The sequence below is a fragment of the Heloderma suspectum genome, chromosome 2, assembly GCF_057233095.1.
Source record: "Heloderma suspectum isolate Gila_16-S chromosome 2, 16-S_ref, whole genome shotgun sequence".
In the NCBI taxonomy this organism is placed as follows: domain Eukaryota; kingdom Metazoa; phylum Chordata; class Lepidosauria; order Squamata; family Helodermatidae; genus Heloderma; species Heloderma suspectum.
This window is the reverse complement of record NC_139459.1, coordinates 381,572,815-381,644,903: the sequence shown is the minus strand read 5'-3', so window position 1 is coordinate 381,644,903 and position 72,089 is coordinate 381,572,815. Positions and strand designations below refer to the sequence as shown.

The window sequence follows — 72,089 nt, the reverse complement described above, 5'->3', positions numbered from 1 at the left end:
TTACATCAATCTAATTTAACATTCCATTCATCCTTCTTCTGTATTTGGTCCTTAGTATTTATGAGTTGTTGGCTGTTCAAGTTGTACTATTCATAATGTTGAAGACTGATTTCGAGGCAAGCATGGACTGGGATGTGAGTTTAGCTGACTGGATATAGTCATGAAGGCTAACGAGTGTCCAGAGGCTAGAATAATAATTTCAAATCAGGGTGGCTTTGGGGAGTTAAGCATTCCCCAGACTGCACTCCTATGAGAAGGTTCCTTTTACAATACCTCTCTTCCCATTTTTCTTCAACACATCCATATCATCTAGTCTATGACAATCTGATTCAGTCTCCCATTATTCCTCCTTCTCCAGCTAAATATTTGATCCTATGACTGTATGAACTGTGTGCATAGAATTGCACTAGAAGTCTCATATCTATGATTCCACAGATTATTAGAGCTCAGAAGTAAATTATGTGATACAAATGATTTCCCCTACCCCATTAAAATGACTGGGCCACACAATGGCTTCCGGGTTAATAGTGAGTTTTATGTGTGAGTTTCTCTGTCTCTTCACACTCCCAATATTCACCCTACCATGAGAACAGTTGGGAAACAGCACCCAATTCACGATATCAAAGTCAGGTTCCAGCTCTCCATTCTCATCCAAATACAGTCCATCAATGGAAATATTAGAAAGATGGAGTTCTCTTAAGAAAGTGTGAATCTAGAATGACAGAAACATTACGACCAGCATTTAGAAAACATAAAACCATGTTTGATATCTTATCCCCCATTGATAGATTAGAGCTTTAATCCCCTCTGAGCTGTGGGCAATAGACATCCCATCAGGGGTCAAAGTGGCTGACAGTCTTTGGGTTTTCAGACATACCTGAAATACCTTTTTTAGTCTCCTCTTCCTGCTTCAGGATTTATATGTATAAGCTGAATTTGCACCCTAAGGCAGCCTTCCTCAACTGGTAACCTCCAGATGTCTTGGACTACAGCTCCAGGATACCTTCTGGATCAGTATATATTGAAATGCATGGATGGGGGGTTTTTTTGGAGGGGGGACTAGTGGAGACCACTGCCACCCTCTTTGACTCAATATATTTGCAACACACTCAATTTTGATATCTTGAAAGAAGTGCCATTAAGCAAGGGAGACATAACTGCTTGATCCTGTGCATTAACTCTGAGTAAGTCGAAAGAACATAAACATCCCAAGACACATGCATACCTTTAGAGGAAGAGGAAATACTTTGTTGAAGTTTGGGATATTGTTCCACTTGGACTATGCCACCATTTGTTGCTTCTGCTGTTGCTGTTTATTAATATCAATAGATACTGTGGTTTGGTACCTCAGATATTTGTGTGTGTGTGGGGGTGCAGCTCTGTTGGTGTTCCAGTTTCACTGGGTGGGTGCATGAGCAAGAACTGCATGTCAGGGAAGGAACATAACCCAGCCTGGTCTTCTGACTCAAGAGCCAGGAGTAAGGAGGGACAGACATCCTGAGAGAGAGAGCTCTGAAGGAACCCCTGTGTAGCTGACCCTTACTTAAAAGGGGGAGCCTATGGAACAGGACCCAGAAGAGGCAGAGGGGAGATAAGAAGAGTCCACCTCAAGCTAAGAAGGCTGAATCTGTCTTAGAGAACCAATCTATGGCCTCTAGATAGTGTCTGGGGAGCCATGGGATAGTTCAGAAACCTGGATCCGAGGTCAAACACAATGCTCCAGTCTTGGTGCCTGGAGTCTGGAGTCCCCAGTCAGCATAGATAGAACAGCATTTGCTGCCATTCCAATGTCTCAAAGGCGACCTTGGAGGGAAGGATGGGGGGTGCACACTGGTGGGCAGGGAGGGGAGGGGATGGTTTAAGTTGTATCCCCAGGCCTCCCCAGCCTCCTTCCCTCCACCTCCCTGATGCCTCAGCGAGACTGGTGGAAATGCCAGTCTAGCTGAAATACAGACTTAACTCACTTCTCCCTCTTCACATAGAATAGGATTTCACCCTTATTCTGGTCTGAGTGAAAGCCCATTGGTCAATAAATGCTTGACTGAAAAGGAAAATCTTCAGCAACTGCTGAAAACTAAGTAGTGTAAGTGCATTCCTGATTGTTTATGTTTATGTTTATTTTTTTTTCATTTTTTCATTTTTTCATTTTTTCATTTTTTCATTTTTTCATTTTTTCATTTTTTCATTTTATTTCATTTTATTTTATTTTATTTTATTTTATTTTTTAACTAACTTTTTTTCATTTATTTGTCTTGTAACATGCACTTCCACACTAGTGGGACTCTGCTTTTAACCTCTACTGAGTAGAGGAGCAGGCACAGGCTAGTCTAGAACAATCACAAAGCTAGACACAAAAACGGAAAAGAGGCAATGGAAGGACAGGACTCTCCAGTGGTGGTGACCTGCAGGGTGTGTGCAATGTTTGCTTTCTTGCCTGAGAACAACATGGCCTACACCTGCAACAAGTGCAAGTTGATCATGCTGCTGGAAGAAAAAGTAAGTGGACTGGAGTGGCGACTGTTGCCCCACCAGGGAATAAGAGAACACGAAGAGTTCTTGGACAGAATGGTGGAACTACAACAGCAAAGGGAAGACCAGAAGCTCGAAGAGCAACAGCAAGATGAGGCAGTGGGAAATGCTGAGGTGAAGAAAAATGAAGTAGAGGATACTCTGTGGAAAAGGGTGACAGTTAGGAGAAGAAGAACTAGACGCCACTCTGCACCAGTGGAAGCAGTGCAGCTGTGGAACAGATGCCAGGTACTTGCGGATGAGACTGGAGGACAGCCTGCAGAGAAAGAATAACAGAGGAACCTACATGAGAGTGAGCAAGAGGCTGAAGGTCAGTCAAACAGAGGCGATGAAACCCAGGCCTACAACAACAAGAAGAGAAGAGTGGTGGTAGTGGGAGAGTCCTTGCTGCATGGGATCGAGACCCAAGTATGTCACGAAGACTCATGGACTCGCCAGGTATGTTGTCTCCCGGGAGGATGGATTAGAGATGTGACTGAAAGGTTGCCTGCACTCATAAAGCCCACTGACAGGTATCCCTTTCTTCTCATCCATGTGGGAACAAATGATACCGCCAAGCGGAGCTACAAAGAGATCACATCAGACTTTGAAGCTTTGGGAAGGAAACTCAAGAACTTTGGGGCCCAGATCGTTTTCTCATCCATCCTTCCAGTAGTTAGAAGAGGGATAGAAAGGGAATGAAAAACACTCCGGGTGAATGACTGGCTACAAAGGTGGTGCCGACGAGAGAGATTTGTATCCTGGGACCACGGGCTATACTTCCTGGAAGATGGGCTGTTGGCAAGGGACGGGTTGCACCTCACAAAGGATGGGAAGAATGTGTTTGGCCACAGCATGAAGAACTTCATCAGGAGGGCTTTAACCTGAATCCTACGGGGAAGGGAGATGTAAAGTTGTGGGTAACAATGGACATAGGGTCATCCACCGCAACGGAGAGAACAGCTCTAATAGCGCCCAATAATAGTCTTCAGACACATGTAGGAAGAAAGCCAGACTATGAAGCACATGGTCTTCGATGTCTATATGCTAATGCCCAGAGTATGGGAAACAAACAGAATGAACTTGAACTCTTAATACAAGAGGGAAATTATGACTGGATAGGTATAACTGAGACTTGGTGGGATGACTCTCATGACTGCAATACAGCAATTGAAGGATATAACTTGTTCAAAAAGAACAGGAGGAACAGAAAGGGAGGTGGGGTTGCACTGTATGTGAAAAATACATATCTCTGCACAGAAATACAGGAGGATGAGATTGCTAGCCCCATAGAGAGCATCTAGATCAAAATAAATGGAGCAAAGAATAAAAGGTACCTGGTGGTCAGAGTCTACTACCAGTCACCCAACCAAGGAGAAGACGAGGATGAAACTTTTGAAAAGCAAAATGTTTTATGTTTTAAGGAAGCATGATGTAGTAGTAATGGGGGACTTCAATTTCCCTAATATTTATTGGGAGACAAATTCTGCAAAACATGGCCCCTCCAGGAAATTCCTGACTTGTGTGGCAGATAACTTCCTCCTACAGAAAGTAGAGGAAGGAACTAGAGGATCGGCTGTCCTTGACTTGATCCTAACCAACAGAGATGACTTAGTGGATAAAGTAGAAGTGACAGGAACTCTGGGGGAAAGCAACCATGTTGTACTTGAGTTCTTGGTTCTAAGGGAAGCAAAAGCCGAGTGTAGCCAAACACCTACCCTGGATTTTAGGAAAGTTGATTTTAATAAATGCAGAACAATGATCAGTAAGGTCCCATGGCAAATGATTCTAATGAGAAAAGGAGTTGAAGATGGGTGGGAGCTTTTCAAAAAGTAAATTCTCAAGGCACAATCACAAACCATTCCAACAAGAAGAAAAGGTGGAAGACAACAGAAGAAGCCAATGTGGCTTCACAAAAACCATAGGGAAGACCTGAAAACAAAAAAAGGACACATATAGGAAGTGGAAAGAAGGCCAAGTAACAAAGGAAGAGTACAGGCAGGTAGCACAGAATTGCAGGGATGGTGTCAGGAAGGCTAAAGCTGAGAACGAGCTGAGGTTAGCGAGGGATGTGAAAAACAGCAAAAAGTCTTTCTTCAGCTACGTGCATAGTAAAGGCAGAGGAAAGAAATGGTGGTTTAGCTATTAAATAAAGATGGCTAAATGATAACAGATGACAAAGAAAAGGCAGAGGTGCTCAATTCCTACTTTGGCTCAGTCTTCCCCCAAAAGAGGGTCTATGACCCCCCTGGCAAAGGCAAAGCACAGGCTGAAGGGGCAGGATTGCAGCTTGAGATCGATAGCCATATGGTCAAGGAACACCTCATTACTTTGAATGAGTTCAAATCTCCTGCGCCAGATGAACTGCATCCTAGAGTAATAAAGAAACTGGCAGAAGAGCTCTCAGAACCACTGTCTATTATCTCTGAGAAATCATGGAGGACGGGGGAAGTGCCAGATGACTGGAGGAGGACTAATGTTGCCCCTATCTTCAAAAGGGGTACAGAGGAGGAACCTGGGAACTATAGACCAGTCAGCCTGACATCAATCCCTGGGAAAATTCTGGAACAGATGATCAAGCAATTCATCTGGAAGCACCTTGAAAACAATGCAGTGATTACTCGAAGCCAACATGGATTTGTCAAGAACAAGTCCTGCCAGACAAATCTGATCTCATTTTTTGATCAAGTAACCTCCCTTGTAGACCATGGAAATGCTGTAGGCATCATATACCTCGCCTTCAGCAAAGCTTTCAACAAAGTGCCCCATGATCTCCTGATGAGCAAACTAGCTCAAAGTGGGCTAGATGAAACAATGATGCGGTGGATCCACAGTTGGCTACAGAATAGGACTCCAAGAGTGCTTATCAATGGGACCTTCTCAAACTGGGGAGAGGGAATCAGTGGGGCACCACAGGGCCCAGTCCTGGGCCCAGTGCTCTTCAACATTTGTATAAACGACTTTGAGGAGGAGGTGCAGGGAATGCTGATCAAATGTGCAGATGACACAAAATTGGGCGGGATAGCTAATACTTTGGAAGACAGAAACAAAATTCAAAGTGATCTGGATAGACTGGAGCGCTGGGCAGAAAACAACAGAATGACATTTAATAGGGATCAATGCCAAGTTCTGCACCTAGGGAAAAGAAACCAAATGCACAGTTACAAGATGGGGGATACGTGGCTCAACAACACTACAAGCAAGAAAGATCTTGGAACTGTTGCCGATCACAAGCTGAATATGAGGCAACCATGTGATGTGGCTGCAAAAAAGGCAAATGCTCTTTGGGGCTGCATAGCTTCCAAATCCCAGGAAGTACTAGTTCCCCTCTACTCAGCACTGGTTAGGCGTCATCTGGAGTACTGTGTCCAGTTCTGGGCACCACACTTGAAGAAGGATGCAGACAAACTGGAGAGGGTTCAGAGGAGGGCAAGGAAGATGTTCAGGGGACTGGAAACAAAGCCCTATGAGGAGAGACTGAAATAACTGGGCATGTTTAGCCTTGAGAAGGGAAGACTGAGGGGAGATAGGATAGCTCTCTTCAAGTACTTGAAAGGTTGTCACAGAGAGGAGGGCCAGGATCTCTTCTTGATCATCCCAGAGTGCAGGACACAGAATAATGGGCTCAAGTGACAGGAAGCCAGATTCCAGCTGAACATCAGGAAAAACTTCCTGAGTGTTAGAAAAATATGATAGTGCAACCAATGACCTAGGGAGGTGGTGGGCTCTCCCACACTGGAGGCATTCAAGATGAGGCTGGACTAGGGATGGGGGAGAATTTCTCCCCGAAACTTCGGGGAGCCGAGTGCCAACGCATTCGGTCCTCCGAAGGTTGTTCGGGGAGAAATTCTCCGCCCCCCTGCCCCCCCCGGGATGGGACTTACCTTTCACGAATGTCCCTCCTGGCGGTGGGTCCCGGCGGCGGTTCGGCAGGTCTTCGTCAGGGGCGGGGGCGGCAGCCGGTCTTTTGACCGGCTGCCACTGCCGCCATTACAAGAAAAGTAAAAAAAACAAAACGCCCCTGTGATAGGCTACGTAACGATTAACGTAGCCTATCACGGCTAGATTTGCAAAGTCAGCCGTGATAGGCTACATTAATCGTCACGTAGCCTATCATGGGTGACTAAAAAAAAAAAAAAAAGCGCGTACTGGTAATGGCGGCCCCCATAGGGAGCCGCCATTCGCGTTCCTTATTTGGTCGCTGTAGTCTACGTAAAGATTACGTAGACTACGGCAAAAATAAGGCCAACGCTATTTGCGTTGCCCTTATTTTCGCCGTAGTCTATGTAAATCTTTACTTAGACTACAGGGACCAAATAAGGAACGCGAATGGCGGCTCCCTATTGGGGCCGCCATTTGCGTACGTGCTTTTTTTTTTAACGTACTTAACGTAGCCTATCATGGCTGACTTTGCAGATCTAGCCGTGATAGGCTACATAAATCGTTACGTAGCCTATCACAGGGGCGTTTTGTTTTTTTTTTGAAGTTCACGGCCAGGGAGACGGGGCGCTTCTCCCCGGCCTGAATTTCAGCTGGGTGAGGCGGGAAGCCTCCCCCCGGCCTGAATTTTGGCCGGGCGAGGCGGGAAGCCTCCCCCCCCGGCCTGAACTTCGGGGGGAGCAGTGAAGCGCCTCCCCCCCACCGCGAAGCAAGCTGCGAGACCAGGTAAGTGACTTTTGTGCATCCCTAGGCTGGACAGCCATCTGTCAGGGATACTCTGACTTGGATTCCTCCATTGAGCAGGGGGTTGGACTCGATAGACTTGTAGGCCCCTTCCAACCCTACTATTCTATGATTATGATTCTATTGTGGTTTGGAGAGCATTCCTCAGGTCAGGAGCCACCACACTAAAGACCCTACTTTTCAGGTTTTCAAGCAGATCTCCAACCCATGTGGGACCACTAGGAATGCTTCTTCAGAAGATCTCAGTGATCAAGCAGGAGAAGTAGGGAGAAGGTATGTCCTCCATGATCCTAGTCCCAAGCTGTTCCTGGCTTTATAGACTTTACAGAACCCTGTGTCCTGGTAACAAATGGGAAGCCCGTGCAAAGCCTTCAGCAAAAATGTTAGATGCTGGTACAGAGCGGCTAGGGATGTACAGATCATGTAAAATCTGTCCCATCTGTGTTTTGCAGTTTGCCAGGCACTTCTCATTCCATTGTCCGCTAGGGATGGCAGAGAATTCTGCCACAGATTTCAGGGAGGCCGAATGCCAGTGCATTCGGCCCCTTGAAATCTGTGGTGGAATGGCCTGCCACCCCCCCGCCACCCCCCCGCCACCCCGCGGATCCCCCTGGGATGAGACTTACTTGGGGCAGATCTTCCGGGTGGCGGCGGCTGCGATGGCAGCTGCAGAGGTGGCGGATGCGGCAGCGGTGGCTGGTCTTCTGACCAGCTGCCGCTGCCGCCATTTGCAGGTTTGTTTGTTTGTTTTTTTACACACACGTGATAGGCTACGTAAGTTTTTACGTAGCCTAAAACATCTGGGTAAAAAAAAAAATGCTATTTGCGTTCCCCTTATTTTCGCCGTCTTAGTCTACCTAAATATTTACGTAGATTAAGACATCAAAAATAAGGACGCAAATGGCAGCGGCCGTAGCCGCCACCATTTGCGTATGCAGTTGTTTGTTTGTTTTTTTCCCAGAGCCCTCCGCAGCCAGAAATCCGGCTGCAGACAGCTCTGGCCTGGCTGGGCCTGGCCGGCTGCTGAGCCGGCCAAGGAGGATTCCGGGGGGCAGGAACGGAGGGCCTCCCCCCCCGTCCAGGATTCTGGGGGGAGGGATGGAGCGCCTCCCCCCATCCAGGATTCCAGGGGGAGGGACGGAGCGCCTCCCCCCCACACAATAAGCATAATCCACGAACAGGTAAGTGATTTTCGTACATCCCTATTGTCCGCCCATCCACAGAATCAGGTTTTTTCATTTCCAAATTTGTGTAGATTTGCACATGTGAAAATGTGTGAATTTCCCCCCAAATGAACATTTTCACGCTTCAGCCTATGTGGGTAATGCACATTTTAGCTGGTTTTTTTTAAAAAAAAAATCCATATTTTTCTATGACAACATCTGTGCAAAATTTGGGAAAGTTAACCTGCCCACCAGTCCATGGAATCTGCCCAACAGGGCAAAGCCAGTCCATTGAGGATTCCACAGGCTGGATTCATGAAAACTTGAGTTCACTTGATTCTGTTGTGGATTTCCCTGTCGTGGCACCTGACAACATGGGGGCAGCCATTGTCTGCACTACTGGAAGCTTCTGGACCAGCCTCGAGTGCAGCCTATACAGAGGTCATTACAGTAAGCCAGTTTGGAAGTAACCAGCCCATGCACCACTGTGGTCAAGTGAAACCTTTCCAGGAGCTGTCATACCTGGCATTCCAGACACAGCTGTATAAAGGCCCCCTCTGCCACTGAGGGTACTTAGGCCTCCATCGAGAATAATGGATCTAAGAGTATCCCAGAACTATGAACCTGGTGTTACGTAGGGAATGCAACCCTGTCTAGAATAAGTAAATAGGCCATATTAGAGACATGGAAACCATGCACCCACAGGATCTCCATCCTACCAGGATTCAAGCTCAGTTTATTTGCTGTCACCTAGTACATTACTGAGTCCAAGCACTGGCGAGGGCTTCATATAGATATAAAGCAACACTGGGGATGAGATTGCATCCTGTTGGATCTGACAGCTCAAGAGCCAAAGGGTTGAAGAATGATCACCCAAACAAACTTTCTTAAAGTGGACCCATAGGCAGAGGGCAGAACCACTAGATTGCTGGCTCTCCAATGTGCAACTTGTCCAGGAGGATACTGGAGCAATGTATTGAAAGCCTCTGAGAGATTGAGTAGAATCAAGAGGGTCACAGTCCTACTATCTCTGTCTTTGAAGGTCATCCATCAGGGTGACCAAGATTGATTCAGTCCCATAACCAGGTCAGAAACCCAACTGAAATGGGTCTAGATAAGCAGTATCCTGTCAACAACTGGCCTACCACCACCTTCTCAAGAACCTTAGCCAAAAGTGGGTTATTTGAAACCATGTAGTAGTTATCCAAAACAATAGGATCCAGCATGGGTTTCTGAAGGAGTAGTCATACTACTGCTTCCTTAAGAGTGGTGGGCACCACCCCAACATGTAAGGATGTGTTTAACAGGCTCGGGACCCACACAGTCATACAGTTCTCTCCCCATCCTGGCTAGCTTTTATTAGCCACAAAAGGAAAGTGTCAAGAGGGCACATGGTAGGACTCAATGCTGTGTGCACATTGTCCACCTCAACAGGCCACAATAATGGAAATTGATCCCAAAATCTTGGGCAGGAGGAGGTGTCAGAGAACTCATCATGATCTGCTATATGACCAGTATCAAAGTTACTGAGAGGACAAATGTTTTTATCCTCAATGTGCTTTGCAAAATGGTCACAATGGGTGCTCAAAGGGCCGGGGAGGCGTTTTCAGGAGAGTGCGTTAATAATCTTTGGACCACTCAGAATAAGTCCCCTGAGATCCACCTTGAAGATACTATGGAGGAATCAAAATAGACTGTGTTTCCAGCCTACACTGCCATGTAGTAGAAACAATTGTGTGCTCTAACACATTTTTGGTCATCTCCGCACTGAGTCTGTCAACATTTCCAGTGGTGTTGCAAAAGGAAATACCTGCCATGGCTGCAGCCTTTGACGTTCCAACCTCTCTCCTCTGCCCACCATCAACATCTGCTTGGATCGGGATGAATATGCAGCATTTAAGGCATGGGCCACAGCTTGGACACTGTTGTAAGCACTGTAGCTGTCTTGAGACAGGGTCCTCTCAAGTTCCTCCGGGGGCAGCATTGCCAGTTTCTCTTTCTCTGTGCATCTTTTCCAGTTTGTCTTGTGCAGCACGTGCTTTGAACAGAAACAACGAAATGCTTCATCCCAAAATTCATTCAGAACATAGGTATATGGATAGTAGTAGTCATATTTTGTCTTTTTTTGTGTCTTCACTTTGAAAGTCCAAGAACCATGGATGAGCAGAAAGTCATTATGTGGAAAAGTCAAGGTGATGTCAACGTCTGGAAATGTTGTTGTGATCCAGACTTTGGCCCCAGTTTTTTCCTGCTCAAGTTTCCTTTGGTGATAGATAACTGGCTGAAATCCATAGGAAGCATCTACATAGAGGACCACTACATTGATTTGTCCCCAAACAGCAGATGGTACAGTCACACTATTTTCTGGTATTGTTTTTGTGAAGGCAACACAAATTCCACTCCTGCTCAACAGAGGTGTTATGGCTCTCATGAACCTCTCTCCATTGTCATTGTCTGGGGCAAAGAGACCGATCCACGTCCATCCAAAAAACAGGAGCAGTTTGACAATCCCTGGATACTGAGTTGCTTCCTTTGGGGCCATCCGATAGACAAAAGGGAACTGAGTTTTATCATTATAACCATGAGAAACAATGGCATGACTGATCTATGGTGGAAGGGAAGAGACTGGCATTTTGCACTGTTTTCTTTTCAGGATAAAAATACAGATATTCATTAACCTGTGATTATTAATATCTAACAAAATGCCTGTCACTATGATAGGTGTGGAGGAGATGTTGAGGGGGATATCTTAAGGGTCCTTGTAATGGCCCCAGACCTGTAACCAAGTCACCCGTAAGTTTAGAGGGGCCTAGCATGTGCTAATTCTTCACCTTCACCCCATTCCTCATCCTCATCTTCTGGGTCTTCATCTTCAGTTTCCGCTTCCTAGGGATTTCATCCCAGTCGGGTGAGGTGATGGCGTTGCACATCTTGGAATGCTTTGGGCACTTCATCTGGGTTCTGCGTATCAGTCTAATGGCTACTTCTTCAGCCTTATGCTCCCACGCCTCGTTGGAGGCCAGGCTGTCTTGCAACATTCCTCTAGTTAACAGCCTCAGATCTTGTTCATTCTCCCAGCTCGTCCTTGAGTTTTGCAGCTTTCCTTCTCCATTCTGACTCCTTCTTCCCAACAGTGTGTAATGCTGTCAGCAAAAGCCGTGCCAGAGTTCCTGCACTCTGTGCCTCCTAAGCTGGCCACTTTCCCAGATGCAGAGATCCCAACACAGTTTCCAGAGCCACTGGCATACAGTCCTTCTCCACCTCTGGGCATGCTCCAGGTCCGCTCAGGACCACTGCTTAGGGATGTATGAAACACTTACCTTGCTCCGTGCCGGGCAATCGGTGGTGGGGGGAAGCGCTCCATCCGGCACCACTTTGTGGCAGCTCCATGGAGCCACCGGCCGGGCCAGCCGCAGCCAGAGTTCCAGCCATGGCTGGCTGAGGCCATCGTAGCGGCCGCCATTTGCGTCCTTGCAGTCAGCTGTGATAGGCTACGTAAATGTTTACATAGCCTATCATGGCAAAGAGCAGGGACGCAAATGGCGGTTGCTACAATGGCTGCCATTTGTGGCTGCAGCAGCCTGGCAGCAGCCAGGTGGGAAACCAGCCGGAGCCGCTGCCGCCACATCCGCTGCTGCTGCCAGAGCCACTGCCACCGTGCCCACCACCAGGTAAGCTCTGTCCCAGGGGGATTTCGCAGGGTGTGGGGGGGAGGCCGTTCTGCCACAGATTCCAGGGGGGGGGGTGGATTCTAAAGAATCTGGCCTTACTGGAGTCTGTGGTGGAATTCTCTGACATCCCTACTGCTGCTTGCTTGGTGACCAGACCCCAGAGCTCCAACTGCAGACAGCCCGGGAGTCGGTTTTGCACGCCAACCACTGCATCTTCCTTCCCTTTGAATCTGAACATAACAGTTCTCTTGGCACCCTGCTCGCTGAGTCAATTGTATGCCCCAGCCATGGGTTTGGAGGGGCCAAGATAGTGATAAGGCAGATCCAGGGAGACTTTATGGAGTACTTACAGAGCACAGGCATACTCAATGGTTGGATCAATCCTTTGTGGTGCAGCCATTCTTGGTGCAATTTGTTGAAAGATGTGCAGTGGTGTCCTTGTCAGTGGAGGGCCAGGGAACTCAAGCCACCCCAGGCAGTGTCAAAAGAACAGCACCCCCCAAGGTTCTCTAATTCAAAATATGAGAAAGCACACCTGAGGACACTCAGGTGGGTTAATCCTGCTCCCTGAAGCAATAAACTAATCAGGACTGCTAAACTGGTGAAGAGAGATAATGTCCAGAAAGTCCAACAATGCTACTTTATCTATACAGGCTACGAACATACTGTCATTAAGTGATCTTAGAGAGTAAATTCAAGTCATACAATATCATTCAATACCAGAAATAACTAATACATTTTGGCCATAGGTCTTCTTCAGTGGTCTAGTATATAGAAAGGTATATGAAAAGATACATAAAAAGGACCCCCCTCCCCTCCCAGTTCATACCTGTGGGACTTTGTGGATGCCTGACATGGCTGAAATGTGGATGGAGAGGTCAGATTCAACCCCTTCAAGAACAGCCAGCCAATTATTTGTTCTCTGTCTCCCACAGCTGTAATTTGGGAGGTGACTTTCCCCACCAGCAAGCAGCTGTAGCATGGCATAGGAAGTGGTTCTTCCATAATACTGGGCTTCATAGATGTTGTAACCCAAAGTGATGTTAGGTAAGAGCCTGGGATTCTGATTGATCTCCTGAATGGCAAACAGGAAGGACAAGATGTGAAAGTACCTTAGAGGTACGTCTCTGCAAAACAATAAATAAAAATGAAAATAGATGCGTCACACTATCAACCGCCATTCAGTGACAACCAAATGTCTCTCTTTTATAAATCTAAGTCCATTTTTAGGCAATATTAATCTCAGAAGAGCTGATCTTCACATAATGGTTTATATGTTTGTTGTGGGCAGCACATATACACTTACTGAAAGGTTAATAAATATCCATTTGCCACTTGAAAACATATGGAGAGATTATGACGAATTCCTTGAGAGAGGAAATTGTCAGCTTTCAATGAACAAAGGCATGTGTGTGTCCACTAACCCAACAGATGATTGGGTGCTCTGTGGCTTGCCATTGCTTGTTTCCCCCCTCAGCCCCTTCTGACTTCCCCCTGCCAGCTCGTGGCACGTATCCCTGGCACAATTACGGCAGACCTCCTTGTTCCGAGGTCCCTTCATCATCACACTTTCTGCCACTGGTCCATGAGGGTTGCCAGCTCCAGAGGGAACCCCCCCACACACACCACATCAGATCATGAAATCAAATTTTTTTCTGGGCACTTATCAATGTGGTAATGTGTTCGCAACCTTATTTATTTGCTTGTTTATTTTGGATCTTGCACAAGTGTACAAGTAGTCAAGAGCATTTGTCCACTATTTAGTCCAGCATACCCATATCCCCCTCTTAATCTTATCAATGACCTTCTCAGCTTCATCCTCTACTTTGGCACTTCCCTTGCTAGTGAACAACTTTTTAAAGGGCTGTTTCACATACTCCTGCAGTAATTACACCTACCCCCAAAGCTCCTTGCTGTGCAGCTATCAGTAAGGATGTACGAAAGTCCCCTTACCTGGCTCCTCCAGGTTTCCCTGGGGGGGGAGGCACTCCGTCCCTCCCCCCGGAATCCTGGCCGGCTGGCTCTGCTCTGCGGGGTTTCCGCGGAGCCATCAGCTGGCTCCGCCAGCAGCCGGACATCCGGCCACTGGCTAGCAGGGACGCAAATGGCGGCGGCTGTAGCTGCCACCGTTTGTGTCCCTGTAGTCAGCCGTGATAGGCTATGTAAAGACTTATGTAGCCTATCACGTCTGGCTTAAAAAAAAACAAACCCCAACGCGAGTACGCAAATGGCGGCGGCTATGGCCGCCGCCATTTGCGTTCCTTATTTTTGGCCGTCTTAGTCTACGTAAATATTTACGTAGACTAAGACGGCGAAAATAAGGGGGAACGCAAATAACGTCCGCTACTCTATTTGCATTCCCCTTATTTTGGCCGTCTTAGTCTACGTAAATATTTACGTAGACTAAAATGGCTAAAAATAAGGAACGCAAATGGTGGCGGCTGTAGCCGCCGCCATTTGCATATGCATTTTTTTTTAACCAGATGTGATAAGCTACGTAAGTTGGAAGACCAGCTGCCGCAGCCACCGCTGCCGCCGCAGCCACCACCGGAGCTGCCACCGCCCAGAAGATCCGCCCCAGGTAAGTATCATCCCGGGGGGGATCCTTGGGGGGGGGTGAGGAGCAGGCCATTCCGCCACAGATTTCAGGGGGCCAAATGCACTGACATTGGGCCTCACCAAGATCCATGGTGGAATTCTCTGCCATCCCTAGCTATCGGCTGCTTTCAGCTTGTGCTTGTCATCTCCCTCTACTGGTCTCCAGTGTGAGCTGTCAGATATACATGTCAGTTACAGAATAGTGAGGCTTATCACTAAAAATATGCAAATTGCATGGAAGGTCAGTGAAGCTGAGGGGAAATTAGGCAAATTTAATGGCAAAGCCGTGGCAGGTCAGCAAAAATACACAGTTTTCATGGCAGATCAGTAAAGCTCAGGGGGAAATCACCCACATTCATAATGGCCAATTTCTTCATGTGCACACTTGCGTAAGGTTAAAAAAAAGTTGCAAATGCATTCAGGACATTCTCCAGTGTCAATTCTTCTCAATGTATAGGAGTAAGTGATAGAGGGCACTGACAAGGAACGAGGGAGAATGGTGGAAGCACAAATGTGACTGTGAGGAGCAGCAGGGTTTTTTTGCCACTCTTGCGGAATGCCTCAATATCAATGTCCAATGAGCCACTCCAAAGCCGCAGTGCTGATTCAGAGGTCATGACAAGCTGCCCTGAAAACAAGCCACTCTGAACAACCCAGTAACAAGCCATGGGTTATCAGGGTGGTGGTAGAGGTGATGTGTTAATGAAAAATAAGCCACCCTGTGGAAACCATGCAGGGTAGGTCACTGTGGTGACTGTTAGACTGTTACTAGTTGACGTGCATTATCATGTCCTCACTATCAACCACAATGGCCTGTTTCGAACAACACAACAACCTATCATGGCTGAACACCCATGGTGGGTTGTCATGTTGTGTGAATTCAGCAGGGGTTCTGCAGGGTGGCTTATTTTTCAGAAACAAGCCTCCTTGAGATCCCAACCCATGGCATGTTTGAGGGTCAACCCATGGTGGCTTCTCACGTTGTCCAAAACCAACAGGCAATTTTGTTGTGGGTCATTGGAAATAGCTACGAACCCGGTCAACCAAAGAGGCAAAAATGGAGGTAGTGACTGGGAAAACAAGGGATACTGTGAGAAAGGTGTGTGGGTTGCATGCTAGAGAAGGCAGAATGACTGAAGGGGAATGAGAGGAGAAACAAGCCACAACAAGCCAGATCTTCTGTCAGACTAGCAAGCTTGTCTTAGGGATGTTGGAGAAATCCACCACAGACAGATCTTCTGTCAGACCAGGTTGTCTATTAGGGATGCTGTGAGGCTGGATTCTTTAAAATTCAGCCCCCCAGAGTCCGTGGCGGAATGGACGGCTCCCCCTGCCACCCAGCGAAGACCGCACGGACTGGATCTTATCTGCCTGTGACGGGTCAGGTCCAGCTGCGGTGGTCCGCCGTCCACTGCTACCAGTCTCGGATGCAAATGGCGTCCAGCATAGAGGATGCCATTTGCATCCTTGCTGTTAGCAGCCCGTGATAGGCTACGTAAGTATTTAAGTAGCCTATCACGGCAAAAGCAGGGGCGCAAATGGCATAGCGGATGCTATTTGCATCCCTGCTCTTTGCTGTGATAGGCTACATAAATACTTACGTAGCCTATCACGGCTAACAGCGCAGACACAAATGGCGTCCGCTACGCTGGACGCCATTTGCGTCCGCGGCCTGGCAGCAGACAGATGTCCGGCTGCGGGTGGGCCTGGCTGGCGGCTCCGTGGACTTGCCGCAGAGCGGAGCCAGCCAAACCGGATTCTGGGGGGGAGGACCGGATTGCCTCCCCCCCCGCAGACCCCAGCAGAGCAAGGTAAGTGGGGTTTCGTACACCCCTAGTGTCTATGCGTGATCTGTGAACCCTCTCAGTGGTGCAGTCTAACATCAGCTGAAATTTGGATTTCAGTAACACCCAAAGCATCTCTCACAGAGCTGGATTTTTCCACAGTGGAGATCCATCATGGCTGCAATAGAATCCATGCAGAATCCAATGGTCACTTCAGCTTACCAGGTCTAAACCAACATCAGCAGTCCTTGAATGGAGCTAGGATGGACAAAAGTCCCTTACCTGGTCCTGCAGCTTGCTTCGCGGTGGGGGGGAGGTGCTCTGTTTCTCCCCCCAAAATTCTTGGCAGGGGGGGGAGGCGCCCCGTCCCTCCCTGCTGAAATTCTGGCTGGGGGGGAGCGCCCCGTCTCTCCACCAATTGGACCGTTTCTCCACCAATTTCGGGGGGCCGAATGCGTTGGCATTCGGCCTCCCAGAGATTCGTGGAGAAATTCTCCGACATCCCTAGCAGCAACCCATCAGGATCCAAAAGAACTCCGTCTGTGTCTCATTTTCCCTGCATCTTGCTGGTGACAATTAAAATCAACAGTGGGACATTCTTAGGGGTGCTGGGTGAGTCAGAGGGAAAGAGCAGAGGGCCCTGGAGCAAAATTCAGTCCCCACGCCAGTGGTGCAATTAGGCCCAGACCTCAGGCACAAAGTTCAGTGCCCCACAGCCCAGGGGGCCTCCAAACAACCAGGCAGAAAACAGCAGGGGTTGGGAACAGTGGCAAAGTGGCCTGGCCTCAGCACCTGGGCTGGCATGACTCTGGGACTTTCTTTTCACCACAGCATCCTTTCTTCTTCTGTTTAAAAAATGGTCAAGGGGCTCCTAGTCAGATGTGCACATGGTTTCATATTCTCATTCTGTTATTTCTACTTTTACAATATATTATTCTTACAATATATTTACAATATATTTCTACAAGAAAATCATGCTTCTTTCCAATACAGTTTGGTTCTGTTTATTATATAATCACTGCAATTCAAATACACAGGACTACATTTGCAATCTTATAATAGCAGGATTAGATACTGAAGCTGAAGCTCAAATATTTTGGCCACCTAATGCGAAGAGAAAAGTCACTGGAAAAGACCCTGATGCTGGGAAAGATTGAAGGCAAAAGGAGAAGGGGACGGCAGAGGATGAGATGGCTAGATAGCATCACCGATGCAATGAATATGAACCTGAGCACACTCCGGGAGAGAGCGGAGGACAGCAGGGCCTGACGTGCTGTGGTCCATGGGGTCACGAAGAGTCAGACATGACTTAACGACTGAACAACAACAACAACAACAACAACAACAACAACAGCAGGATTGCTGTGGATGGAGAGGGAAGCCATGCAATGGTTTTTGCCTTCTTGTTAATGAAGTTTCAAATTCTCTATCAAAAGGCATAAGAACAGCAAAGTGGGAAGAGTCATTTACCAGGCATGATCAGGCGTACCAGAAAATATGGGTGGTCTACGGTAAATGGGGACAATCGTAGTGTAGGTTAGGAAGCATGGAATCTAATTACTTACGGATAAATCAAGGGAAGAGGGGACTTGGAAAAGGTTTGTGATTTTTCAAATTTAATATATTCCGAAGACGTGATTCCACCAATGAGGTAGTCTCCTGGCCGATAGTAATTCGATGCTCCCTCTCGATTTCGTGGGCATTTTTGCTTCTGCATCTGAGAGGCTGAATGAGGTAGCACCAACAGCAGCAACAGCAGCAGTGATACCATTCTGGATTTGCCTGCCTCGCCTATATTGTGACTGTTCCTCTCAACTCCACAGCCAGCTTGACAGAAGAAGCTAGAAAACACTTGGAAGGTTGAGGCTGCCATGTGTTTACAAATGTAATGACTGAAGGGGGGAGGGTCTACTCAACTGCACCACAAGCATGGTCATCACAGCCTGCCCTAGATCTCAGCCCAAGCTCTTGGTTGCACAGTTTATGAGCCAAACTTTTTAGGCATGGTGCAAGAAGTTGCATCATGTTGCCCTCAATTCTGATCTTTAGGTCATTGGTCTCAAAGGCAATCTCCAGGAAAGAAAATCTCTTGAGCTTTGGCAAGAATCAGAATGAATCACTATCTTTTTGATAATTATAAGGGGAACCTTCAGATCTGCAACTTCATGGACTCTCCGTGCGGCTCAAGGGGAAGGTGCAATGCAGGAGAAAAACATGTTTGTGAAACATCACAGGTAAGGCTCCATCTTCTGACATGGGTCAGGAAAGGGGAAAGGTGTGCTTGGCCTGACCTTTCTTATGGAAACACAAACTAAAGAGCCCAGAACAACAACAACGACACCAATTATATCGTATTTTTTTAACAACAACAACAAAAGCTTAACAAATATATACCAGCGGTGGGGAACATGTGGCCAGATTGCAAGTCCCATCAGCCATAGGCAAATAGCCAATGGTGATGGCTGGTGGGAGCTGCAGTCCAAGAACATCAGGGAGGCCACACCTTCCCCATCTGTGATGTACACAAATCTGCTGTGGATTTGGCAGCTGAGCGGCTTTTTCCAAGTCGCATGGATTCCACAGACTTGCAGAGCGTTTTGTCACTTTTGGCACAGATCTGTGCAATTGCGCACTTGCAGACAGGAATTAAATTTTCCCACAACAATGCATTTCCGTCAATGAACGGACGATGGAACTAAAGATGCCTGAGCATACACAAAACGCAAATGGGCCAGATTTAACCAAATCCATACATCCACATCTGTAGTGCAGAACACCTGGAGAGCAAGCAGTTAGGAAAGACTGCACTATTAGTACTACCAGTGAGCTCATCAAAACCATGTGTAATCTTGTTTGGGAAAGAAATAAACCCTGTTCTGTTTTTCTAGACATCAGAGCAGCCCTATTCAGAGCTGACTTCTCCAGAGTGGTGCAATTCAGGACCGACAGTGGTGCCAACACCTGGCATCACTGGGCAGTTGCCAGAGCCCCCTGTGTCCTCCTAGGGCCCACTGTTCATGACTGCTCTTACCCCCTCTTAATAGTTTTATGTCCTGGCATCTCTGATTTAGCCATGGCCATGTCTGATCAAGCCATCCTTGTAATGGCTCACCACGTCCCCATTATAGTATTACTCTAAGTGAGGGGTGTCGAGCTTCTTTGAGATCTAGGGCCAAATACCATTTTGGAGAAGCTGTCAGGGGTCATACTCAAGTGACAGGTGAGGCTGAAGGAAAAAGGAGTCAGGGTGGGCCAATGGAAGAGGATATGACTGTCTGTGGAAACTTGGAGGGCTGGATTGCAACCCCACATGGGTGGGACTTGGTCTGTGGGCCCAGGATTTAACATCCTTGAACTGTGGGGATTTTAAATAGGCAGCTAGCCCAAGCTGCCAAGGACCACCACAGCCAGGTGACCATGAGGTCCCATTGACAGAGGAGGAGGGCACAGAAGTGGACACTTGGGCCCCCTCAAACCTAGACCCATCCCTAGCCTATCCTCAGAGATCGTTATGAGACACCAACAAAACCACCAACAAATCATTGGGGGGTGTTTTGTGAACCCATAAAGATCCCAGAGATCCATGCCCAGGATCCATATTTTTGTGGCATGGCCATGCTGGAAATGCTGGATCCATGATTTTTATGGTTCAATCCATGGAGACGGGTGTAGTCTGTGAATTTATGCTGTTTTGCAGAGGAGGGATCTGAAGGTGTTCTGTTTTACTGGATTCAATTATTTCCTCTGTACTCTAACACCCCACCGCCTGTGTGAACTTGTGTCTTTCTCCCCTTCCATGTTTGTTTGATTTTTTAATAACCCATTCCACCTCTCTCTCTCTCTCTCTCTCTCTCTCTCCCTCCTTGGCACTCAATTTACTCCCTCCCTGGATTTATTTCCCTTCCACCCCATCCCTCTGAGCCAACAATGTGATGGGGCTGCAAAAAAGGCCAATGCTATTTTGGGCTGCATTCATAGAAGCATAGCTTCCAAATCCCGGGAAGTCCTAGTTCCCCTCTACTCAGCACTATATAGGCCTCATCTTGAGTACTGTGTCCAGTTCTGGGTCCAAAAGTTTAAGAAGGATGCAGAAAAAAAAGCGGCGTGCAGCACGGACAGGGGTGAGTTCTCTAGGGATGGAACAAAGTCCCTTACCTCGTCCTGCAGCTTTTTTCAGGGTGGGGGGGAGGCACTTCGGTTCTCCCCCCGAAAATTCTTGGCAGGTGGGGAGGCGCCCCGCCCCTCCACACCGAAATTCAGGCCGGGGGGGAGGTGCCCCATCCCTCGCCGCTTAAATTCTGGCCAGGGACGAGTGCCCCATCTCCCTGGCCGCGAAAGAAAAAAGTTATGGGGGAAAAAACACACACACACACACGTGATAGGCTATGTAACGATTCATGTAGCCTATCACGGCTAGATTTTCAAAGTCAGCCGTAATAGGCTACGTAAATCGTTATGTAGCCTATCACGGGTGACTTTGGAAAAAAAAAACATGTATGCAAATGGCGGCGCCCATGGGCGCCGCCATTTGCGTTCCTTATTAGGGCACGGGTAGTCTACGTAAAGATTTATGTAGACTACGGTGAAAATAAAGGCCGCCATTTGCGTACGCACTTTTTTTTTTTTCAAAGTCACCCGTGATAGGCTACGTAACGATTTCCGTAGCCTATCACGGCTGACTTTGAAAATCTAGCCGTGATAGGCTACGTAAATCGTTATGTAGCCTATCACTTTTTTTTTTTTTAATACTTTATGGGGAAATGATGACAGCGGTGGCTGGTCAGAAGATCGGACGCCGACGCCGCCCCCACCGAAACGCCCGCCGAAACGCCCACCGGGACCCAACGCCGAGAGGGACATTCGACAGAGGTAAGTCCCATCCCGGGGGGGCGGGGGGAGGGCGGAGAATTTCACCGCCAATCTCGGGGGGGCCGAATGCATTGGCATTCGACCTCCCAGAGATTCGTGGAGAAATTCTCCACCATCCCTAGAGTTCGCCCATCCATACACTAGACAGTGTCTTAAGCCCAAATAGAATATTGAACTGGACACAATGCTTGGGTGTCCCTTAGGGGACACTAGGGTTGGCGGAGAATTTCTCCACGAATCTTCGGGAGGCCGAGTGCCGACACATTTGGCCCCCCAAAGTTGGTTGGGAAATTCTCCGCCGGCCCCCCGCCCCCCCGGGACGGGACTTACCTTCGGCGAATGTCCCTCTCGGCAGCGGGTCCTGGCGGTGGTTCGGCGGCATTTCGTCACAGGCGGGGGCGGCGGCTGGTCTCCCGACCGGCTGCCGCCGCTGCCATTGCAAAAAAATAAAATAAAATAAAATAAAAAAACACCCATGATAGGCTACATAACGATTTACGTAGCCTATCACGGCTAGATTTCCAAAGTCAGCCGTGATAGGCTATGTAAATCATCACGTAGCCTATCACGGGTGACTTTGAAAAAAAAAAAAAGCGCGTATGCAAATGGCGGCGCCCATGGGGCACCGCCATTTGCGTTCCTTATTTTGGCACATCTAGTCTACGTAAAGATTTACGTAGACTACGGCGAAAATAAGGGCATGCTATTTGCGTTGCCCTTATTTTTGCTGTAGTCTACATAAATCTTTACGTAGACTAGACGTGCCAAAATAAGAAACGCAAATTTCAGTGCCCCATGGGCACCGCCATTTGCGTGAGTGCTTTTTTTTAAAAAAAAAAAGTCACCCGTGATAGGCTACGTGAAGATTTACGTAGCCTATCATGGCTGACTTTGGAAATCTAGCCATGATAGGCTACGTAAATCGTCACGTAGCCTATCACGGGGTCTTTTTTTTTTACTTTTTGTTTCGCGGCCTGGGAGACGGGGCGCTTCTCCCCGGCCTGAATTTCGGCCTGGGCGAGGCGGGGCGCCTCCCCCACCTCACCTGAACTTAGGGGAGAAAAACGAAGCACCTCCCCCCCACCGCGAAGCCAAGCTGCGAAAAGGTAAGTGACTTTCGTACATCCCTAGAAATGATCAGTCAGACAGAGTTATCTTCCCCATGTCACCCCACCCAGCTTTCCTAACTCTCAGCCAGGACTCTCAGTGGCAAGGTGGCATTTATGCACCAATTTTACACTAAATTCTTCAGGCTCCATTCAAGGTATTACTGTCTTCTGCTGCTCTTGCTACGGATGTTCATGTACTCAAAGTCTATCTTTGGGAAAATTCACTTGACCTTTGGCGATGTCAGGGTGGACACTGAGCCCATAGAATCCCAGAGTAGTTCTGATTCTGAGGAAGAGGAGTTGCTCCTGGGATAGGAGCGTGCTCCTCTTTCCCCGGGCCAACAGCTGACAGAGATTCCTCCCACCAGCATTCCTAGCTTAGATAGCAGTCCTGGGAGTGACAGAGCGTGGGAAGCAGACTTGATGGATGCGCGACGCTGACACAGAGAGTGGCGCCAAATGGAGGGCGCAGAAAGGAGGTGTAGTGCCTGGTTGGTGCGCAAACAACAGCTGCGCCCAGAGGATCCAAGGGAAAAGGGGAGGGACTCTCCCTAGTCCTTAAGTTCAGGGGTCTGCCAGTCATTCCCTTTCAAACGGGGACCAACTGTTCCAACTTAGGGCATAGGTACTCTGCTGCTCATATCTAGTTGCAAACAGTAGAGTTGTTAAGTTGTAAAAGAGGAATAAAGCTTTAAAAAGCATCCCTTTGTCTGTGTCTGGACTTGGCTACTGGATCAGACTGAGAGAGGCCTCCAAGGAGCCCTTGACAGGCAAGAATGAGAAAATATTGCTATGCTCTTGATAGTTCTGAGGGGAAGAAACATCAGCTCTGCAACTTCTTGAACTCCATGTGGGTCCAAGTGCAGGTGCAGGTATCAGCATTAAAACATCCAAAATCTGTAACACAATTACAGCTGGTAACCAGAGCAGTCCAACTCAATCAGGGTAAGGCCAGGGAAATAAGTTCTGTTCTGCTGTTTTCCATCTCCCAGGTGAGCAGAGCAGAGCAGAGCAAGCTGCTCCAGCTGGTCCAGGGACGACAGAGCAAGCAAGCTCCCAGAGAGCGAATGACCAGAGCGAAAGAAGGAAAGTTGTTGAAGGAAAGGCAGAGGAAAGAAATGGTTGTTGAGCTATTAAATAAGGATGGCTAAATGATAACAGATGAAAAAGAAAAGGCAGAGGTGCTCAATTCCTACTTTGGCTCAGTCTTCTCCCCAAAGAGGATCTATGACCTCCCTGGCAAAGGCAAAGTACAGGCTGAAGGGGCAGGATTGCAGCTTGAGATCGATAGCCAGAAGGTCAAGGAACACCTAATTATTTTACATGAGTTCAAATCTCCAGGGCCAGATGAACTGCATCTTAGAGAAATAAAGGAATTGACAGAAGAACTCTCAGAACTGCTCTCTATTCTCTTTGAGAAACCATGGAGGACGGGGGAAGTGGCAGATGACTGGAGGAGGATTAATGTTGTCCCTATCTTCAAAAAGGGTACAAAGGAGGAACCTGGGAACTATAGACCAGTCAGTCTGACATCAATCCCAGGGAAAATTCTGGAGCAGATGATCAAGCAATCCATCTGGAAGCACCTTGAAAACAATGCAGTGATTACTCAAAGCCAACATAGATTTGTCAAGAACAAGTCCTGCCAGATGAATCTGATCTCATTTTTTGATCAAGTCACCTCCCTTGTCTTCCATGGGAATGCTGTAGACATCATATACCTCAACTCCAGCAAAGTTTTTGACAAAGTGCCCCATGGTCTCCTGATGAGCAAACTAGCTCAAAGTGGTCTAGATGAAACAATGATCCAGTGGATCCACAGTTGGCTACAGAATCGGACTCAAAGAGTGCTTATCAATGGGACCTTCTCAGACTGGGGAGAGGGAACGAGTGGGGTACGGCAGGGCTCAGTCCTGGACCCAGTGCTCTTCAACATTTGTATGAATGACTTGGAGGAGGATATGCAGGGAATGATGATCAAATTTGCAGATGACACAAAATTGGGCAGGATAGCTAATACTTTGGAAGACAGGAACAAAATTCAAAGTGATCTGGATAGACTGGAGCGCTGGGCAAAAAACAACAGAATGACATTTAATAGCGATCAATGCCAAGTTCTGCACCTAGGAAAAAGAAATCAAATGCACAGTTACAAGATGGGGGATATGTGGCTCAACAACACTACAAGCGAGAAGGATCTTGGAATTGTTGCTGATCACAAGCTGAATATGAGCCAACTATGTGATGTGGCTGCAAAAAAAGCAAATGCTCTTTTGGGCTTCATTAATACAAGCATCGCTTCCAAATCCTGGGAAGTACTAGTTCCCCTCTACTCAGCACTGGTTAGGCCTCATCTGGAGTACTGTGTCCAGTTCTGGGCACCACACTTTCAGAAGGATGCAGACAAACTGGAGAGGGTTCAGAGGAGGGCAACAAAGATGATCAGTGGACTGGAAACAAAGCCCTACAAAGAGAGACTGAAAGAACTGGGCATGTTTAGCCTTGAGAAGAGAAGTCTGGCAGGAGATACGATAGCACTCCTCAAGTACTTGAAAGGTTGTCACAGAGAGGAAGGCCAGGATCTCTTCTCGATCATCCCAGAGTGCAGGACACAGAATCATGGGCTCAAGTGACAGGAAGCCAGATTCCGCTGAACATCAGGAAAAACTTCCTGACTGTCAGAGCAATACGGCAATGGAACCAATTACCTGGGGAGGTGGTGGGCTCTCCCACATTGGAGGCATTCAAGATGAGGCTGGACAGCCACCTGTCAGGGATGCTCTGACTTGGATTCCTGCATTGAGCAGGGGGGTGGACTCAAGGGCCTTGTAGGCCCCTTCCAACCCTACTATTCTATGATTCTAAGTCTTCAGGTTCTTCCAAAAAGCTTGCAGTGATGGGGCCTGATGGACTAATCACCCAAAGCATGATTAGATCATTGTCTCTGTGTTTGTCCAGGAATTTTCACAATTGCAAACATAGCATGATCTTTGAATAGCTGGCTGCAGGCTCATCGTCCTCTTTGAGTGCTTCTCCCAAGTTGCTCTCTTTCACCATTGAGATGACTCTGGCAATGAGTTGCCCATACACCATTGTTTCAGTCCTGAAGGGATATTTTGGCCACCTAAGAAGCCTTCTGCAGGCTCTTGGTGTTTTGGTCATTCCAGGTGTGACACTATTTTGTTGTTTTCAAGATTTGTTTAAACAATATTAGAGCACCAAGCTCTGTGCGCTCAGTCTGCCAGCTTACTAGTTACAGTCAGGGCCAGAAATATTGGAACAAGGATAACTGTTTTGGCAGTTGGCCTCTGTACACCACCACACTGAAGTTGAAAGGAAACACACCCAGATGGGAGTGAAGTCAGGACTGTCAGCTGTAATTCAAGGGGTTTGACAAAAGTGGGGCACTAACCATTCAGGATGTACAGCCAGTGGCATACACACACACCCATCATTGGTGGCTCATAAGTAATGGAACAAACCAACATAATTTCAAACTTAAGGATCACCTTTAATTAAACTTAATTAAACTTTAATTAAACTTAAGGATCGCCTTTGACTCCTTTGCAGTCAATGACTGCCTGAAGTCTGGAACCCATGGAACCCATGGACCAAATGCTGCATTTCCTCCCTCGAGATGCTTTGCCAGGCCTTTACTGCAGCTGCCTTCAGCTGCTGCTTGTTTGTGGGTCTTTCTGCCTTCAGTCTTGCCTTCAGTAAGTGAAAAGCATGCTCTATTGGGTGGAGATCAGGTGACTGACTTGGCCATTAAAGAACATCCCACTTCTTTGCCTCGAGAAACTCTGGGGTAGCTTTTTGGGTCATTATCCATCTGCAATATGAAGCAGTGTACTATCGGTTTGTCAGCATCTGGCTGAATCTGAGCAGAAAGTATAGCCCTATACACTTCAGAATTCATCGTGCTGCTTTTATCAGCAGTCAGGTCATCAATAAACACCAGTGACCCGGTTCCATTGGCAGCCATACATGCCCATGCCATAACACTGCCTCCACCATGTTTGGCAGATGATGTGGTGTGCTTTGGATCATGAGCTGTTCCTTTCCTTCTCCATACTTTTCTCTTCCCATCATTCTGGTACAAGTTAATCTTGGTTTCATCAGTCCAAAGAGTCTTATTCCAGAACTGGGCAGGCTTTTTTAGGTGTTTGCTGGCAAAGGCTAATCTGGCCTGTCTGTTCTTGAGTGTTACCAGTGGTTTGCACCTTGTTGTGAAGCCTCTGTATTGACGCCATCTCTTGACTGTAGATGTTGAAAGGGATGTCAGAGAATTCCGCCACGGATCTTGGTGAGGCCGAATGCCAGTGCATTCAGCCCCTCGAAATCTGTGGTGGAATGGCTTGCCACACCCCTGCCCCCCCGCAGATCCCCCCCGGGACGAGACTTACCTGGGGCGGATCTTCCGGGTGGCGGCGGCTCCGGCGGCGGCAGCTGCAGCGGCGGCTGGTCTTCCGACTGGCTGCCGCCGCCGCCATTTGTCTTGTAAAAAAACAAAAAACGATGTGATAGGCTATGTAAAGATTTACATAGCCTATCATGGCTGGGTTAAAAAAACAAAACAAAAAGTGACGTGATAGGCTACGTAAATATTTACATAGCCTATCACATTGTTTGTTTGTTTTTTACTGGGTTAAAACAACAACAACCCGCGTACGCAAATGGCGGCGGCTACGGCCACCGCCATTTGCGTTCCTTTTTTTGGCCATCTGAATCTACGTAAATATTTATGTAGACTATGACGGCAAAAATAAAGGGGAATGCAAATAGCGCCCGCTACGCTATTTGCGTTCCCCTTTATTTTCGCCATCATAGTCTACATAAATATTTACGTAGATTCAGATGGCCAAAAATAAGGAACGCAAATGGCGGCGGCCGTAGCCGCCGCCATTTGCGTATGCGGTTTTGTTTTTTCCCCAGAGCCCTCCGCAGCTGGAAATCCAGCTGCGGATGGCTCTGGGCTGTGCTGGGCCTGGCCGGCTGCTCCGCAGAGCTGCCGCAGAGCACAGCCGGCCATCAAGGATTCCGGCGGGGAAGAACAGAGTGCCTCCCCCCCACCATCAATGTAATCCACGAAAGGTAAGTGACTTTTGTACATCTCTAGATGTTGACAATGACATGCCTACCTCTGCAAGAGCGTTCTTGAGCTGGCTAGATGTTGTGAAAGGGTTCCTCTTCACCATGAGCAGAATTCTGCGGTCATCTACTTTAGTTGTCTTCTGTGGTCTGCCACGCCTTTTGCTGTTGCTGAGCTTGCCAGTTAATTCCTTCTTTTTCAGGATGTTCCAGACTGTTGTGTTGGATACTCCCGATGTTTTTGCTATCTCTCTGATGGGTTTATGTTGTTTCCTCAGCCTAATGATGGCCTCCTTCACTCACATGGACACTTCTTTGGACCTCATGTTCGGAGTTCCAGTGAACAGCTACCAAATGCAAATGTAACACTCAGAACCACCTCCAGGCTTTTTATCTGCTTGATTGATCATCGGGCACCCAGGGAAACAGGCCACATCTGTCCATGCAGCTGCTTGTCAGCCATTTGTTCCATTACCTATGAGCCACCAATGATGTGTGTGTGTATGCCACTGGCTGTCATTCCTGAATGATTAGTGCCCCACTTTTGTCAAACCCCTTGAATTACAGCTGAAAGTCCTGACTTCACTCCCATCTGGGTGTGTTTCCTTTCAACTCCAATGTGGTGGTGTACAGAGGCCAACTGCCAAAACAGTTATCCATGTTTCAATATTTCTGGCCCTGATTGTAAGTTCCATTCATAGCTGTTGGACCTGTTTCCACACCACTGAATCCATCTTGGTCTCGTGGCTGACAGCAGGAGCTCCATTTGATTTTGGGGGTGAGACAAACTTCAGAGTCCCATGGGCAAGGCCTGAGAGAACTGCCAAAAAGTCACAGGACTTTGCTGTCACTCTTCTTTTTACCAAGTCTTAGCCAAATCTGTCCACTTAGGTTCTTGCCTCAGTAAAGGCAGAGACCCTGTACTATACATCAACACCTTCTTTTAAAACAGATGTATGCTTCCTTCATTGCTGAGACCCAGGAGTTCCAGTTAGGAATGTACTGATTGTGGAGAATCCATTCTGTCTGTGTTTCATGGATTGTCAGGCATCTTTCATTCCATCCTCTCCCATTGATGGAAGTGGATTTTTTTGTTTCTGAATTTGTGCAAATTTGCAATTGTACAAATTCACATTTGCGCAAATTTGCACCTACAAAAATGGACAATTTTTCCCCAAATGTGCTTTTGCACACTGTAGCCCATGGGGGAAGTGCACATTTTTGGTCATTTTTTAAATTATTTTGCATATTTTTCTACAATAAAATTTGCACAATGTTCAAAAAAGCTAGAAAACCGGTCCGCAAGTCCTCAGAATCCACCAAACAGGGGAAAAACTGGTCTGCTGTGGAATCCATGGGTTGTATTCATGAAAGTCTGAACTCATTTGGTTCCACTGCAGATTTTTCCAACATTCCTAGTTTCAATACAGCCCAATTTTCAGCGAAAGGTAGGGATGTAAGTAAGTAATATGTATATTGCTCAATCCAAAGATGGTTGCAAAAAGGTAGGGATGTACAGATTGTGTAAAATCCATTCCCTCTGTGATTCATGGATGGTCAGGCACATTTTGTTCCATTGTCTGTTCACTGATGGAATCAATTTTTTTCGTTAACCAAATAATTCCGTAAGAGGGTTTGCAACAATTTACATAATTTACCTTAGTTCATAACATTTAGAGTATTGTCCCCCATTCAATTCAACTTTCGCCCATGTATATTTACCATTTTCAGCAGAAACGTGTATTTTCCTACAAATTAATATGTGTAAATTTCAGGAAAGTTTTTTTTTTAAAAAAAAGACCCTGAAAGTCCACAGACTCCATACAGCCTGAGAAGGTCAGTCCGCAGTGAATTTTGCAGGTCAGATTCTTAGAAATCTGAGCTCCTTTTAGTCCATCTTGAATTTCTTGAGCATCGCTAGCTACAGGTAGGGATGGGGGAGAATTTCTCCCAGAAACTTCGGGGGGCCGAGTGCCAACGTATTCGGCCCCCTGAAGTACTTTCGGGGAGAAATTCTCCACACCCCCCCGCCCCCCGCCCCCCCCCCAGGATGGGACTCACCTTTCCCGAATGTTGCTCCCGATGGCGGGTTGCAGCGATGGTTCGGCAGGGCTTCGACAGGGGCAGGGGCGGCAGCCGGTCTTTCGACCGGTCTTTTTAGTGCATCAGTTCTTTTAATGTGTTTTATTATTGTATGTCACCTTGGGAGGGTTTCTTCTCTGAACAGTGGCCAAGACATATTTTAAATACATGAAATAAAATGAAATAAGAATGTATTATACTATCCTGGTCAAACAAAGGTAAGTGACTGCCCAGGGAATTACATCTTTGCAGAAATCTTCCCCTTCTGCCCTGATTGAGCAAAGTGACCCCAGGGTTCCCCCAACTTGCAGTGAAGGCCTTCCTGTATTTCTGTATCAACCTGCAACCCACTGGAACGCATCAGTCCCTGGATCTGTTCCATAATTGTTACTTGTTTGCCCCCAGTGGAAGCTGTGTTTCTAATCTATATTTTAGTGGGGCAGAATTCTTCCCCATCTTTAATACTATAGCTCAGATGCCAAGTTTGGTTTTGATTATTAGATGCTCCTTGGTATTCAGCTCAGGCCTCAATACTACAATGCAGCATTTGGGAATAAAGATGCAGCCCAGTAGCCCAGCACTGGAGGCCAAGATAGAGAAGATCTGCACAGCAACCATATATTTCCCCTTCGTACTCAGATAGGAAGGCACAAAGGACACCCACACACTGCAGAAGATCAGCATGCTAAAGGTGATCAGCTTGGCTTCATTGAAGGCACCAGGCAGCTTCCTGGCTAGGAAAGCCACTGTCAAACAGATGGCAGCCAGAAAGCCCATGTAGCCAAGGGCAGTATAAAACATGGTGACAGACCCTTCATTGCATTGCAGAATGATCTCTCCAGGCTGGGAGTGCATGTCCAAGTTGGGAAAGGGTGGAGAGGTACCCAGCCAGATGGTGCAGATTGCAACTTGAACACTGGAACAGGAAAATATAATAGCATTGGCCAAACTCTTCCCCAGCCATCTGCGCACACTGTTCCCTGGCTTTGTGGCTAAGAAGGCCAGCACCACAGTGATTGTTTTTGCCAACACAGAAGAGACGGCAACTGAGAAGATGATGCTGAAAGCAGTTTGTCGGAGAAGGCAGGACACTTTTCTTGGCTGGCCAATGAATAAGCAGAAGGACAAGAAGGACAGCAGGAGGGAGATGAGGAGAATGTAGGAGAGGTCCCGGTTGTTGGCTTTGACTATCGGAGTTTCTAAGTATTTAATGAAGATTCCTAACACATAGCAAGTGGTTAAGGACAAGTACAGGGCAAAGGAAGTTAGGACAATCCCTAAAGGTTCTTCATAGGACAGAAAAGTTATAATCTTTGGAACACATTGATCTCGGGCCATGTTTGGATGCTGATCTTCTGGACACTTGGTGCAATGGTCTGCATCTGAAAAGAAGTGATTTCAGCATCAATAACATCAAGCTTACATTAAGAATAGCCTGTTTTCTATTACATTTGGAATAAAAATGGGGATGCAGGAGAGGTCAGGAAACAATGGAGTTGTTCACACATAGCCATTGCAATCATGGATTAATTAGCCCACAAATTTCTGTGATGCATGCAGGGATCTTCTCATAACCTATTAGAATATTCAACCAATTGAATATTCAACCAATATTCAACCAATAGAATATTCAACCAATTGGCCCAATATTGGGAATATTGGGCCAATTGGGTATTGATACATGATGTCCAAACTGGACACAATAGTTTAAACATGTAATAAAGAAACTAAAGTTAACCTACCAAGTAAGTGTAGGTTATCTGTGGGTTGTTTAACCCATGCTTAACCTTCAGTGTCTGGCTTCAGATGTCAGGTAGTAACCCCCGATAAGCCTGATCAGTGGTTGAATATTCAAGATGTTGGCAAATTGTGCACAGTTTGCCACAATGCATGCTGGGTGTGCTCCACAGCCATATATATATATATATATATATATATATATATTCAACCCCCAACTGGATCAATTGGGGGTTGAATATATATATATATATATATATATATATATATATATATATATATTCAACCCCCAACTGGATCAATTGGGGGTTGCTACATGACATCCAAACTCAGATATTAAAGGTAAATCTTGGGTTAAACAACCCACAGTTAAACTATCTACTAATTGTAGGGTATCTGTGGGTTGTTTACGCCATGATTAACCTATAGTGTCTGGGTCTTGGTGTCACATAACAACTCCTGATGGCCCCGGTCAGTGGTTGAATATTGAAAATGGTTACAGAGCACTGCCAGCTGGCCAAAGAACACTGTCAACAAGGTCTAGTAGGGAAGGGAGAGAGACAAAAGTTCCCTTGTAGAGGACATGCTTTGTGGTCAGAAGTTTTTCCTGAAGTTCGACTGAAATCTGCCTTCCTGTAGCTTAAGCCCATTATTTCATGTCCTACAGTCTTGGATGATAAAGAACAGGTTGTGGCCCACTTCTGTGTGACAACCCTTAAGGTATTTGAAAAGTCCTATTGTATATCACCTCAATCTTCGCATTGCAAGGCTAAACATACCTAGAACATTAAATCTTTCCTTGTGGGACTTACTTTCTACTCCCCTAATCATCTTTCTTGACCTTCTCAAAACTTGCTCTACTTCATCTGAATCCTTCTTAAAATGTGGTGTCCAGAATTGGACACAATAATCAAGGTGATGTTTTATCAGTGCAGAGTAGGGTAGAACTAGCTCTTCCTGTGAATTTCTCAAAGATAATAGACGTTCTGAGAGTCCATCTGCTGCTCCTTCAACACCCTAGGAGGCAATAGGGATGTACGGAAGTCACTTACCTTTTCGATGGGGTGATTTGCGGTGGGGGGGAGGTGCTCCGCACCTCCCCCCGAAATCCTAATCCGGCCGGCTCCGCTCCGTGGAGATTCTGCAGAGCCGCCAGCCGGGGCTGCCTGCAGCCGGACATCCAGCCGCTGGGCAGCCTTCCGGAAAAAAATACCCCATGTATGCAAACGGTGGCAGCTACGGCAGCCGCCATTTGTGTTCCCTTTTTTTCACTGTTTTAGCCTACGTAAATATTTACGTAAGCTATTACGGCGGAAAAAAGGGGAACACAAATAGCGTAGTGGGCGCCATTTGCGTTCCTCCCCCCCCCATTTTAGCCTACATAAATATTTACGTATAGCATCGCTGATGCAATTAATATGGACTTGAGCACACTCCGGGAGAGAGCGCAGGACAGGAAGGCCTGGCATACTATGGTCCATGGGGTCACGAAAAGTCAGACACGACTGAATGATTGAACAACAACAACAAATATTTACATAAGCTATTACGGCGGGGGGGGGAAAGGAACACAAATAGTGGCCACTACACTATTTGCGTTCCCCTTTTTTTCATCATAATAGCTTACATAAATATTTAAGTAGGCTAAAACAGTGAAAAAAAGGGAACGTAAATGGCGGCCGCCATAGCTGCCGCCAGTTGCATACGCGGTTTGCTTTTTTGCTTGCTGTCATAGGCTATGTAAGTATTTACGTAGCCTATCATGGCAAAGGCAGCTACACAAATGGTGTGGTGGCCACCATTTGAGCCTGCAGCAGCCAGCTGAGAGACCAGCTGCTGCTGCCGCCGCTGGAGCCACCACCACCGGAACATCTGCCCCAGGTAAGCTTCGTCCCGGGGGGGGATTGCGTGGGGGAGGCCGTTCCACCACGGTTTTCAAGGGGCCGAATGCCAGTGCATTCAGCCTCACTGAAATCCATGGCAGAATTCTCTGCCATCCCTAGGAGGCAATTCATAAGGACCTGGGGACATTAAGGTGCTTTGATATTCCCTGACCAACTCTCTATCAACATCAAGCTGCCTTCCTACCCCTTCAGCCTGTTTGTCACATATGCCATTGGGACACAGATCCTCTTTTCATAGAAAACTGAGTCAAAATGGGACTTGAGCAGTTCTGCCTTTTCTTTGACACTTGTTAATTTAAATAAATTTTAGCCTGCCAATCAGAAACACTATCAGCATGACTTACAAATCAGAATAATAAAACATAGCAAAAGAAGAGCAACTGATCACACTTAAAACCAGATTCATTCAACCTGCTGTAATGGCTGGCAAATAGCGTTGTCCTTATTTTTGCCGTAGTCTACGTAAATCTTTACGTAGACTACAGGGACCAAATAAGGAACGCAAATGGCGGCACCCTATGGGGGCCGCCATTTGCGTACGCGCTTTTTTTTTTCCAAAGTCACCCGTGATAGGCTACGTAACGATTAACATAGCCTATCACGGCTGACTTTGGAGATCTAGCCATGATAGGCTACATTAATCGTTACGTAGCCTATCACGGGTTTGTTTGTTTTTTTACTTCCCTTGTAATGGCGGCAGTGGCAGCCGGTCGAAAGACCAGCTGCCGCCCCTGCCCCTGACGAAGACCCGCCGAACCACCGCCGGGACCCGCCACCGGGAGGGACATTCGTCAAAGGTAAGTCCCATCCCGGGGGGGGGCGGGGTGGTGGCGGAGAATTTCACCACTGATTTCGGGGGGCCGAATGCGTTGGCACTTGGCCCCCTGAAGTTTCGGGAAGAAATTCTCCCCCATCCCTACATTTGGCACTGGAAGGACATCAGAATCAGCAGCAGGTGAGACTCCCCGCGGAGGCCATACCATTAGCAGGATTCCACAGCCAAAAAAAAATCCCTTTCTCCCATCACCATATTTGCTCTTTATCCTCAGAGAACAGCCTTTCTTCTGACGTCACCCACCTTCCTGACTGGAGACTGTCCCTTCTGCACATGGAGCACAAGCATAGCAGCAAGGTGGCTCTCCTTCCTGGACCTCCTTGGCGTATCCAGGGTCACAGCTCTTGACACACCTGGAGTGAGGCACAGACTAGCAATAAAGAGAAGGGGCATCAAGGTAAAATTGTTATGCATATCCATGTCTATAGAAATTAATCATAGAGTTTGGAAAGCATCCAGTGGGATCTCTAGCCCTGATTACCCCGTGGCTTTTTTAAGGGTAGCTTTTTTGATGCATGATAGAATGGCAGTGAAACCTCTTTGGTGTATTTCCTGTTCAAACATATATATCCCAAATATATAAGTAGATACAAGGCCGCATACAGAATACACCAATGAACAGCAGCATATACTGTATCCATTTACTATATTTCTTACCCTACTTTCAAGACCATAATCTTCCCAAAGTGGCTTACAATATAAAAGTATAAAATCAACAAAGGGGCAACCCACCTTAAACATGAAGACTCGCAAAGCAGTATGGAGTACACATGATGTCTCAGGATAATGTGTGTGGGGGGGACCCACTATGACGCAAAGTAGTGAAAATAGGAATTGTTAGATTTGATTTGTTTTTAATGCTATTCTCATGCCTTGTCCAAAACAAGGAGTGATTGGTTGGTATAAAGCTTCAGATTCTGGGAGGGCATGTTTAGCCTTGAGAAGAGAAGACTAAGGGGAGGTATGATAGTGCTCTCCAAGTACTTGAAAGGTTGTCACAGAGAGGAAGGCCAGGATCTCATCTCGATCATCCCAGAGTGCAGGACACAGAATAATGGGCTCAAGTGACAGGAAGCCAGATTCTGGCTGAACATCAGGAAAAAACTTCCTGACTGTTAGAGCAAAACGACAATGGAATCAATTACCTGGGGAGGTGGTGGGCTCTCCCACACTGGAGGGATTCAAGATGAAGCTGGACAGCCATCTGTCAGGGATGCTTTGACTTGGATTCCTGCATTGAGCAGAGGGTTGGACTCGATGGCCTTGTAGGCCCCTTCCAACTCTACTATGATTCTATGATTCTACCACCACCAGTACCAGAGGCAGTGAGCCTATGTACATCTGTTGCTGGGGAAGATGGGAGGGAGGGTGCTGTTGCACTCTTGTCCTGCTTGTGGGTTCCCGGTCGATAGCTGGTTGGCCACAGTGTGAACAGAATGCTGGACTAGATTGACCCTTGGTGGCTTGGCCTGATCCAGCATGGATCTTCTTATGTTCTTATGTCATGGAAAATTTTCAATGCATATTAAATGCTTTTACAGAAGTGAATACATCACCACCTCCATCAAGGTGGTGGGCACCACTCCATCATGAAAAGATGCATTCACCACTCCCTGGAACAACTCTTCCCAGCTTGTTCGAATCAGCCAGGATGGGCAAAAGTCAAGAGAGCAGGTTGTAGGCTCAACAGCTACAAACACCTTGTAGACATCTTCAGGCCTTAAACACTGAAACTGACAACAAAGAGCTGGACCAGAAGGTGCATTGGAACCCTCCAGATACTTTCCTACAAGCAGCATTCAAATGAAGCTGAGCAATGTTATCCTCATAGTGCTTCACAAAACACCTTGCAACATTTTCACAGCAGTCCTCTGAGGTCTCCAACACTAGATTTACTGGGGAATATGACAACAACTTCAAACCACCTGGAAAAGCTCTGCTAGATGGTTACTTGAGGGTACGATGGGTTCAGCAAGGTAGGCATTCTTTACTGCTCTCACTGCCACACGGTAGGCACGATCACGCACTCCCATGTGTGTCTGGCCAGGCTGACAGCACATTTTATGCCATTTATGCTCTAGCCATCTTCCAACCTGTTTCATTGCCTGCTGGAGCTCACGAGAGAACAAGAGAGCAACTTGGGCTACACAGCACCAATGAGTAGGGGTGGACGAAAGTCACTTACCTGTCCTCAAAGGACGTTCGCGGTGGGGGGGAGGCGCTTCGCTGGTCCCCCCGCGAAGTTCAGGCCGGGGGGGGAGGCTTCCTGCCTTGCCCTGGCCGAAATTCAGGCTGGGGGGGAGGCTTCCCGCCTCGCCCGGCCGAAATTCAGGCCGGGGAGGAGGCGCCTCGCCTCGCCCGGCCGCGAACGCGAAAGTTAAAAAAAAAAAAGCCCCCTGATAGGCTATGTGATGATTCACGTAGCCTATCACGGTTAGATCTGCAAAGTCAGCCGTGATAGGCTACGTCAATCGTCACGTAGCCTATCACAGATGACTTTAAAAAAAAAAAAAAAAAGCGCGAACGCGAATGGCGGCCCCCATAGAGACCCGCCATTCGCGTTCCTTATTTAGTCGCTGTAGTCTACGTAAATGTTTACGTAGACTACGGTGAAAATAAGGGCAACGCAAATGGCAGAGAATTTCTCCCCGAAACTTCGGGGGGCCGAGCACCAATGTGTTCGGCCCCCCCGAACAAGTTTCGGGGAGAAATTCTCCACACCCCCCCGCACCCCGCACCCCCCCCAGGACGGGACTTACCTTCACCGAATGTCCCTCCTGGTGGCTGGTCCGGCTGGCGGTTCGGCGGGTGTTCGAGCGAGGCGGGAGCGTTCCCGTTCCCGTTCCCTATGGGGGCCGCCATTCGCGTACGTGCTTTTTTTTTTTTTTAAGTCACCCGTCATAGGCTACGTGATGATTAACGTAGCCTATCACGGCTGACTTTGCAGATCTAGCCATGATAGGCTACGTTAATCGTCACGTAGCCTATCACGGGGGCGTTTTTTTTTTTAAAAAAAAAACTTTTGAGTTCGCGGCCGGGTGAGGCGAGTGCCTCCCCCCCACCGTGAACAAGCTTCGAGGACAGGTAAGTGACTTTCGTCCACCCCTAATCCTGTGGCAGCCCCTCAAGGCTGCCTCAGCATGCATGCTGAACTCTCAGGAACATTGTCCTGGGTTTCTCCAACACTGTGCTTCAGATCACCTCAGCCAGCTCAGTCAGGGAGAACATTCAGCAGCACTGTGTATGGTATACCAACAGCATCTCCAACCAGTCACAGTGGCCCAGTGCTCTGCATAGGCCCTCATAGCTTGCCCCAGTTTGGAAGGGTTTCCTGTTGAGCAAGATAGCATTCTTAATTACCACAGCTATTGTCAGGAGTGCTCTAGCTGCCTCTTGCAGTCCCCACCAATAGCCAACTCAGGACACAGATGACGAGGATTCTTTCCAAGGCTTTATTTCTTTATTACTTTATGGCTCTTACAGATGCTAATCACTAGCAACTAAGCAAGGAACTGCACTGGGGAAAGATAGCAGAGTAGCCTAAGCTCCAGGTAAGGCAGTTGGTCCCCATTTGAAGGAGAAGCACGGGAAGACTCTGAACTTATGGGCTAGGGAGAGATCCTCCCTCTTTCCCTTGGGTCCTTGGGACGCGGCCGTTGTTTGCGCGCCAAATGAGTGCTACGCCTCCTTTCTGTGTCCTCCATCTTTCGTCGCTCCCTGCATCTGCGCCGAGCATCCAGCAAACCCCCCCTCCAGCGCTCTCTCACTGCCAGGGTCACTATCTATCCCAGGAATGCTGGGAGGAGGAATCTCAAAACCCATTTGAGGTTGGCAGTGCATCCCACCCTTCCTACAACTGCATGGGATGGGTGTGCAGGGTTTGGGTGGGTTATCACATCCCTACCAGGAAGACTCATGGTTCTCAGCATAGCAAACTCCATAAGTTTCCCTGAACCAGAATGCTGAGATGTAATCCTGTTTTTTCTGTACAGAACACATGGGGACTTCTTTAAAAAAAACCTAAAGACTTTCCTTGACTGTGGTGCATAGAATCATAGAGCAGTAGGGCAGGAAGGAGCCTATAAGACCATCAGGTCCAACACCCTGCTCAATGCAGGAATTCAAGTCAAAGCATTCCTGGAAGATGACTGTCCAATTGCATCTTGAATGCCTCCAGTGTGGGAGAGCCCACCACCTCCCTACGTTCCATTGTCATATTGCTCTAACGGTCAGGAAAATTTTCCTGATGTTCAGCTGGAATCAGTCTTCCTGTAAACATGCCCAGTTCCTTCAGTCTCTCTTCATAGGGCTTTGTTTCCAGTCCACTGATCATCTTTGTTGCCCTCCTCTGAACCCTCTCCAGTTTGTCTGCATCCTTCTGAAAGTGTGGTGCCCAGAACTGGACACAGTACTCCAGATGAGGCCTAACCAGTGCTGAGTAGAGGGGAACTAGTACTTCCCGGGATTTGGAAGCGATGCTTCTATTAATGCAGCCCAAAAGAGCATTTGCCTTTTTTGCAGCCACATCACATAGTTGGCTCATAGTTGGATCAGACCAAGGGTCTATCTTGTCCAGCATTCTGTTCACACAGTGGCCAATCAGCTGCCCAAAGGAAACTCACAGGCAGGACATGAGTGCCACAGCACCCTCCCACCCATGTTCCCCAGCAACTGATGTACACAGGCATACTGTCTCTGATACTGGAGGTAGAATACAGGCATCAGGATTACTAACATTTTCATTTTCCATCTCCAGATCTGTCAGCAACTGTTTAGAATTTGATGTCTGTTTGTTCCTAAGTAGGGATAGCAGAGAATTCCGCCACGGATTCTTCTTTAGAATCTGCCCCCCCAGAATCCGTGGCAGAATGGCCTCCTGCCCCTCGCCCCTGTGGAAACCCCCTGGGACGGAACATACCTGGGGTGGATGCGGCGGATGCGGTGGCGGCAGTGGCTCTGGTGGCAGCGGCAGCTCTGGCGGCAGCAGCTCCAGCGGCTGGTCTCCTGGCTGGCAGCGGCCAGGCTGCTGCGGCCACCATTTGCAGCCATGCAGCTGTGATAGGCTACATAAGTATTTACGTAGTCTATCACGGCTACGTCCCCCCAAAAAACAGCGTATGCAAATGGCGGCAGCTACGGTGGCCGCCATCTGCGTTCCCTATTTTTTGCCGTTTTATCGTACGTAAATATTTACGTAGACTATTATGGCGAAAAATAGGGGGATGCAAATAGCGTAGTGGGCGCCATTTGCATACCTTTTTTTCCGCCATTCTAGCCTACGTAAATATTTATGTAAGCTATTATGGTGAAAAAAAAGGAATGCAAATAGCACACACTACACTATTTGCATGCCCCTATTTTTTGCCATAATAGCCTACGTAAATATTTACGTAAGATAAAATTAGGGATGGGGGAGAATTTCTCCCCGAAACTTCGGGGGGCCGAGTGCCAACGCATTCGGTCCTCCGAAGGTTCGGGGAGAAATTCTCCACCCCCCCGCCCCCACCCCACCCCCGGGATGGGACTTACCTTTTACGAATGTTGCTCCCGGCAGCGGGTCCTGGCAGCGGTTCGGCAGGCCTTCGTCAGGGGCGGGGGTGGCAGCCGGTCTTTCGACTGGCTGCCGCCGCCGCCATTGCAAGAAAAGTAAAAAAAAGCAAAAACGCCCCTGTGATAGGCTACATAACGATTAACGTAGCCTATCACAGCTAGATTTGCAAAGTCATCCGTGATAGGCTACGTTAATCGTCACGTAGCCTATCACGGCTGACTTAAAAAAAAAAAATTGCGTACGCTAATGGCGGCCCCCATAGGGAGCCGCCATTCATGTTCCTTATTTGGTCCCTGTAGTCTACGTAAAGATTTACGTAGACTACGGCGAAAATAAGGGCAATGCAAATAGCGTTGCCCTTATTTTCGCCGTAGTCTACATAAATCTTTACGTAGACTACAGGGACCAAATAAGGAACGTGAATGGCGGCTCCCTATGGGGGCTGCCATTAGCGTACGCAATTTTTTTTTTTTAAGTCACCCATGATAGGCTACGTGATGATTAACGTAGCCTATCATGGCTGACTTTGCAGATCTAGCCGTGATAGGCTACATAAATCGTTACGTAGCCTATCACGGGGCTTTTTTTTTTTTTCTTTTGAAGTTCGTGGCCGGGGAGACGGGGCGCTTCTCCCCGGCCTGAATTTCAGCCAGGCGAGGCGGGAAGCCTCCCCCCCGGCCTGACTTTCGGCCGGGCGAGGCGGGAAGCCTCCCCCCCCAGCCTGAACTTCGGGGGGAGAAGCGAAGAGCCTCCCCCCCACTGCGAAGCAAGCTGCGAGACCAGGTAAGTGACTTTTGTACATCCCTAGATAAAATGGCGAAAAGTAGGGGACGCAAATGGCGGCTGCTGTGGCTGCCACCATTTCCGTGCGCTGTTTTTGTTGTTGTTGTTTTTTGGCCTGCCGTGATAGGCTATGTAAATACTTACATAGCCTATCACAGCAGCCTGTCTGGATGCAAATGGTGGCCACTATGGCGGCTGCCATTTGTGTTTGCAGCAGCCCATCCGCGGCCGGAACTCCGGCTGCGGCCGGCCCTGGCTGGCTGCTCGGCAGAGCTGCTGCGGAGCAGAGCCGGGTGGGCAGGATTCTGGGGGGTGGAGGACCGGATCGCCTCCCCCCCCGGTCGAGGATTCCGGGGGGAGGGATGGCGCGCCTCCCCCCACTGCGAATCAATTCCACGAAATGTAAGTGACTTTCGTACATCCCTATTCCTAGGGCTGTCAGAGAAATCCATAATGGTACCAAATGAGTTTGGATTTTCATGAATCTGACCCATAGATTCAGCAGGAGACTGGCTTTTCCCCTGTGGGGTGGATTCTGCGGATTTGTGGACTGTTTTTCTAACCTTCCCGAATTTTGCACAAATTTAATTGTAGAAAAATACACACAATAAAAAAGACCCGGCATTTCCCCCATAGGCTAAAGCAAGAAATTGTGCATTTGGCAGGCATTTGCACATTTTTGAATACTGGGAAACAAAAACAAAAAAATCCAATTCCATCAATGGGTGGATGACAGAGCAAAACCATCTGTGAAATACAGACAGAATGGATTTCACACAGTCCATACATCTCTATTTCTTCCTAGGTAAAGCTTCTATCCCTGCTCAGAAAAATTTTGTTATTAGAAGAAAAGGCTTCCTCTCCCATCTTCTTGTTGGCTATTTTCAGTTGCAGCCAGGAAGGTCTTTTCACCGCCCTAGTGTTGGGAGGCCAGAATGAGAATCACAAAACTGGATGGCTTTGGGGAGATAAACACACCCCAGCCTGTGCTGTGTGAGAAGGCTCTTTTCACAATGCAAGCCTGTACATCTTTACTCAACAGCAAGTCCCACTATGATCAATGGAATGTATTTAAGCTTTCATATTGTATATTGTTTTATGCTGCACTATGTGGTTATAATTTTTGTGAACTGCCCAGAGAGCTTTGGCTATTGGGTTGTATAGAAATGAATTAATGAATTAATGAATGAATAAATAAATAAATAAATATTTCCAGGTAAGTGGCACAGCATTGCACAACACACCTCATATATAAGATTCCACATATTCTTAGAGTTTAACAGAGGTCACGAACCAATAATATGGCACAAATCTTTTCCCCTACCCCATTAAAATGCCTGGGCCACAAAATGGCTTCCGGGTTGATAGTGAGCTTTACACCTGGGGCTGTCTGTGTCTTCACACTCCCAATATTCACTCTACCATAAGACATATTGGGAAACAGCACCCAATTCACGATATCAAAGTCAGGTTCCAGCTCCCCTTTCTCATCCAGATACAGTCCGTCAATGGAAATATTAGAAAGGTGGACATCTCTTAAGAAAGTGTGAATCTAGAATGGCAGAGAAAACAGCCAGCATTTAGAAAACACTTTGAAATATTCTGTATCTTAGCCCTCCTCAGGTCAAGCTCCAATCCTAAATGTCTCTGGGCCAATGCACTAAGGGTAGACGAAAGTCACTTACCTGTCCTCGAAGGACGTTCGCGGTGGGGGGGAGGCGCTTCGCTGGTCCCCCCGCGAAGTTCAGGCCGGGGGGGGAGGCTTCCCGCCTCGCCCCGGCCGAAATTCAGGCCGGGGAGGAGGCTTCCCGCCTCGCCCGGCCGCGAACGCGAAAGTTTAAAAAAAAAAAAACATGCCCCCTGATAGTCTACGTGACGATTCACGTAGCTTATCACGGCTAGATCTGCAAAGTCAGCCGTGATAGGCTACGTCAATCGTCATGTAGCCTATCACGGGTGACTTTGAAAAAAAAAAAAAAGCACGTACGCTAATGGCGGCCCCCATAGGGAGCCGCCATTCGCGTTCCTTATTTAGTCGCTGTAGTCTATGTAAATCTTTACGTAGACAACGGCGAAAATAAGGGCAATGCAAATAGCGTTGCCCTTATTTTCGCCGTAGTCTACGTAAACATTTACGTAGACTACAGCGACCAAATAAGGAATGGGAATGGCGGCTCCCTATGGGGGCCGCCATTATCCGTACACACTTTTTTTTTTTTTTAAAGTCACCCGTGATAGGCTACGTGACGATTGACGTAGCCTATCACGGCTGACTTTGCAAATCTAGCCGTGATAGGCTACGTGAATCGTCACGTAGCCTATCAGGGGGCTTTTTTTTTTTTGCTTTCATTGCAATGGTGGCGGCTGCCGCTCCCGCCTCACTCGAACACCCGCCGAACCGCCGGCCGGACCAGCCACCGGGAGGGACATTCGGTGAAGGTAAGTCCCGTCCCGGGGGGGGGTGCGGGGGGCTGGGGGGGTTCGGAGGATTTCTCCCCGAAACTTGTTCGGGGGGCCGAACACGTTGGCGCTCGGCCCCTGAAGTTTCAGGGAAAAATTCTCCGCCAACCCTACAATGCACATCCCATCTGGACTGAGAGTGTCTAACAGTCTTTGGTTTTTCACAGTCACAACTGAGATATCTTCTTGAGTCTGTTTCAGCATTTGGGGGATGATGTATAAACTGTAATAGATTAGATAGATGAGCTGAATTTGCACCCTAAAGCAGCCTTCCTCAACCTGGTGCCCTCCTGAAGTTTTGAACTATAGCTCCCATGCTTTCTACTGGACCAGTATATAATGCAATGCAGTTGGGCTTTGTTTGTTTGTTTATTTGTCTCAGAACCTAGTGGAGACTGCTGCCACTATCTATTGACTCAATACACACTAGCATCTTGACAAAAACGGAATCAAGCAAGGGGCACCCAATAACCGTTTGCATATTTGGATTGACTGTGAGTTCAGCGAAAGGACATAGATTTTGCAAGGAACATCTAGAATGTGGGACGAAGAAGAAAGTTTGTTTGGACTTAGGGATATTGTTGCATTTTTGTTTATGCTACTATGCTGCTGGTGTATCTATTTATTGATAGAGAGCGGAGGACAGGAAGGCCTGGTGTACTATGGTCCATGGGGTCACAAAGAGTCAGACATGACTGAATGACTGAACAACAACAACAACAACAATTACTGTTGATTGATTATTACTCAGGTGTGTGTATTTGAAGTGGGGGGGAAGCTACCCAGGTAAACAAATTCGTGTCACAGGTTTTACTGGGTTTGGAAATGAGCCAGAACTGAATTCAAAGAAGGAACATAACCCAGCCCTGTGTTCTGACCAAAGGGTTACGTGAATCAGGAGGAAAAAGGGACAGACAGAGCCAGAGAGAGCTCTGAAGGAACTCTTGTGTTGAGCCATTCCTCAATAGCAACCGTATGGAATGAGACCCAATGGGGGGGGGGTGATTAGAAGAGTGCAACTTCAGCTAGAAGCCTGTGTAAGGGGAAAAAAACTGGAGGCTACAATTTCAGTGTCCCTAGTATTGGATACCTAGGAACACTTACTTTAAACAGCCTCAGCTTGGCCCTGATGTTGTAGGTGAGGTTCCTTTGGGGGCTGAGATAGAGTGCTCACTTTCACTCAGCTTTATTTAAATTCTACAAATAAGGACTAAAGCAAGGACATAAACTAAATGTATTTATTAAAGAAAGATAAAGTTGAACAAACACACAAACCTTCCAGTCAGCAACAAAGCAAAGATAAGGCTTACTCACACATCTGCCGCTGTATGACTACCACTCACACCTGTACTTTACCAGAAAGGGGATCCTCCTTTTTCTGGCAAAGATTTGGAGCTTTCATTACAATACAGGACCCTCCTATTGGAGGCCCTGTAACCAGGAAAAAGACACCCTGTCCATGTTATGCATGGACTTAAATGCTCCTCCATACTTGGTGACCTCCTTCTTATTACATATTCTAAAATCTATAGTTTATATCACATTATAGATCATCCTATTCCCAGAAAATCCATCATTTTGTCCCCAAAATCACCTCCCTCCTTGACGTAAGGTGTTGACTGCAAAACAGGCCTACATACTCCTTTTATGTGGTCAACAGCTCCTTTTTATGTGGTCAACAGCTCAACAGAGGATTCTGGGGGGAGGATGGAGCGCCTCCCCCCCCACTATAGATGCCCTGGAATGGAGCCAGGTAAGGGTTTCGTACATCCTTACCTTGAATCTACCTTCCCACACCCAACTAAGAGAGCATGTCCAGAGGGATACCAGAGCTGATAGCTTCAAAAGGAAAAGAGTGATCAAGTAGAATACACTCCCCACCCCCATCTCTGTCTCTTTCTATGAAGGTCATCCATCAGGGCAACCAAGACTAATATGGTCCCACAACCAGACTGGAAACCATAATGAAATGGGGTGTAGATAAAACGTATACTCCAGGCTTGTCTGCAACTGGCCCATCAACTTCTTGAGAACCTTAGCAAAAAGGGAGTATTTGATAGGGATGGCGGAGAATTTCTCCCCGAAACTTCGGGGGGCTGAGCGCCAACGTGTTCGGCCCCCCGAAAAAGTTTCGGGGAGAAATGCTCCGCACTGCCCCGCACCCCGCACCCCCCCCGGGACAGGACTTACCTTCACCGAATGTCCCTCCCGGTGGCTGGTCCGGCCGGCGGTTCGGCGGGTGTTCGAGCGAGGCGGGAGCGGCAGCCAGTCTTTTGACCGGCTGCCACCGCTGCCATTGCAATGAAAGAAAAAAAAAAAACGCCCCCTGATAGGCTACGTGACGATTTACGTAGCCTATCATGGCTAGATTTGCAAAGTCAGCCGTGTCAATCGTCACGTAGCCTATCACGGGTAACTTAAAAAAAAAAAAAAGAGTGTACGGATAATGGCGGCCCCCATAGGGAGCCGCCATTCCCATTCCTTATTTGGTCGCTGTAGTCTACGTAAATGTTTACATAGACTACGTTGAAAATAAGGGCAACGATATTTGCGTTGCCCTTATTTTCGTCGTAGTCTACGTAAAGATTTACGTAGACTACAGCGACCAAATAAGGAACGCGAATGGCGGCTCCCTATGGGGGCCGCCATTCGCGTACGCGCCTTTTTTTTTTTTTAAGTCACCCGTGATAGGCTACGTGACGATTGACACGGCTGACTTTGCAAATCTAGCCATGATAGGCTACGTAAATCGTCACGTAGCCTATCAGGGGGCGTTTTTTTGTGTTTTTTTTTACTTTTGCGTTCCCGGCCGGGCGAGGCGGGAAGCCTCCCCCCCCCAGCCTGAACTTCGCGGGGGGACCAGCGAAGCGCCTCCCCCCCACCGCGAACGGCCTTCGACGACAGGTAAGTGACTTTCGTCCACCCCTAGTATTTGAAACTGGGGAGACGTAATGAGTGGGGTACCACAGGGCTCAGTCCTGGACCCAGTGCTCTTCAACATTTTTTATTAATGACTTGGAGGAGGAGGAGGTGCAGGGACTGCTGATCAAATGTGCAGATGACACAAAATTGGGTGGGATAGCTAATACTTTGGAAGACAGAAACAAAATTCAAAGTGATCTGGATAGACTGGAGGGCTGGGCAGAAAACAACAGAATGACATTTAATAGGGATCAACGCCAAGTTCTGCACCTAGGAAAAAGAAACTAAATGCACAGTTACAAGATGGGGGATACATGGCTCAACAACACTACAAGCAAGAAGGATCTTGGAATTGTTGTCTATCGCAAGCTGAATATGAGCCAACAATGGGATGTGGCTGCAAAAAAGGCCAATGCTCTTTTGGGCTGCATTAATAGAAGCATCGCTTCCAAATCCCGGGAAGTTCTAGTTCCCCTCTACTCAGCACTGGCTAGGCCTCATCTGGAGTACTGTGTCCAGTTCTGGGCACCGCACTTTAAGAAGGATGCAGACAAGCTGGAGAGGTTTCAGAGGAGGGCAACAAAGCTGATCAGGGGACTGGAAACAAAGCCCTATGAAGAGAGACTGAAAGAACTGGGCATGTTTAGCCTTGAGAAGAGAGGTCTGAGGGGAGATATGATAGTGCTCTTCAAGTACTTGAAAGGTTGTCACAGAGAGGAAAAGCAGGATCTCTTCTTGATCATCCCAAAGTGCAGAACACGGAATACTGGGCTCAAGTTACAGGAAGCCAGATTCTGGTTGAACATCAGGAAAAGCTTCCTGACTGTTAGAGCAATACGACAATGGAACCAATTACCTAGGGAGGTAGTGGGCTCTCCCATGCTGGAGGCATTCAACATGAGGCTGGACAGCCATCTGTCAGGGATGCTCTGACACGGATTCCTGCATTGAGCAGGGGGTTGGACTCGATGGCCTTGTAGGCCCCTTCCAACCCTACTGTTCTATGATTCTATGAAACCAGGTGGTAGTTATCCAGCACCAAAGGATCCAGAGTGGGTTTCTTAAGGAGTCATCATACTACTGCTTCCTTAAGAGCAGCACTCCCCCCCCACACACACACTCACACACACACACACACACACACACACAATCGATTGATGTGTTTACCACTCTCTGGACTACCCAATCATACTGTTCACCCCTTTCCTTACTAGCATTTATTAGCCACAACAAGGCAAAGGTCAAGAGGGCACATGGTTGGGCACATCTCGGAAAGCACATTGTCCACCTCGTCAGGCCACCATAAATGAAATTGATCCCATAAGACTGAGCAGGTGGAGACATCAAACAACTCCAATGGATCTACTGCAAGAACCATGTCAAGGTCACTGAGAAGACAAACAATTCTATCCTCAATGTGATTTGGAAAAAGACCACAAGAAGCTTCCAATGGGTCCAGGGGTCCATTTGCAGGAGAATTTGTTAATAATTATTGGACCACTTGGAATACCCCCCCCCCCGATGGGGTATCTTTCAGGATGCTATGGAGGCAGCAAAAGGCTCAGTTTCCTGCCCACACGTGCATGCAGTAGGCACAATTATCTGCTTTAACACATGTTCGGTCATCTTCATGATGAGAATTTCATCAGTTGCAGTGGTGTTATAAAAAGAAAAAAGGAATACCTGCCATGGCTGCAACTGTTGATCTTCCAGGCTGTCTCCTTGACCCACCCTCAACATCCACCTGGATCTGGATGAATATGCAGCATTTAAGGCATGAACCACAGCTTGGACACTGTTGTAAGTACTGAAACTGTCTTGAGACAGGGCTCTCTCACGTTCCTGCTGGGAGACCTTCTCCAGTTTCTCTTTCTCTGTACATCTTTTCCAGCTTCTTTTGGACAACACATGGTTTGAACAGAAGCAATGAAAGGCTCCATCCCAAAACAGATCCAGAGCAGAAGGATATGGCTCGTAGTAGTCATATTTTGTCCTTTTTTGTGTCTTCACCTTGAAGGTCCAGGAACCACGGATGAACATGAATTCATCAAGTTGAAAAGTCAATGTGATGTCAATGTCTGGAAAAGTTGTTGTGATCCAGACTTTTGCCCCAATTCCTTTTTCTTCAAGTTTTCTTTGAATATAGAAAATTGGCGCGCATCCGTGGTTAGGATCTGCATAGAGTACAACTACATTGGTGTGTCTCCAGTTGACAGATAGTTCACTCCTATCTCTTATTCTTATGCCCAGTCTTTGTGAGAAGGCAACACAAATTCCACTCCTAATCAACAGAGGTATCATGGTACTCATGAACCTGTCTCCATTGTCAGTTTCTGGAGCAAACAGACCAATCCATGTCCACTGGAAAAACAGGAGCAGCTGGACGATCCCCGGGTACTGGGCTTCTTCCTTTGGGGCCATCCGGTAGACAAAAGGGAACTGAGTTTTATCATTAAGACCGTGAGCAACAATGCCATAAGTGATCTATTGAGAAAATGAAGAGACTGGTGTGTTTGTTTTCAGAATGAAGATCAGATATCTATTAATCCAAAATCATTAATATCTAACAAAATGCCTGTCACTATGATAGGTATGAGGTATATGTTGAGATGGAGACCCATAATACCTCAAGGGTCCTTTGTGGTGCACACATTCTTTGTGTGATTTGTTGAAAGAGGTACTCTCGGGTCCTTGTCAGTGGAGGGCCAGGGAACCCAAGCCACCCCACCCAGTTAGAAAACAACAGCATTTAAGAGTGGACTAGTATACCTAAGGACACCAGTAAATGGAGAAGGAACCTGCTCCCTGCCTCAAGGGAGCCCACCATAAAAGGAAGATTAACCCACCTCCCAACTCTGTTCCACAGTTTTAGGGGCACACTAGACCCTTTTCAGGAATTACAGCCACGAAGAGGCAACATGAGCAGAAAACAGTGCAGGACCCTAGGGATGCTGGAGAAATTCAAGACAGACTAAAATGAGCTCGGATTTCTAAGAACCCGACCTGCGGAATCCACTGCAGAACAACCCCCGCAGGCCACGGAGTCCATGGCTTTCCGGATGATTTTTTTACCTTCCCGAAAGTAATGCATATAAATTTGTAGGAAAATACGTAAGTTTCTGCTGAGGAAACGTTGAATGGAATGGGGGACAATACACTAAATGTTACATACTAATGTAAATTGTGTAAATATTTACGTAAATATTTACGTAATTGTGTACGCACTTTTCCGCATGACAGAAAAAAAAAATATCCGCATCCATCTGTGGGTGGACAACACAACAAAAGGCACCTAACAATCCGTGAAACACAGACAGAGCAGATTTCACACAGACCGCACACCCCTACAGGACCCTGCCTTTAGCTCAGGGGTTGGCAACTTCATGGGTCTGGCGGGTCAACTGCCTCCTTAGGACCCTACAGGAGCCAGAGCCCACTGCTGCTAGCAGAAGTGACCACACGGCCAAAGTTTCTTTCCTTTCCCTGATAGGAGAGAATGCTCAGTGTTCACTTATTCAAAATTCAGTAGAGTGCTATACTTGAGGACACCAGTAAATGGAAGATGAACCCATTCCCTGCCTCAAGTGAGCCCACCATAAAAAGAAGGCTAATCCCCTTCCCAGCTCTGCTACAGATACTGTTTTGGGGGCACGCTAGATCCTTATTCAGGAATTACAGCCATGAAGAGGCAACATGAGCAGAAAAGAGTGAAGGAACCTGCCTTTAGCTCAGGGATGGGCACCTTCATAACTCGGGGTGAGGGATACTGTCTTGCCAGAACCCTTTAGGACCTGCAGACCATGGCTGCTAGCAGTGAGCTGGGGACTATGGTGTGTGTGGAGAGTGCACCTTGTTTCCCAACAGAACTGGAGTCCCCACAGCTCTCCAAACACTGACTATGGGAGGTCTGCAAAAGAGCCAGGAGGACCCCATGTAGCCTGCAGAGCACGTCTTGCCCACCCCTGCTTTAGTTTGACCCTCATTGTCAAGTGGCTTGTACCAACTTCCCTGTGACCATCAAGAGTAACTTCTGCAGCGGGAAGCCTTTTCAACTTGGAATTAGGAACCCTAGAGAAGATTTCCAGATGGGCAATTTAACATGGAAGGTGGCTGCTGAGCTTCCATTCAAGTGCTAGCAACTGCCTGACTGGGCTGATCCCAGATGCCAGCTCTCTGGCCCCACTTTTGGATTCCCTGGATCCCAATCAAAAGCACCACTATTCTCGTCCAGCGCATACTGCAGAGAACCAACTTCCCCAATGGGCAGAGGTGCTTGAAATGGGAGCTGAGCCAAGCCAGAACTCAGCTCCCATTTATCTGCAGCTGGACTCCCCTCCCAATTCATACCTGTGGGATTTTGTAGATGCTCGACATGGATGAAATAAGGACGGAGAGGTCAGATTCAACCCCTTCAAGAATGGCCAGCAGGTTATTCTGCCTCCTGCAGTTGTAATTCGGGCTATTACCTTCCCCACCAGCAAGCAGGTGTAGCATGGCATAGGAAGTCGTTCTTCCATAAAAATGGGCCTCATAGATGTCATAGCCCAGGGTGATGTTGGGTAAGAGCCCGGGAGTCTGATTGATCTCCTGAATGGTGAACAAGTAGGACAGGATGTGCCAGTGCCTCAGACGTATGTCCCTGCAAAACAATTTTTTTTAAAAGCACACACTAAATAGATGTGTCACACAGTCATCTCCCAGTCAAAGAAAACAAAAAGTCAATCTCTTCGTTTGTTTGCTTTAATCCATACCCATTTTCATGCAATTTAAATCTAAGCTGATTTTCACATAATGGTTTGTATGTTTGTTGGGGGGACTGGATATACCCTCATTGAAAGGTAAATAAACATCCATTTACCACTTAAAAATAAGGAGGGAGAGATTATGCCTGATTCCTTAAGAGGGAAAATTCATGGCCTTCAAAGAACAAAATCACACACACACACACACACTAGGGATGTACGAAAGTCCCTTACCTTTCACAAAACTTGATTCGCAGTTGGGGGGAGGCGTTCTGTCCCTCCCCCGAAATTCTGGCTGGGGGGGAGGCGCCCCGTCCCTCTCCCCCAAATTCTGGCTGGGGGGGAGGCGCCCCGTCCCTTCTGCCGTGAATCCCGTCCCTTCCCCGTCCCTTCCGCCGTGAAGTGGACCCTTCCGCCGCCGTTTGCATCCATGCAGTCAGCCGTGATAGGCTACGTAAATGTTTACGTAGCCTATCACTTTTTTTTTTTTAACTTGGAAATGGCGGCGGCGGCAGCTGGTCGGAAGAGCGGCCGCTGCAGCCACCGCTGCCAAACCGCCGCCGAACCGCCGCCGGAGCCACCGCCGCCAGGGACATTCGCACAAGGTAAGTCCCGTCCCGGGGGGGGGGCAGGGGGGCAGACTGTTTCGCCACCAATTTCAGGGGGCCGCATGCGCTGGCATTCGGCCTGCCTGAGATTTGTGGCAAAATTCTCTGACATCCCTAACACACACACAGAGTTCATGAAAGGTTGGGAAATGGCTTTAAAGTTTGCAGTAGCTTTGTTGATCTTGGGTGCTTTTAAAGTTATGGGTGGATGGATGCTCCTGTCTAGAAACCAAGTGTTCAGCTTTAGGAGAATAAGTCAATAAACCTCACTGATCATTCGGGGTTCTAATCTGAGTTTAGATGTTCACCTTTCCAAGCCAGTGGGACAGTGGGTAAAGCATGATGAGTACAAAAGACCACAGTCTAAATCTGTCTGTCTGTCTGTCTGTCTGTCTATCTATCTATCTATCTATCTATCTATCTATCTATCTATCTATCTATCATATAAACAAATCAATCAGTTTTGTGATACTCAATGCCTAAAAATAATATGATCATTGGGTGAGGGGATCAAGGCAGTGGTGAATGCCTCCCTTGAGGAGGGAGTAATGCCATCAGACCTCAAGGAGGCAGTGATAAGACCGCTTTTAAAAAAGCCCTCCTTGGATCCCCAAGTTCTGAACAACTTTTGCCCAGTCTCGAATCTGCCTTTTTGCGGCAAGGTGATTGAGTGGGTGGTGGCGATGCAGTTGAAGGCACACTTGGAAGAAACTGATTATCTAGATCCATTTCAGTCGGGCTTCAGTCCTGGGCATGGGACAGAAATGACCTGGGTTGGCTTGGTGGATGATTTGAGGAGGGCTCTGGACAGGGGCGAATACTCCTTCCTTGTTCTCCTTGACCTCTCAGTGGCTTTTGATACCGTTGACCATGGTATCCTCCTGGACCGCCTGGAGGGGTTGGGCATTGGAGACCCCGTATTAAGGTGGTTCCGGTCCTTCCTCTTTGGCAGGTACCAGAGGGTAGCACTGGGAAAGGAGGTTTCAGACCCATGGCCGCTCACTTGTGGGATGCCACAGGGTTCCATCCTCTCCCCGATGCTATTTAATATCTATGTGTAACCAAACAAAGATGTTATTTTCATTACAGGAGACTGGAATGCTAAGGTGGGTAGTCAAACGACGCCTGGAATTACAGGCAAGCATGGTATGGGAGAACAAAATGAAGCAGGACATAGGCTGATAGAATTTTGCCAAGACAACTCACTATGCATAACAAACACTCTCTTCCAACAACCTAAGAGACAACTTTATACATGGACTTCACCAGACAGTCGACACCGAAATCAGATTGACTACATCCTTTGGAGCCAAAGGTGGTGGACATCTATGCAGTTGGTAAAAACAAGACCTGGAGCTGACTGTAGTTCAGATCACGAACTTCTTATTGCACAATTTAGAATCAGACTAAAGAGAAGAGGGAAGACCCATAGATCAGTTAGATATGAGCTCATGAATATTCCTCAAGAATATGCAGTGGAGGTGAAGAATACATTTAAGGGACTAGATTTAGTAGATAGGGTCCCGGAAGAACTATGGACAGAAGTTCGCAACATTGTTCAGGAGGCGGCAACAAAAAACGTCCCAAAGAAAAAGAAAACCAAGAAGGCAAGATGGCTGTCTGCTGAGACACTGGAAGCAGCCCAAGAAAGAAGGAAAGCAAAAGGCAACAGCGATCGGGGGAGATATGCCCAATTAAATGCAAAATTCCAGAGGTTAGCCAGAAGAGATAAGGCATTATTTTTAAACAAGCAATGTGTGGAAGCGGAAGAAGATAATAGAATAGGAAGGACAAGAGACCTCTTCCAGAAAATTAGAAACACCGGAGGTAAATTCCAGGCAAAAATGGGTATGATCAAAAACAAAGATGGCAAGGACCTAACAGAAGCAGAAGAGATCAAGAAAGGGTGGCAAGAATATACAGAAGATCTGTATAGGAAGGATAATGATATTGGGGATAGATTTGACAGTGTGGTCAGTGAGCTAGAGCCAGACATCTTGAAGAGTGAGGTTGAATGGGCCGTAAGAAGCATTGCTAATAACAAGGCAGCAGGAGACGATGGTATCACAGCTGAACTGTTTAAAATCTTGCAAGATGATGCTGTCAAGGTGATGCATGCCATATGTCAGCAAATTTGGAAAACACAAGAATGGCCAACAGAATGGAAAAAATCCACTTATATCCCCATACCAAAAAAGAGAAGCACCAAAGAATGTTCAAACTATCGAACAGTGGCACTTCTTTCACATGCCAGTAAGGTAATGCTCAAGATCTTGCAAGGTCGACTCCAGCAATTCATGGAACGAGAATTGCCTGATGTACAAGCTGGGTTTAGAAAAGGCAGAGGAACTAGAGACCAAATTGCCAATATCCACTGGATAATGGAGAAAACCAGGGAGTTTCAGAAAAACATCTATTTCTGTTTTACTGACTATTCTAAAGCCTTTGACTGTGTGGATCATAACAAATTGTGGCATGTTCTTGGTGGTATGGGGATACCAAGTCATCTTGTCTGCTTCCTCAGGAATCTGTACAATGACCAAGTAGCAACGGTATGAACAGACCATGGAAAAATGGACTGGTTTAAGATTGGGAAAGGAGTATGGCAGGGATGTATACTGCCACCCTACCTATGCAACCTGTATGCAGAACACATTATGTGAATTGCTGGGCTTGATGAAGCCAAGGCTGGAGTTCAAATCGCTGGAAGAAACATTAATAATCTCAGATATGCAGATGATACCACTTTGATGATGGCTGAAATCGAGGAGGAGCTGAGGAACCTCATGACGAAGGTGAAAGAAGAAAGTGCAAAAGCTGGTTTGCAGTTAAACCTCAAAAAAACCAAGATTATGGCAACCAGCTTGATTGATAATTGGCAAATGGAGGGAGAAAACGAGGAGGCAGTGACAGACTCTGTCTTTCTAGGTGCAAAGATTACTGCAGATGCTGACTGCAGCCAGGAAATCTGAAGACGTTTACTTCTTGGGAGGACAGCAATGACAAATCTTGATAAAATAGTGAAGAGCAGAGACATCACACTGACAACAAAGGTCCGCATAGTTCAAGCAATGGTATTCCCCATAGTAACCTATGGCTGCGAGAGCTGGACTATAAGGAAGGCTGAGCGAAGGAAGATACATACTTTTGAACTGTGGTGCTGGAGGAAAATTCTGTGTGTCTTGGACTACCAGAAGATCAAACCAGTCCATGCTCCAGGAAATCAAGCCAGACTGCTCACTTGAGGGAATGATATTAAAAGCAAAACTGAAGTACTTTGGCCACATCATGAGAAGACAGGATACCCTGGAGAAGATGCTGATGCTAGGGAAAGTGGAAGGCAAAAGGAAGAGGGGCCAACCAAGGGCAAGATGGATGGATGATATTCTGGAGGTGACGGACTCGACCTTGGGGTAGCTGGGGGTTGCGACGGCCGACAGGAAGCTCTGGCATGGGCTGGTCCATGAAGTCACGAAGGATTGGAAGCGACTGACCGAATAAACAACAAAGGGTAATTTTAGAAATGTGATGTTTTTAATCTTGAATGTTATTGTATGAACTGTTTTTATTGTTGTACATCGCCCAGAGTGGCTGGGTGAACGGCCAGATGGGCGTTAATAAATTTAATAGATAGATAGATAGATAGATAGATAGATAGATAGATAGATAATGATGATGATGATGATGATAGATAGATAGATAGATAGATAGATAGATAATATTATTAATTTGAAGACAAATGTTGAAAATGTTACAAATGTTCAGAGAAGGTCATAAGAAAGCAATCAGTAAACCAACAAAACAATATTAATGGTTAAGGAATGGCATAAGAATAAAATTGAAATGTCATTAACAAAGCAATGAAACGTAGGGATGTACGGAAGTCCCTTACCTTTGACGAAAGTTGATTCGCGGTGGGGGGGAGGCGCTCCGTCCCTCCCCCAAATATTCTGGCTGGGGGGGAGGCATCCCATCCCTCCCCCCCTGAAATTCTGGCTGGGTGGGAGGTGCCCCTTCCCTCCCACCACGAATCCTGTTCCGCCAGGACTGCAAATGGCGGTGGCCATAGCCGCCGCTGTTTGCATCCCTGCAGTCAGCCGTGATAGGCTACGTAAATGTTTACGTAGCCTATCACAGCTGAGTGAAAAAAAAAACCTGCACGTACGCAAATGGCGACGCCCATGGGCGCAGCCATTTGCATTCCTTATTTTGGCACGTGTAGTCTATGTAAACATTTACGCAGACTACGGTGAAAATAAGGGGAACGCTATTTGCGTTCCCCTTATTTTTGCCGTAGTCTACATAAATGTTTACGTAGACTACACGTGCCAAAATAAGGAACGCAAATGGCGGCGCCCATGGGTGCCGCCATTTGCATACGCACGGTTTTTTCTTTTTTTTTCACTCAGCCGTGATAGGCTATATAAACATTTATGTAGCCTATCACGGTATTTTTTTAAAATCTAGCCGTGATAGGCTACGTAAATGTTTACGTAGGCTATCACGTTTTTTTTTTTTTTACTGGAAATGGCGGTGGCAGCAGTTAGTCAGAAGACCAGCCGCTGCAGCCGCCACCGCCGAACCACCGCCGAACCGCTGCCGGAGCCGCCGCCTCCAGGGACATTCACACAAGCTAAGTCCCGTCCCGGGAGGGGGCGGGGGGGCAGACTGTTTCACCACTGATTTTGGGGGGCCGAATGCACTGGCATTCAGCCTCCCCGAGATTCGTGGTGAAATTCTCTGACATCCCTAAATGAAAGCAATTTGAATAGTAGCCCTAGGTCTACAGTGCCCTCTGACTCATACGTTGTCTAGTATTTGATTATTCCACTCTGAAAAGGAACATTTGGTTGGACTCAGTCGTCTTATAGGCCCCTTCCAACCTTACTATTCTATGATTCTATGATTTATATCCACCAATGCAACATGGTTGGTCAGAGTTCCTCTCATCACCATGAGAGCCAGTCAGTGCAATGAGGCAAAAGTCCAGCTGTCTCCAGTCAAGCCGTATTAGTGGGAGAGGAAATGGAAAATATCAAAAAAAATTCCCAGATAAGAAGGGAGAAGGAGTGGGAGAAGGAAAGGTAATCCCATGGGCCCAAAACATCTTTATATATTGATCAGAGACAGGAGCAAATCTTTCCCATACCTTTTATGGCAATTTCCTCACTTCCATGAAACTACCCAAGGCATTTCAAGGGGAAAAGGTAACAAGAACCATGCAAAGAGCTTTTCCTTCCCTACTTTTCCACTGCATAACCTTTAGGTTGTTCTGTGCCATAGTGGAATATTGCAATTACACAAATAGGACAATACCTTTTCTTTTGCTTTCAGGAAAAAAAAAAAAAAAACCTCTCAGTTTTCCCTGCTCCAGAATACCCTGGAAAGTGCTCTTCAAAAACAGAAGCAAAACTGGAGCAAAACTAACCAATCCGTAAACAAGCATGAGGAAGGAATCACAAGTACAGAATGAATGCTTCCTGTAGAAAAACTCTACATTCCCTAGCTTCACCACTGCCCCAACCTGCACTGCAGTTGCCTAAACATAGGATAGATGCCCATTTTGCAGTCAGATAAACTACTCTGAAGCTGGAAAACCTTAAATGTGCAAATGGGAGAAATGTTACTACCAGGTGAAATCCATGTAAATGCATGGGATGAAACACAATTCATGGGATGAAACACAATAAATACTTGCATTTATTTTTTATGTATTCATTTATTCCATTTCTATACTGCTCAGTAGCAGAAGCTCTCTGCCAGTAAAACTGCTGATTAACATTTGTCCAAATTTAAATCCTGATAAAAAAGCAATTCCGTGTTCTTTCTACCTTGAGACTGTCACCGATAATCCTCAGTCCCTCTCTCCTACACTGCCAAGTTTCATTTCCGTCACTTGATCCATTTTCTTAGCATAGTCCGTAGATTTCTGGTTATAATGGGGGGACATGATTTAGCCGATTCACACCTTAGCTTAGGGCCACAAGTGTGGCCATATAGTTTCCATTTTGCAGTTGCATTAAATACTTTGGACCTGGAAAAAATTATATGTGCACTTCCAGTTGGAAACTTGTTATCTCAAACTAACATTGCACCCAGCTGTAAAGAAGAGACCTGCCTTTGACCACAGAATCGTAGAATCATAGGGTTGGAAGGGGCCTACAAGACCATCGAGTCCAACCCCCTCCTCAATGCAGGAAGCCTGATTCCCAGGCAGTCTTCCATCCAGCCTCCCCCCTTGAAGAAGCATTCTTTCCTCAGTCTCATTGTGATGGCAGTGCCAGGGAAGGGACATTAATTCTTGAAACTTTTCTTAATACCTGATATTTTTTTCAGGAGGTTACTTCAATCAGGGACTGGGAATGCTAAAAATCACATGCCCTCCCAAATTGGGGGGGGGGGATACCAGAAACTAACTCTATAATTCTCTGCCTGATAATTTACCCTCCCTTTCTTCCTTTCCCTGAATGTTTAATTGCACAGTGAATTTGGTTCTGCTTCCAATAGAATATCTGCTCCTCAAAGACACACAACTATATTTGCTACCTTACAGTACGGAGTTATTCTGGGGATGGAGGGGGAAGCTGTACAAAGGTCTTTGTATTTGGAGCTCCCCAAAGAGAGGAGCACCCTGGCTCCAGCCAGTGTCTTTTCACAGGATTTACCAACAAAGAGGGTGTTTATTCCTTTGGTTGAAAGTAGGCAAGCAATATCCAGCCATACATATTGGTGCTGAATTAGACGTTGCTCAGTGCATGGAAACCCTACCCAACCAAACATCATACTGAACTAAGTGTTACCTTCACCTTAACAAAGCTCTGAATTCTCTATCAAAAGGCACAGCAAGAGAAAGGAGGGAGAGCGATTCACCAGGGATGAGCAGGGGTAGCAGAAAATATGGGTGGTCTCTGGTAAATGGGGACAAGTGGACTGCAGGTTGGGAAGTGTTAAATCAGAATTACTTACCTATAAATCAAGGGAAGAGGGGACTTGGAAAAGGTCTGTTGTTCCTGAAATGTAATAAATTCAGAAGATGTGATTCCACCAATGAGGTAGTCTCCTGGCTGGTAGTAATTTGATGCTCCCTTTCGATTCCTGCGGCATTTATGCTTCTGCATCTCACAGGTTGCATGAGGCAGCAGCAACAGCAGCAACAGCAGCAGTGACATCATTCTGGGTGTGCCTGCTACACCTCTTCTCCATCCGCTCCTCTCACCTCCATAGCCAGCTAGTCAGAAAACGCATGCAAGGCTGAGGCTGCAATGTCCTTACAAATGCAGTGAGTTCTGAGCCAAAGGGGTGGGGGGTCTACTAAACTGTGCCACAGGCATGGTCATCCCACCCTGCACTAGATCATGGCCCAAGCTGTGGTTTGCACACATATATTTTATGTACCAAACTTCTGTGGCATGGTGCAAGAGGTTTTCTCATGTCACCCTCAGCTCTGCTGTTTAGGTCATTGGTCTCAAAGGCAATCTCCAGGGAAAAAAGAAAATCTCTTGAGCTTTGACAAGAATCAGAATAAATCATTATGTTTTTGATAATTATAAAGGAAGGTATCACCTCTGCAGCCCATGGGCTCTCGGTGTGAATTGAGGCACACTTGCAGAGCTGGAGGGAAGTGTATTTGCAAGATGTCATCAAGGAGACGCCGTCTTCTGACCTGGGTTCTGGAGAGGAAAAGTGAGCTTGACCTGACCTTTCTCAAAGGAGCATGAACTAAAGAGCCCAGATCAAGGACATAAGAACATAAGAAGAGCCATGCTGGATCAGACCAAGGGTCCATCTAGTCCAGAAAAGCTGTTAAGATGTATACCAGGGGTGGGGAAGATGTGGCCCTGCAGATACTGTTGGAGTGCAAGCCTCATCAGCCCTAGCAAGCCTAGCCCATAGTGGGGGCTGATGGGAGATGCAGTCCATGAACATCTGGAGGGACAAACCTTCCCCATTGCTGATGCAAAAAAAAAAAAGTGCACACAACGTGGGGCAGTTTCCCAGTCCTGCTCCCTTTGATGACCCTTCTAATTGCACCTCTGTGGCCAGATAAACCACAATTGGAAGAGAACAAGGAACAAATGGTGGCTTTTGATACAACTCAGTTCTCCACCAATTTGAGCCTTCATTGACTGGCACCCTCCCGATGTGTTGGACTACATCTCCCGTCATTCCCAATGGCCATGTTGGCTAGGCATTATGGGAGCTGTAGTCAGGGATGTTGGAGAAAGCCTCAGTGGAATCAAATGAGTTCAGATGTCTATGAACCTGACTTCTGGAGTCAGCAGTGGATGGGCTTTTTCCAAGACACATGGACTGGAGGACCATTTTTTAACCTTTGGGAAAGATTTGCACAAATGTGCACTTGTGAACAGGGACAAAATTCTCATAAAAAATCCAGTTCTGTCAATGAATGGATGACGGAACCAAAGATGCCTGATGATTCACAAAACACTGATAGGCCGGATTTAACAAAATCTGTACATCCCTAACCTTGGCCCAACACAGCTGGAGGACATCTGGTTAGGGAAGACAGCTCTGCTGGAACTATAAGTGGGGCTGGCCTTGGGGGGGGGCTGAGCTGGATGGTTGCCCAGGCCACCAAGCTCTGGGAGGTAGGGATGGCAGAGAATTCCGCCATGGATTCCAGTGAGGCCGGATGCTAAAGAATCCACCCCCCCCCCGGAATCTGTGGCGGAATGGCCTCCTGCCCCCCCGCAGAATCCCCCTAGGACGGAACTTACCTGGGGCGGATGTGGTGGAATGGGCAGCGGCGGAAGCTCCAGTGGCTGGTCTCCTGGCTGGCCATGGCTGGGCTGCTGCGGCTACCATTTGCATTGCAGCTGTGATAGGCTATGTAAGTATTTATGTAGCCTATCATGGCTAACCCCCCCCCCAAGCAAACAGCGTACTCAAATGGTGGCAGCTACGGTGGCTGCCATTTGCATTCCCTATTTTTCACCGTTTTACCCTACATAAATATTTACGTAGGCTATTATGGCGAAAAAACAGGGGAACGCAAATAGCATAGTCGGCGCTATTTGCGTTCCTTTTTTTCCCGCCGCAATAGCTTACGTAAATATTTATGTAGGCTAAAACAGCAGGGGGAAAAAGGAACACAAATAGCACCCACTACACTATTTGTGTTCCGCTGTTTTTTCGCCGTAATAGCTTACGTAAATATTTACGTAGGTTAAAACGGCGAAAAATAGGGAACACAAATGGTGGCCGCCGTAGCCGCTGCCATTTGCATACACTGGTTTGTTTGTTTTTGCCTGCCGTATCATGGCAGCCTGGCTGGATGCAAATAGCGGCTGCTATGGCCATTTGCGTCCGCAGCAGCCCATCTGCGCCTGGAACTTCAGCTGTGGACAGCCCTGGCCTGGCCGGCTGCTCCATGGAGCTGCCACTGAGCAGAGCCGGCCAGGCAGGATTCCAGGGGGAGGGATGGAGCGCCTCCCTCCCACTGTGAATCACATCAGCGAAAAGGTAAGTGCCATTCGTACATCCCTAGTGGGAGGCACCAAGCTGAGCTCAGCAGTTGTTGCTGTTGTTTTTAAATATACTACCTGCAGTGAGCTGGGTGTAGGGATGGGTGGACGGCTTACCTGCTGCAGGTGGGGGAGGCAATCCCTCCCTCCCCCCGGAATCCTCCCCAGCCTGCTCCACTCTGCAGCGAGTCCGTGGAGCCTAAATACTTATGTAGCCTATCACGGCTAAAGCGAGGATGCAAACAGCATCCGGTATGCCAGACGCCATTTGCGTCTGCAGACCAGGGCAGCAGACGGCAGCAGACAGCAGAGGACAGACCCAGACTGGCCGGTGGCAGGTAGGGTCCATCCAGGAGGAATTTCATGGGGTGGTGGTGGGGAGTAGTCCATTCTACCACAGACTCCGGGGGGCTGGATTCTACAGAATCCGGCCTCACTGGAGTCCGTGGAGGATTTCTCCGCCATCCCTAGCTGGGTGGCAAAAAGCAAGTGACCTTTCTTTTCAAGGTTCTGCAGGTTGTTTGGGTACAAACTACAGACATGAACTTCCTTCAGTTAGCTGTAAAGTGTGTTTCTTCTTCAATTCCCACTCCGATGTCTTTTTCACCCGGTAAAAATCAATGGAACACCGTTATACTTGGAGGCAACATTACTGAGCACTCAGCATTTCAAATTCTGTAAACACGGTAGGCACTATATAAATGATAATAAAATAAAGCTGCAAGCTGTAAGAAGTCAGCTGGATAACATTTTTTTTTATAATGTGTCTTTCTTATTTTTAAAGATAAAAATACTGGATATTCTAAAATAAATATGGATGGATGGACTCGCCTCTATGCGGGTTGGCTGGGAGCTCGACGAGCCACCATCCACACTCACGTGGCACGGACCCACACATTGAGCCTCTGTGCTCACCCCGCCCCCTCCTGCCAAGCCATGACAGCTGGTCCTCCTCTGTGCAAATAGTCATTATTAGGGATGGCAGAGAATTCCACCACAGATTCCAGTGAGGCCGGATTCTAAAAGCTTAACGGCCTCCTGCCCCCCCACTCCCCCACAGAATCCCCCAGGATGGAACTTACCTGGGGCAAATGCGGCAGAATTGGCGGCAGCGGTTCCAGCGGCGGTGGGGACGGCTCCAGCAGTGGGGGCGGTGGCTGGTCTCCTGGCCGGCTGCGGCTGGGCTACTGCAGCCACCATTACCATCTTTCAGGAATTTACGTAGCCTATCACAGCTAACCCCCCCTCCCCTGAAAAAACCCAGTGTACGCAAATGGCGGCGGCTATGGCGGCCGCCATTTGCGTTCCATATTTTTGGCGGTTCCAGCCTACGTAAATATTTACGTAGGCGAGAACAGCAAAAAATAGGGAATGCAAATGTCAGCCGCCGTAGCCACCGCCATTTGCATACGCGTGTTTTTGGTCTTTTTTAAGTCAGACGTGATAGGCTACGTAAAGATTTACATAGCCTATCACGTCTGTTATTTTTTTGTTTTTTTTAGCTTAGCCATGATAGGCTACGTAAATCTTTACGTAGACTATCCTGTCTTTTTTTTTTTAACACTGGAAATAGCGGTGGCGGCAGCTGGTCAGAAGACTGGCCGCCATAGCTGCCACCGCCGAAGCCTCCGCCGGAGCCGCCGCCACCCGGAAGATCCGCCCCAGGTAAGTCTTGTCCCGGGCGGGATCCGCGGGGGGGCAGGCCAGCAGGCCGTTCCGTCATGGAGTTCAGCGGGCCGAATGCACTGGCATTCGGCCTCACCGAGATCCGTGGTGGAATTCTCTGCCATCCCTAGTTTGTGATGGGCGTGTAGACCGCATGGTGAATTGCCTGCCTTATACAAAGGTTGAGGATATCATACACCATCTAGATAGCCTTGTAGATAGTGCTGGGGTGGAGTCAGTGGTCGTGGTCCATGCTGGTACCAATGATATGGGGAAATGTAGTTATGAGGTCTTGGATGCCAAATTTAGGTTGCTAGGCAGGAAGTTGAAATCCAGGACCACCAAGGTGGCTTTCTTGGAAATGCTACCTGTTCCACGTGCAAGACCAGCTAGACAGGAGAAGCTGAGGAGTCTCAATGCGTGGATGAGATGTTTGTGCAGAGAGGAGGGGTTCAGATTTGTTAGGCCCTGGGGAACGTTTTGGGACAGGCCGGGCCTGTTCAACTCCACTTGAACCAAACTGGAACCAGGCTCCTGGAGCTAAACATAAAAAGGGGGGCAGAGCAGCTTTTAAAATCAACCCTGGGGGAAAGCCGACAGGACCTGGGAAGCATCCGGTTTGGGTAAAATCATCCCAAAATGGTGCACATGGAACTGTTTTTGATTGCCCAAATGTAGAAGGGGAGGAAATGGGCCAGGAGTACATGGTAGAACATAATAGCCAATTAAAGGGACCAATGTCCTATAGCAAAAGATGCACATACCAGAGGCATCTGAGGAGGGATACCATGTATAGAGGTGTTTTTATGCAAATGCTAGAAGTAGGGATGTCAGAGAATTCCACGCTGGATCTTGGTGAGGCCGAATGCCAGTGCATTCAGCCCCCGAAACCTGTCACGGAATGAAGCTCCCACCCCCCCAACCCACAAAAGGCGCGTGGGACGAAGTCCCTGCCACCCCCACCCCATGAAAGGCGCATGAAACAGAGCACTTACCAGCTCCCGTCCGCACTGCTTTGCGAATGGCGGCTGTCCTACAGGCCGTCCTCCTCTCAATAGCCGTGAGAGGCTACGTGAATACTTACGTAGCCTATCACGGCTAACACAGGGATGCCATTTGTGTCCCTGTGGGGCCATGATAGGCTACATAAATATTTACATAGCCCATCATGGCAGGGGGGGGAAACCCCAGCATACGCAAATGGCAGCGGCTACCACCATTTGCATATGCTGGTTTTTTTTCCCCCCCTGCCTTGATAGGCTACATAAATATTTGCGTAGCCTATCACAGCAGGGGGGAAAAAACCCAGTGTACGCAAATGGTGGCAGCTACCACCATTTGCGTATGCTGGGGTTTCCCCCCCTGCCGTGACAGGCTACGTAAATATTTACGTAGCCTATCACGCCTCAATACAGGGACACAAATGGCGGCAGCTACGACAGCCGCCATTTATGTCCCTGCAGGGCTGCCCAGCGGCCAGATGTCCAGCTGCGGGTGGACGGGCAGGATTCCGGGGGGAGGGATCGAGTGCCTCCTCCCCCCCATCGAGGATTCCAGGGGGTGGGATAGAGCCCCTCCCCCCCACCGCAGATTGCCCGACGCGGAGCCAGGTAGGTGTTTCGTACATCCCTAGCTAGAAGCCTCCAAGCCAAAATGGGAGAGTTGGAGTGCTTGATTTTAAAGGAAAACCTGGATATCATGAGCACTACAGAAACCTGGTACAGCAGAGAGAACCAGTGGGATATCGTCATCTCTGGATATAAACTCTATAGGAAGGACAGGGAAGGGCATACCAGGAGAGGTGTTGCCCTGCATGTCAAAGAGGGCATAGTGTCGAGCGGACTAGAATGCCTAAAAGGGATAGGCTCTTCCACAGAAGTGCTGTGGATGACAATACCAGGCTCCAAAACTAATTTAATGCTAGGAACATGCTACCATCTCCCAGACCAGAATGCTCAGAGTGACCTTGGGATGGAAAATGAAATCAGGGAGGCCTCCAAACAAGGAACTGTTTTAATAATGGGTGACTTTGATTACCCCCTATTGATTGGATAAATGCATGTTCCGGCCACAACAAAGAGGTTAAGTTTCTCAGTGCCCTAAACTATTGTGCCCTAGAACAGTTGGTCATGGAACTGACCAGAGGAGGGGAGGCAGCCTTGGATTGAATCCTAGGTGGTGTCGCCCAGGACCTAGTATGAGATGTCAATGTTGTTGAACCAATTGGAAACAGTGATCACAGTGCTATCAGATTTTATATATATTCAATCATCCAAAAACCTGACAGTTTAAAAGACCAGACGATAAGGCTATCTCATGTTGGTCCAAACAGTTGGATTCCTCTAGCAATACAGTAAGGCCCAGATGCTTCATAAGGCAATACAGGACCAGGACAATGTGGAGCATCTTTGCTGGTCCCAGGCGCTCCATCCTCCCAATCTGGGTTTGGGGCTGAAAGACCCAGGAAAAGTGTGGGTGCATGGAGGGTAAGTTGTAAGCAAACTTGTACCCCCTAGATTGGGACGGTAAGCGCATGGTGGCTCAGCAAGCAGGTTCTGGGAGGCTGAGTGGGGGGTGGAATGGGGGAGTCAGTTGGATTGGCCTTTTTCTATCTTTCCAGTTGCCAACTAGAAATTTGGTTCTTGATTGGCGAAAGACATATTGGGTGGGCAGAAACCTGTAAAAACAGTATTTTTCCATAGTTTTAGACCCCTGATGTTACCTTAGGCCTTAACTGGGGGCACAGGAAGACTCTGGACTCATGGAGCTGCAAGCCGCAGGGAGTAATAAACGTAACCTTTTCTCATACTGCTCTATTGTCCCATGGCTTGACCACAGCTTTGACCCCCCCTGCCCCCTCCCCAAGCAATCTGTGTGGAGGCTGATGAAATCTCATAGGGATTCATTATACCAATAAAAAATATTTTAAAAATAAGTAAATTGATTTTTTTTAAAGAAATCCCATTCCACCAGCTACAATACAAAGGAAATAGGAAAACGTATATGGTTTTCATAAATAGACCCCAGCCCCTTGGCAAATGATGGGCACAAAAGGTTGCCAACCCATGTTTTCAATGCCAAAACTGTATGACCAAGTATTTATTTATTTATTTATTTATTTATTTATTTATTTATTTATTTATATTAACTGCCATTTTCCCCTCAGTCTTTAACCAATCTTCAAGACATTTTCAAATTATGTAAAATCGACATGTCTGTCTGATATGTGTGATTTTCAGGCAGATTGGTGAAACCCTTTCAATTTTATCGAAGATAGAATAACCCACCCCCTGATTTTCATTTAACATGACGGAATCCTTTTTTGACTGATCGCCTTATCTATTGGAGGCACTACTGTGCCTCCAATAATTTAAGTGGAAAATTGCCCAGGAAGTCCAACACAGTCACATTTGACTTCAACAGAAGAAACTTCTCTAAAATGAGGGAACTGGTGAAAAGAAATTTTAAAGAGGGAGTCAAGAGGATTAAATTCCTTCAGAATGCTTGGAGATTACTCAAAACGACAATAATAGAAGCCCAGCTAAAATGTATTTTAGGTTAGGAAAGGTAGCACCAAGTCCAAGAGGTCACCAGCATGGTTAACAGGCAGTGTTAAGGGAGCAATTAGAGAAAAAAGAGCTTTCTTCAGAAAATGGAAGTCTTGCCCAAGTGAGGAAATCAAAAGGGATCACAAGCTTGCACAAAGGCAATGCAAACAGACAATAAGAGATGCAAGATAGCATTTTGAAGGGCATATCACTAACAAGATGGGTGACCAGCCAGATGGGCGATTAATACATTTCATAAATAAACAAGCAAACATCAAAGCCAACAATAAATAATTCTTTAAATATATCAGAAGCAGAAAACCAGCTAGGGAGGCAGTTGGACCTTTGGATGACAATGGAGTTAAAGGAGTACTGAAGGAGGACAAGGAGATTGCAGAGTAGTTGAATGAATTCTTTTCATCTGTCTTCACTAGGGTTGGTGGAGAATTTCTCCCCGAAACTTCGGGGGGCCGAGCGCCAACGTTTTCGGCCCCCCGAACACGTTTCGGGGAGAAATCCTCCGCACCCCCCTGCCCCCTGCACCCCCCCCGGGACGGGACTTACCTTCGCTGAATGTCCCTCCCGGCGGCGGGTCCGGCCGGCGGTTCGGCAGGTGTTCGAGCGGGGCGGGAGTGGCAGCTGGTCTTTTGACCGGCTGCCGCCGCCGCCATTGCAATGAAAGGAAAAAAAAAATGCCCCCTGATAGGCTACGTGACGATTCACGTAGCCTATCACGGCTAGATTTGCAAAGTCAGCCGTGATAGGCTACGTCAATCGTCACGTAGCCTATCACGGGTGACTTTAAAAAGAAAAAAAAAAGTGTGTACAGATAATGGCGGCCCCCATAGGGAGCCGCCATTCCCATTCCTTATTTGGTCGCTGTAGTCTACGTAAAGATTTACGTAGACTACGGCGAAAATAAGGGCAACGCTATTTGCATTGCCCTTATTTTCGCCGTAGTCTACGTAAACATTTATGTAGACTACAGCGACTAAATAAGGAACACGAATGGCAGCTCCCTATGGGGGCCGCCATTTGCGTACGCGCTTTTTTTTTTTTTTAAGTCACCCGTGATAGGCTACGTGACGATTGACGTAGCCTATCACGGCTGACTTTGCAGATCTAGCCGTGATAGGCTACGTTAATCGTCACGTAGCCTATCAGGGGGCGTTTTTTTTTTAAAAAAAAACTTTCGCGTTCGCGGCCGGGCGAGGCGGGAAGCCTCCCCCCCAGCCTGAATTTCGGCCGGGCCGAGGCGGGAAGCCTCCCCCCCCGGCCTGAACTTCGCGGGGGGACCAGCGAAGCGCCTCCCCCCCACCGCAAACGTCCTTCGAGGACAGGTAAGTGACTTTCGTCCACCCCTAGTCTTCACTGCAGAAGATACAGGACAGATACCTGTGCTTGAAACGATGTAGCCAGTAAGGGAGTCTGAGGAACTGAGGCACATACTGGTGATAAAAGATGAAGTTCTTAACCTTGTTGATAAATTGAAAGCAAATAAATCACAGAACCCAGATGGTATCCATCCTAGAGTTCTCAAAGAACTCAAATATGAAATTGCTGATTTTCTAACCAAAATGCGCAACATGTCCCTAAGATCAGTCTCTATACCAGAGGACTGGAAGATAGCCAATATAACCGAATTTTCAAAAAGGGATCTGGGGGGATCCAGGAAATTTCAGGCCAGTTAGCTTAATGTCTGTTCTGGGTAAATTGGTCGAAGGCATTACGAAAGATATAAGCATATATAAGGACCAGCACTGCTGAAAAAGAATAAACATGGCTTCTGCAAAGGTAAGTCCTGTCTCACTAAACTTTTGGAGTTCTTTAAGGGTGTCAATAAACATTTAGATAGAGGTGATGTGGGACATTGTTTACTTGGACTTCCAATAGGCTTTTGACAAAGACCCTCACTACAGACTCCTGAGCAAACTTAGCAGTCATGGAATAAGGGGGCAGGTCCTCTTATGGATCAGTAACTGGTTAAAGAACAGAAAGCAGAGCAGGAATAAATAGTAGGGATGTACGAAATTGGCCTTACTTGGCTCCGCTGGGTTCCGCTGGGGGGGGAGGCACTCCGTCCCTCCCCCCAGAATCCTGGCCAGCCAGCTCCGCTCTCTGGGGATTCCATGGAGCCACCAGCTGGCTCCGCCAGCAGCCAGACATCCGGCCGCTGGCTAGCAGGGACGCAAATGGCGGTGGCCATAGCCACTGCCATTTGCGTACAAGCGTTGTTGTTGTTTTTTAAGTCAGACGTGATAGGCTACGTAAATATTTACGTAGCCTATCTCGTCATTTTTTGTGTTTTTTTTAACACTGGAAATGGCAGCGGCAGCCGGTCAGAAGACCAGCCGCCGCAGCCGCCGCCGCAGCCGTCACCGGAGCCGCTGCTGCCCGGAAGATCTGCTCCAGGTAAGTCTCGTCCCGTGGGGGATTCGTGGGGGGCAGGGGGGGTGGCAGGCCATTCCGCCATGGAGTTCGGGGACCGAATGCACTGGCATTCGGCCTCACCGAGATCCGTGGCGGAATTCTCTGCCATCCCTAATAAATAGAAATTCTCCCAATGGAGGGAAGTAAATAGTGTAGTCCCACAGGGATCTGTATTAGGACCAATGCTTTTCAACTGGTTCATAAATGATCTGGAATTAGGAGTGAGCAGTGAAGTGGCTAAGTTTGCGGATGATAGGGACGTCAGAGAATTCCGCCACAGATCTCGGTGAGGCCGAATGCCAGTGCATTCGTCCCCCTGAAATCCATGGCAGAACGAACCCCCCCCATGAAAGGCATGCAAAATGGAGCACTTACCTGCTGCCGTCTGCGCTGACTTGTGGCCACCATTCGCTTCCTCATCATAGCTGTGATAGGCTACATAAATAATTACGTAGCCTATCACGGCTAATGCAGGGATGCCATTTGTGTCCCTGTGGAGGCTGTGATAGGCTATGTAAATATTTACGTAGCCTATCACGGCAAGCTAAAAAAAATACATCAGTGTATGCAAATGGTGGCGGCTACAGCAGCTGCCATTTGCGTTCTCTTTTTTTCGCTGTTTTAGCCTATGTAAATATTTACGTAAGCTATTATGGCAAAAAAAAGGGGGAATGCAAATAGTGTAGTGGGCGCTATTTGCGTTCCTTTTTTTTCCGCTGTAATAGCTTATGTAAATATTTACATAGGCTAAAACGGCGGGGAAAAAAGGAATGCAAATGGAGCCCACTACGCTATTTGCATTCCCCTTTTTTTCGCCGTAATAGCTAGCTTACGTAAATATTTATGTAGGCTAAAACAGCAAAAAAAAGGGAACGCAAATGGCAGCCGTCGTAGCCGCTGCCATTTGTGTATGCTGTTTTGTTTTTGTTTTTGCCTGCAAGCTGTCCAGTTGTCCAGCTGCGAGCAGCCCTGGCCGGCAGCTCTGCAGAATTTCCGCAGAGCGGAGCCGGCCGGATTAGGATTTTGGGGGGAGGTGCGGAGTGCCTCCCGCCCACCGCGAATTACCCCATCGAAAAGGTAAGTGACTTTCGTACATCCCTAGCAGATGACACTAAATTATTTATAGTGGTTAAAAGAAAAATGGATTGTGAAGAGTTCTAAAAGGACCTCTTGAAACTGGGAGAATGGGCATCCAAATGGCAAATGTGGTTCAATTAGGGATGGCAGAGAATTCTGCCACAGACCCCAATGATGCCGGATTCCAAGAATCTGGCCCCTTTGGGGCCCATGGCAGAATGGAGCACTCACCTCCGCCTCCCCCGGAATCCATCTGGGCCGGATCCCTCCACGCATCGATCCTATGGAGCCAGCCTCTGGATCTGCATCGCTGGCAATGTTGCCGGCCACCATTACCGTGCCATGCTGTATCACTTCGCTGGGCTAACTAACTCCGGACACAAATGGCATCCACTACACCATTTGCGGCAGTAAAGCTGTTAGGTTAGCTTAAATGTAACCATTTAGGTCAGCAAAAATGCAGCCTAAATGCAGAGAATGTATTCTTTACATTTTTCTCCCACTCTCAAAATGTTAGAACCCGGGGTCATCCTATGAAGCTGATTGGTGGGAGATTCAGGACAGATAAAGGGAAGGACTTCTTCACACAGTGCATAGTTAAACTATGGAATTTGCTATCAAAGAATGTAGTGATGACCACCAATTAGGATAGCTTTAAAAGGAGGCTGGACAAATTGGTGGAGGAAAAGGCTATCAATGGCTACTAGTCCTGATGGCCATGTGCTACCTCCAGTTCCAGAGGCAGTGAGCCTATGTACACCAGTTGCTGGGGGACATGGGTGGGATGGTGCTGTTGCTCTCATGCCCTGCTTGTGGGTTCCTGGTCAACAGCTGGTTGACCACTGTGTGAACAGAATGCTGGACTAGATTGACTCTTGGTCTGATCCAGCATTACTCTTCTTATGTTCTTATGAGATCATGCCAGCAGTTCCCACCCCATGCAAGGCTCCAGTCTGGTGAAACAAGGAAGGCGCTTGGACTCTGTCACCTGGTCCCTGTTTCAAGACCACCCAGGGTACCTTGAAGTACCTCCCAATCCAGGGGTGGATAACTTGTGCCCACCAGATGTTTTAGACTCCAGCTTCAGTCAGCAATAGCCAGCATAATCTAATCCATAACTTCTGTTTAAAACACACACACACAAAGCCACATTAATGCATCTTTCTGTCCTCATCTAACAAAGAAAAATTTGAGACTACTTATTGCAGTAATAGTTCCCCTTCTCCACTGCAAAAGGAACATGATCCCATGAGGAGGAGGTTAAAAAATGTATTTTTTCCAGGGCTCTCCCTCTTTGCGATGAAGGCCTCCCTCTGTTTCTGGATCTACTGTGCCTGCGACCCTCAAGAAAGGAACAGGCCCTGGATCTGTTCCATAATTCCTTTGCCTCCATCGGAACATGTGATTCTTATCCAGATTGTGGTGGGGGTAGAATTCTTCTCTATCTATTGGTCTTATAAGATGCCACTTTTAGTTTTCACCATGAGATGCTCCCTTGTATTCAGATCGGGCCTCAATACTATAATGTAGCACTTAGGTATAAAGATGCAGCCCAGCAACCCAGCACTGGAGGCCAAGATAGAGAAGACCTGCACAGCTACCATGTATTTCCCCTTGGTGCTCAGGTAGGTGGGCACAAAAGACACCCAAACACTGCAAAAGACCAGCATGCTGAAGGTGATCAGTTTGGCTTCATTGAAAGCCCCAGGCAGATTTCTGGCTAGGAAAGCCACTGTGAAACAGATAGCAGCCAGGAAACCCATGTAGCCAAGGACACCATAAAACATGGCGACAGACCCTTCATTGCATTGCAGGATGATCTGTCCAGGCTGGGTGTGCATGTCAGAGTCTGGGAATGGTGGAGAAATCCCTAGCCAGATGGAGCAAATGAGAACTTGGACAGTGGGACAAGAAATTACAATGGAGTTTGCAAGACTCTTCCACAGCCATCTCTTCCTTTGGTTCCCTGGCTTTGTGGCCAGGAAAGCCAAGACCACAGTGATTGTTTTGGCTAACACAGAAGAGACAGCAACTGAGAAGATGATGCTGAAAGCAGTTTGTCGGAGAAGGCACGTCACTTTCCTTGGCCAGCCAATGAACAGGAAGGAGGTTGAAAAGGAAAGCAGGAGGGAGATGAGGAGAATGTAGGAGAGGTCCCTGTTGTTGGCTTTGACTATTGGAGTTTCTAGGCATTTAATGAAGATTCCTAACACAAAGCCTGTTGTTAAAGATAAGAGTAGGGCAAAGGAAGCCAGGATGATCCCCAGAGGTTCTTCATAGGAAAGGAAGGTTATATCCTTGGAGACACATTGATCACGGGCCTTGTTTGGATGCTGATCTTCTGGACACTTGGTGCAATGGGCTGCATCTGAAAAGAAGGAGAGTGACTTCAACATCACTAGCATCAATTGTACATCCAGAACAGGATGTTTTGTTACACTAGGAACTATTACATCAATGTGGGAGAGGTAAGGAACAACAATGTGTAGTAGGGCAGGGAGAGAGGCGAACATTCCCTAGTAGAAGACCTACTTTGTGACAGCAGATTTAATCTGTGGCCTCATCCCCAGTGGAGGATATCAGTTAATGGTGCCAAGAAAATGGTCTCTGAGAGATATTAAAGAGCTACTGTCAGTCAGATTGAATAGACCATACTGGGCTAGAGAAATTGATGGGCTGACTTGGTAGAACTCCATCTTCCTATGTTCTCCATGTATGGAGCAGCAACTGTGTTAAGCCAAACACTGTTCACCATAGCGTCTATGTGGTTATCCTGTTTTTATG

General features: G+C 47.4%; 1 protein-coding gene across 1 annotated transcript in view; it reads right to left on the bottom strand.

Annotated features, from left to right (window-relative positions):
• Positions 1–71,470: 71,470 nt before the first annotated feature.
• The window catches only part of LOC146356368 (uncharacterized), a 62,266-nt gene continuing 61,647 nt past the window's right edge, over positions 71,471–72,089 (bottom strand). The window contains exon 5 of the mRNA XM_084832604.1: positions 71,471–71,673. Coding sequence (XP_084688730.1) covers positions 71,596–71,673 — 78 coding nt within the window. The 3' untranslated portion in view covers positions 71,471–71,595. The remainder of the gene's footprint in view (positions 71,674–72,089) is intronic.